Source organism: Oncorhynchus masou, chromosome 31 (assembly GCF_036934945.1).
Source record: "Oncorhynchus masou masou isolate Uvic2021 chromosome 31, UVic_Omas_1.1, whole genome shotgun sequence".
Taxonomy (NCBI): domain Eukaryota; kingdom Metazoa; phylum Chordata; class Actinopteri; order Salmoniformes; family Salmonidae; genus Oncorhynchus; species Oncorhynchus masou.
This window is the reverse complement of record NC_088242.1, coordinates 72,489,482-72,561,570: the sequence shown is the minus strand read 5'-3', so window position 1 is coordinate 72,561,570 and position 72,089 is coordinate 72,489,482. Positions and strand designations below refer to the sequence as shown.

The window sequence follows — 72,089 nt, the reverse complement described above, 5'->3', positions numbered from 1 at the left end:
TTCTTAATTCCATTCCATTACTTCAGATGTTAGTGTATTGTTGTGAAATTGTTAGATATTACTGTTAGATATTACTGCACTGTTAGAGCTAGAAACACAGGCATTTTTCTACACCCACAATAACATCTGCTAAACACGTGTATGTGACAGGTGTATAAAATCGAGCACACAGCCATGCAATATCCATAGACAAGCATTGGCAGTAGAATGGCCTTTCTGAAGAGCTCAGTGACTTTCAACATGGCACCGTCATAGGATGCCACCTTTCCAACAAGTCAGTTCATCAAATGTCTGCCCTGCTAGAGCTGCCCCAGGTCAACTGTAAGTGCTGTTATTGTGAAGTGGAAACGTCTAGGAGCACCAACGGCTCGGCAGAAAAGTGGTAGGCCACATAGGACTGCAGAGTGCTGAAGTACGTAGCGCATAAAAATTGTCTGTCTTTGGTTGCACCGAGTTCCAAACTGCCTCTGGAAGCAACGTCAGCACAATAACTGTTTGTTGGGAGTCTAAGATCACCATGCACAATGCAAAGCGTCGGCTGGAGTGGTGTAAAGCTTGCCGCCTTTGAACTCTAGAGCAGTGGAAACGCATTCTCTGGAGTGATAAATCACACTTCACTGTATGGCAGTCCGCCGGACAATTCTGGGTTTGGCGGATCCCAGGAGAACACTACCTTTCTCAATGCATAGTACCAACAGTTTGATGGAGGAGGAATAATGGTCTAGGCCCCTTAGTTACAGTGAAGGGAAATCTTAACGCTACAGCATACAATGACATTCTGACGATTCTGCTTTCAACTTTGTGGCAATCAGCATAGCAATTGTCCCATGCACAAAGCAAGGTCCATACAGAAATGGTTTGTCAAGATCAATGTGGAGGAACTTGACTGATCTGCTTAGATTCCTGACCTCAACCACATCAAACACCTTTGGGATGAATTGGAACTCTGACTGTGAGCCTTATCACCCAACATCAGTGCCCAACCTCACTAATGCTCTTGTGGCTGAAGTCCCTGTAGCAATTTTTTTATTTTTTACCTTTATTTTACTAGGCAAGTCAGTTTAAGAACAAATTCTTATTTTCAATGACGGCCTAGGAACAGTGGGTTAACTGCCTGTTCAGGGGCAGAACGACAGATTTGTACCTTGTCAGCTCGGGGATTTGAACTTGCAACCTTTCGGTTACTAGTCCAATGCTCTAACCACTAGGCTACCCTGCCGCAATGTTCCAACATCTAGTGGAAAGCCTTCCCAGAAGAGTGGGGGCTGTTATAGCAGCAAAGGGGGGACAATCTCCGTATTAATGGCCATGATTTTGGAATGAGATGTTCGACAAGCAGATGTCCACATACTTTTGGTCATGTAGCGTATGTATAAGTTGTAATAAATAGAAATTGCACGTAGAAACATTTTTTTTTAATTAATTTTATATTCAATGATGAAATTTTGTTGAATTTCATATTTGATTAGACATGTTATTTGACCTTGTTTCAATGATAGTAGTAGAATGGTACGTTTGAATTCACGTCATTGTTTCAATGTCATGCCATCAACCTAAATAGAGGTATAGTAAAATAAAATGTGATGCACAGTCCAACGATTCCAGCCTGAACAGTGACTTTTACTGGTATATGAGGGGTAATGCAATTCAGTAAGAACAAGTCCACCATCTAAATGCCTGCCTTTATGTACCCTGCTGAGATTTGGAAAATTAGCTGTCTTCAATTGAGCTAAGCTGTGATGTCAAAACATTTAGACACTGATCTGCTTCCATATTCATTTGTATAGACTACCTAAATAACATTGAATAGTTTAAGGTAACTCTACCTTTTCTTACACAAGCTGTATGTGAAAGTAAATTATGTCAATGTTTATGACACTGATTGGAATAAGATGGAAACCCTACTGGTTGACTACGTTTTTCAAGTCCAATGTATTTTCCACGTTGATTCAACATCACATCTCAGTATCACAATAACCAACCACGTGTACGTGACCAAGAAATTTGATTTGACATTTGATTTGATTTGCTACCTTGACAAATTACATTGAAACAAAGTAGGTTCAACCAGTGTGTGCCCAGTGTTTAGACTGGCAATCTCTGTTGGTTCACAGGAAACACAGCCAAACACTTGTTGTTTTTAAAAAGTAGCACTTCGTCCAATAAGTGGCATGTCCTAATGTCACATATTTATTGGCCAAGAAGTGGTATTTCCCACACTTTGCTTTGATTGGACAGATAAGGGAATCTGAGGATAGTGAGTATTGTTTCCAATTGGACTGGCAGAGAGACAGACTTTTTCCAGTATTCCAGTTTACCATTCCCTTTTACACATTGCATTTACAAAAAGTAACTCCCATATCACTCGAGGGAAAACAAAAGCATGCACACAGCTGCTAATATAATTTGAGTTGTATTTTACCAGGGATGGCCCCTTTTGTAGTTAAATGAAGGTTTTTACCAGCCAAATATTAAACTACAGATATCAACACTTACACAATACGTGTCACGCTTAGTTGGGCACATTGCACATGAAACAGGAGGAGAATTAAAGAAGACATTGCACATGAAACAGGAGGAGAATTAAAGAAGACATTGCACATGAAACAGGAGGAGAATTAAAGAAGACATTGCACATGAAACAGGAGGAGAATTAAAGAAGACATTGCACATGAAACAGCAGGAGAATTAAAGAAGACATGTCAACACCTTCTTTTACAGTCAGACTGAGGGAGAATGGTGAGGTTGGGTATCTGGTGTCAGCTTATACCATGTTTAATTAAAGTTCCTGGTGAAAGGACTAGACTACATGTTGAGACAAGGAAGATAATGGCAGTATGGCCTAAAGGCAACTATGACTCACTGGTATTATTTAGGCATTGGGAGTTACGTTGAGCTTCAGCCTTCTGTCTCCCGACTATTGGCTGAGAGTGTTGTACTGAGGGCCTGTCTGTATCATGTGCTGCTGCTCCGCTGCAGTGTCACAAAGGCATGTCAAAGACATCAGGTTTCATACGATTCCTCTGCATCAGCCCTCCTGTCAATGTTTGGGCTGGTGGTGTCGACCATAACATTTTTACAACATGGTGTACCATCCACCCTCAGTTTTGTGAACGAATAATTGTGTCTACACTGTGTCCCTGGGTGGTTTTATGGATAACAAATATTTATTCTGTGTAATTCAGCATCAGGATTTTTTCTTAAGAGTTTTTAATTAATATAGTTCTAATGTAACAGCCAAGTTTGAGCAATTACAATATCATCTTAAAGAAAACAATCAATAACAGCATCATTTAGCTCAGAGGAGAGGTCTGTTGTCTCGGAGGACTGGGGATATCTGTAAGTCATTTGGGGAAATCTGTAAGTCATTTTCCTGTAATCAGCTGTCTGCCCACTCTTTGATTAATGTGGATCTGAGCGATGACATTTCCACGGCTCATTAACGAGCCACAGTGTATTTTAGGGAGACGGAGTGGACTACACGGGGGCAGTGGGAAATTAACATGTATCACACAGAGTTCCATGACATCCCTGTCTAACCAACAATATCAGCAGTCTACTGAGAGCAGCATCTAATGGGATACTGCTACTAGCTTACTCTCCAGCACATTGATCTGATAGCACGTCTTAATGAGTTTCAAATTAATCTGCTCTTCCAGCCACCACAGATTTCTACACCCCGCTAAATTTAAGAAGACTATAAATATTTCAGTATGTAAATGACCTTGTTCCAAGTCGTTAGACTTACAAATTATTTTCCCGCTATTGAACAAAGATAATATTACTCTCTGAACTGGTATCAAGCTATTGACCCATGATATTGGCTTCAAGCACAGTTAATGTATTTCATATCTACACTGAATATGAATGTGTTCATAAGGTTATCTTGACTGGTCTATTTACAGGAAAGGTCACATGCTTGTTGCAATATATCATTATTTTGTGTTTCAGTCCACTGAGGCTGTGGGTCCCTATCCCGCAGGAGTCAACAGCATTTCTGCAAGAGAGTCACGCATCGTAATGTTTGTGCGATGACACCACACTTTTCCAGCATGCCAGTGGTCATCGAAGGTGAGCATTTGCCCACTGAAGTTGGTTACCACGCCGAACTACAATCAGGTCAAAATCTGGTGAAGATGATGAGAACACAGATGAGCTTCCCTGAGACGGTTTCTGACAGTTGGTGCAGAAATGCTTCAGTTGTGCAAACCCACAGTTTCATCAGCTGTCCGGTTGGCTGGTCCCAGACAATTCCCAAGGTGTAGTTACACGTGGTCTGCGGTTTTGAGGCCGGTTGGACGTACTGCCAAAATCTCTAAAACGACGCTTATGGTAGAGAAATGAACATTTTATTCTCTGGCAGCAGCTCTGGATGACATTCCTGAGGTCAGCATGCCAATTGCTCACTCCCTAAAAACTTGAGACATCTGCGGCATTGTGTTATCTTGGCAAAGTAGAAATGCTCACTAACAGAATGTAAAAAAAAAATTGCACACAAAACTTGACAGAAATAAGCTTTTTTGTGTGTATGGAAGATTTCTGGGATCTTTTATTTCAGCTCATGAAACATAGGACCAACACTTTACATGCTGTGTTTTTTTCAGTGTACTTTTGTCAATTTTAATGGAAAAATATTACAGTAAAGCACGTAATTGATACCCTGAAATTATTTGATATTGTTATAAAAACAGCTGCATTGGGCCTTTACGAACTGTCTGTTCTGTCCGAGGAACCAGTCACCCTCATAATTACACAAACACCATTTCAAAGCTCTACTCTCCACTATCGCCCGAGCATGAAAGCTGAAAAATGATTTAAGGCTGCCGATAATTGCCTTGCAGCTGCAATAACTTTAGCTCTCGTTGCAGCCATTGTGACAGGATGCCACAAAAGGAAGGGCAAGCCTTAGCCCCTGCAGCTGTGCACACAGGACAACACTGCAGGACACTGGTAAAGCTCAACAGCAGAGCAAAAGAAAGAAAGAAATAAAAGGTCTCCAAAGAATTTACAGACCTACTGCTTATTTTCTAATGCCAGATTCCCAGATGTTGGTGACGCTCAACTCTACATTTTGGGTATGCAGGTTGTGGATGGCATTGGAATTGATCTACAATGTCCAGGTGTTTATATCCTTGTTGAGTGATGTGTTACTGTAGAGAGAGAGAGACTGTAGCTGAAACAGTGTAAGACTGTGGCAGTCTGTGAATCAAATTCAACTTTATTTGTCACATGCCCCGAATACAACAAGTGTAGACCTTACCGTGAAATAATGACTTACAAGCCCTTAACTAAAAGTGCAGTTTAAGAAGAGAGAAAATATTTACCAAATAGTTGAGGTAATTTGTACATGTAGGTAGGGGTGAAGTAACTACGCATAGATAATAAACAGCGAGTAGCAGCAGTGTGCAAAATAAATGGGGGGGGGGTCAATGTAATAGTCCGGTGGCCATTTGATTACATGTTCAGCAGTCGTATGGCTGCTATTAAGGAGCGCTTTGGTCCTAGACTTGGCGCTCCGGTAGCACTTGCTGTGCGGAAGCAGAGAAAACAGTCTATAACCTGGGTGACTGGAGTCTCTGACAATTTGGCAAAAGTCTCTGACAAAATGGGCTTTCCTCTGAAACATTTACATTTAAGTCATTTAAACCACCTATTATATAGGTCCTGGATGGCAGGAATCTTGGCCCCAGTGATGTACTGGGTCGTTCGCACTATACTCTGGGGCGCCTGACGGTCAACAGCCGAGCAGTTGCCATACCAGGCGGTGAGGCAACCGGTCAGGATGCTCTCGATGGTTCAGCTGCAGAACTTGTTGAGGATCTGGGGACCCATGCCAAATCTTTTCAGTCTCCTGAGGGTAACAAAACATACTGCCAGTTCTCTGACCTCCTCCCTATAGGCTGTCTCATCATTGTCGGTGATCAGGCCTACCAATGTAGGCCTCATCAGCAAACTTAATTATGGTGTTGGAGTCGTGTTTGGCCACACAGTCGTGGGTGAACAGGGAGTACAGGAGGGGACTAAGTACACACCCCTGAGGGGCCCCAGTGTTGAGGATCAGCGTGGCAGGCGTGTTGTTGCCTATCCTTACCAACTGGGGACGGCACGTCAGAAAGTCCAGGTTCCAGTTACACAGGGAGGTGTTTTGTCCCAGGGTCCTTAACTTAGTGATGAGCTTTGTGGACACTATGGTGTTGAACGCTGAGCTGTAGTCAATGCACAGCATTCTCACATAGGTGTTCCTTTTGTCCAGGTGGGAAAGGAGAGTGTGGAGGGTGATTGAGATTGCGTCATCTGTGTATCTGTTGAGGCGGGATGCGAATTGGAGTGGGTCTAGGGTATCTGTCAGGATGCTGTTGATGTGAGCCATGACCAGCCTTTCAAAGAACTTCATGGCTACTGACGTGAGTTCTACAGGGCAGGAGTCATTTAGGCAGGTTACCTTCACTTCCTTGGGCACAGGGACTATGGTGGTCTGCTTGAAACATGTCGGTATTAAAGACTCAGTCAGGGAGAGGTTGAAAATGTCAGTGAAGACACTTGCCAGTTATTCCATGCATGCTTTGAGTACACGTTATGGTAATCCATCTGGCTGCAGTTTTATGAATGTTGACCTAATTAAAGGTCTTGCTCACATTGGCTACTGAGAGTGTTAATCTCACAGTCATCCAGAACAGCTGGTGCTCTCGTGCATGCTTCAGTGTTGCTTGCCTCGAAGTGAGCATAAAAGGCATTTAGCGCATCTAGTAGGCTCCCGTCACTGTGCAGCTCACATCTGGGTTTCCCTTTGTAGTCTGTAATACATTTCAAGCCCTTCCACATCCGACGAGCGTCAGAGCTGGTGTAGTAGGATTCAATCTGAATCCTGTATTGATGCTTTGCTAGTTTGATGGTTCATCTGAGAGTTTAGCGGGATTTCTTATAAGCGTCTGGATTAGTGTCCCGCTCCTTGAAAGCTTTTAGCTCGATGCGGATGTTGCCTGTAATCCATGGCTTCTGGTTGGGATATGAACGTACGGTCACTGTGGGGATGATGTCGTCGATGCACTTATTGATTAAGCCGATGACTGAGGTGGTATACTCCTCAATGCCATTTGGATGTATCCTGGAACATATTCCAGTCTGTGCTAGTAAAACAGTCCTGTAGCGTAGCTTATCTGATGCGGATGACCACTATTTTCCATTGATTGCATGTTAGCAGGTAGACTTGAAGGCAGTAGGAGTTTACTCGCTTACCAACGGATTCTCAAGACAGCCCGATCAGCGTCTTCTTTTCCTTCATCTTTTCTTCACGCAAATGGCGGGGATCTGGGCCTGTCCCAGGAGAGCAGCATATCCTTAGCTTCAGACTCGTTAAAGGATGAAGCTTCATCCTGTTCATAGTGAGTAATTGCTGTTCTGATGTCCAGAAGTTGTTTTTCGGTCATAAGAGACGGTAGCAGCAACATTATGTACAAAATAAGTTACAAACAGCGCAAATTAACTAACAAAATAGCACAATTGGTCAGGAGCATGTAAAACGTCAGCCATCCTCTTCTGCGCCATCTTAAATACGCCTCTCTAACACATAGAGCAGGCATTGGTGTCTGTTTATGTCACGCCCTGGTCGAAGTATTTTGTGTTTGTCTTCATTTATTTGGTCAGGCCAGGGTGTGGCATGGGTTTTTGTATGTGGTGTGTTTGTATCGGGATTGTAGCTTAGTGGGGTTTTCTAGTTAAGTCTATGGCTGTCTGAAGTGGTTCTCAATCAGAGGCAGGTGTTTATCGTTGTCTCTGATTGGGAACCATATTTAGGCAGCCATATTCTTTGAGTGTTTGGTGGGTGATTGTCCTTAGTGTCCTGATGTCCTTGTTCTGTGTTTATTTACACCAGTATAGGCTGTTTCAGTTTTCGTTAAGTTCTTTGTTTTGTAGTGTTTGTAATTGATTCGTGTTTTACGTTTGTTTATTAAACATGGATCGAAATCTACACGGCGCATTTTGGTCCGACTCTCCTTCCCACCTAGAAAGCCGTAACAGAATCACCCACCACAACAGGACCAAGCGGCGTGTCAACAGGCAGCAGCAGCAGGAGATATATAATAAGGATTTCTGGACTTGGGAGGAAATGCTAAACGGAGAAGGACGCGAGGAGGCAGAACTGGAGGCGAAGAAAGCGGAGAGGCGCTGGTATGAAGAGGCAGCACGGCGACGCGGATGGAAGCCCGAGAGTCAGCCCCAAAAATTTCTTGGGGGGGGCTCACAGGGAGTATGGCGATGCTAGGTAGGAGACCTACGCCAACTTCCTGTGATTACCGGTAAGCTAGAGAGACCGGGCAGGCACCGTGTTATGCTGAGGTGCGCACGGTGTCCCCAGTGCGGGAGCATAGCCCGGTACAGTATATTCCAGCTCAGCATATCGGCCGGTCTAGATTGAGCGTCAAGCCAAATGCCATGAAGCTGGCTCTACGCATCTGGTCCCCAGTGCGTCTCCTTGGGCCGGCTTACATGGCACCAGCCTTGCACACGGTGTCCCCGGTTCGCCTGCATAGCCCAGTGCGGGCTATTCCACCTCGCTGCACTGGCAGAGCGACCGGGAGTATTCAACCAGGTAAGGTTGGGCAGGCTCGGTGCTCAAGAGCTCCAGTGCGCCTGCACGGTCCGGTCTACCCAGTACCACCTCCACACACCAGCCCTCCGGTGGCAGCTCCCTGCACCAGGCTTCCTGTGCGTGTCCTCGGCCCATTACCACCAGTGCCAGCACCACGCATCAGGCCTACAGTGCGCCTCGCCTCTCCAGCGCTGCCAGAGCCTTCCTCCTCTCCTGCGCTGCTGGAGTCTCCCGCCTGTTTAGCGCTGCCAGAGCCTTCCGCCTCTACAGCGCTGCCGGAGTCTCCTGCCTGTTTAGCGCAGCCAGAGCTGCCAGCCTGCATGGAGCAGCCAGAGCTGTCGGTCTGCATGGAGCAGCCAGATCTGCCAGTATGCATGGAGCAGCCAGAGCTGTTGGTCGGCATGGAGCAGCCAGAGCTGTCAGTATGCATGGAGCAGCTAGAGCTGTCAGTCTGCAAGGAGCTGCCAGTCTGCAAGGAGCTGCCAGTCTGCAAGGAGCTGCCAGTCTGCAAGGAGCTCCCAGTCTGCAAGGAGCTGCCAGTCTGCAAGGAGCTGCCAGAGCTGCCAGTCTGCATGGAGCTGCCAGAGTTGCCAGTCTGCAAGAAGCCGCCAGAGCTGCCAGTCTGCATGGAGCAGCCAGAGTTGCCAGTCTGCAAGAAGCCGCCAGAGTTGCCAGTCTGCAAGAAGCCGCCAGAGTTGCCAGTCTGCAAGAAGCCGCCAGAGCTGCCAGTCTGCAAGAAGCCGCCAGAGCTGCCAGTCTGCATGGAGCAGCCAGAGCCGTCAGTCAGTATGGAGCAGCCAGAGCCGCCAGTCAGCATGGAGCAGCCAGAGCCGCCAGTCAGCATGGAGCAGCCAGAGCCGCCAGTCAGCATGGAGCAGCCAGAGCCGCCAGTCAGCATGGAGCAGCCAGAGCCGCCAGTCAGCATGGAGCAGCCAGATCCGTCAGTCTGCCAGGATCCGCCAGTCAGCCAGACTCTTTCAGATCCGCCAGTCAGCCAGACCCTTCCAGATCCGCCAGTCAGCCAGACTCTTCCAGATCCGCCAGTCAGCCAGACTCTTCCAGATACGTCAGTCTGCCAGGATCCGCCAGTCAGCCAGACTCTTCCAGATCTGCCAGTCAGCCAGACTCTTCCAGATCTGCCAGTCAGCCAGACTCTTCCAGATCCGCCAGTCAGCCAGGATCCGCCAGTCAGCCAGACTCTTGCAGATCTGGCAGTCAGCCAGACTCTTCCAGATCTGCCAGTCAGCCAGACTCTTCCAGATCCGCCAGTCAGCCAGACTCTTCCAGCTCCGCCAGTCAGCCAGACTCTTCCATATCTGCCAGACTCTTCCAGATCTGCCAGTCAGCCAGACTCTTCCTGATCTGCCAGTCAGCCAGACTCTTCCCGATCCGCCAGTCAGCCAGACTCTTCCAGATCCGCCAGTCAGCCAGACTCTTCCAGATCCGCCAGTCAGCCAGGATCTACCAGAACCGCCAGCCAGCCAGGATCTGCCAGATCCAACTACCTGCCTGAGCTTCCTCTCAGTGCTGAGCTTCCTCTCAGTGCTGAGCTTCCTCTCAGTGCTGAGCTTCCCCTCAGTGCTGAGCTTCCCTTCAGTCCCGAGCTGCCTCAGTCCCGAGCTGCCCCGAGCTGCCCCTCAGTCCCGAGCTGCCCCTCAGTCCAGTGGGGTTCTGGGTGAGGACTACTAGGCCATGGTCGGCGGCGAGGGTGGACTATCCAAGGACGCAAGGAGGAGTGTACATTCTTAGAAAGAAAGGGTGCTTTTGGCTGTCCCCATTTGATAATCCTTTGAAGAAACCTTTTTTGTTCCCGGTGGAACCTTTTTGAGTTTCATGTAGAACCCTTTCCACAGAGGGTTCTACATGGAAGTCATAACAATTCTACCTGGAACCAAAAAGGGTTCTACTGAGAAACAAAAAGTGTTCTATGCGGACTAAACATTAGGAACACCTTCCTAATATTGAGTTGCACCCCCTTTTGCCCTCAGAACAGCCTCAATTCATCGGGGCATGGACTCTACAAGGTGTCGAAAGCGTTCCACAGGGATGCTGACTCATATTGACTCCAATGCTTCCCACAATTGTATCACGTTGGCTGGATGTCCTTTGGGTGGTGGACCATTCTTGATGCACACAGGAAACTGTTGTGATTAAAAAACCCAGCAGCGTTGCAGTTCCCTGACATACTCATACCGGTGTGCCTGGCACTTGCTAGGCACTTATAAATCTTTTGTCTTGTCCATTCACCCTCTGAATGGTGCACACAAACAATACATATCTCAATTGTCTCAAGGCTCAACAATCCTTATTTAACCTGTCTCCTCCCCTTCATCTACACTGATTGAAGTGGATTTAATAGGTGACATCAATAAGGGATCATAGCTTTCACCTGTATTCACCTGATCAGTCTATGTCATGGAAAGAGCAGGTGTTCCTAATGTTTTGTACACTCAGTGTATTACAGGTTCTATTGAAATGTATTTTTTTATAGAGATTTAGTAATAGCTTGGATAAGCATGACAGGTCTCTATGTATGATTCATAATACAACAGTTTACACAGATCAGAGTAGAAGATTCATATTTATCCAGTCATATTTTGTGGATTATCTGCAGTCTCCATGCAAGGTGGGTTCTGTTGACATAATCTGTATTGCACTGTAATTTCCCCTCTCACATGAATGACAAATAATGATCTTCACCCACATGTATAATTTCTACAATGTGTACCAACATTTGGGATGAAGTGATATGAATGTTTGATCAAATACTAAACACAAAATGGTAACACAGGCTGTTTCTATGACAACTAAACCAAAGATGGACATGGTGTCAATGTATTTTCTGCTGTCAATTTTGGGACTGTCGGTGAACTAATTTCCCTTATATATTATGTGACTAAAGACCGCCATCGACGATAATGTGCATTCCAAAGTCTGTGCAAAGTGGAAGCTCATCTAAATGCGGGAAATTATAGTCCATGTCTTGAGAAAATTGGGATCTGCCCTCTCCATTTGGGAGACGTTATGCAGCAAGAAATTCACAAGACAGCTGTTTTATTGAGATAAGCTTCTATACTGTGGGATAAATTAACAAGACTAAACATGCAAATAGCAGCAGGCCTGTTGTTCTCCAACCCATACTGCAATGCAATGTTTTTGACAAACCACATGCATTATTCCAAGGACCATTCTGTTTGCTGTGTATGGCTCTACACTTACCAATGTTCCTAATGGTCATTAAGTTTGACATGCAGTGTCATTCAGTCTGATATTCTCTATTTTGCATCAGGACTGTTTATACTCGCAGTCCATACACATTCCCTCGTCCGGTTTGGTACATGTCCAGAATTAAACATTGCACATAATTCTCACTGGATCAGTGTCTGGGCTTTTTTTTAAAGATTCACCTTCACTGCCTAGAATGAGAATGTGTTTTTTTAATGAGGGTGTAAGCATTCTACTCCGTACCTCTGTGTGTAAGGTTCTGCCAATTTACAGCTTTCCTGCATGTCACATTGTTACTGACTACGTCTGAGTACTTCTATGCAGTACATGCTCTCTACATAACACCAGCAAATAGATTTAATTAATTCTAACTTTTCATTATCAATGACAATGATGCTGGGCACCCCCCCCCCCCCCCCACCACCACCACCTCATTTCAGACGTCATTCATCCAGCCTATGATACCTTTGAGTCCAATTTAATTTGAGTTTGTACACCAGCTGTGAAGAGAAGACATGGACCCTTCTTCATTTTTCTTTGTTTGCCGTTGTATTCAATTTAGTTTGATGTCTGATATCAGATTGGGAAACAGCACACAATTCTTTATTCAGCTGAACAAGGCGCCTAATACATAATGTATGTGTAATATATGCAGTCCATATCAGTCTGGTGTGTTTACACTCTGTGAAGGCCTCCAGGTCAAACTGGTAACAATGAAATCAGATTTTAATGTCTATTTAACTTCTTGATGGAACACATTTCCTTTTCATATCGACTTTGTCTTGAAACATGTTTGTTTTTTAGTACGTAAGCAAATTCTATTTTTCTTCCACATGATTTAATAATACAGTCAATAATACCATAATGGAATCATTCTAAAATGTATGAAAACAAAACAAAATGTACCTGTGGTGTTTTCCTCATGCTCTGACTAGAATGTATGTCATCATCTCTGTGATCTGATCTCACACCCTTATACAGTGTCATATCCGAGTGACTAACATTTTTGGCAGTAGCCTATTTGACTCACAACACTGGCATCAATAGTTTGACTCATGGATCAGAGGACAAATAAAGATACACTACATGGCCAGGGGTATGTTGACACCCCTTCAAATTAGTGGATTCGGCTATTTCAGCCACACCCGTTGCTGATAGGTGTATAAAATCGGGCACACCGCCATGCAATCTCCGTAGACAAACATTGGCAGTAGATTGGCCTTACTGAAGAGCTCAGTGACTTTCAACGTGGCACCGTCATAGGATGTCACATTTCCAACAAGTCAGTTCGTCAAATTTCTGCCCAGCTAAAGCTGCCCCAGTCAACGATAAGTGCTGTTATTGTGAAACGTCTAAAAATTGCCTGTTCTCGGTTGCAACATTCACTACTGAGTTCCAAACTGCCTCTGGAAGCAACATCAGCACAAAAACTGTTCGTCTGGAGCTTCATGAAATGGGTTTCCATGGCCGAGCAGCCGCACACAAGCATAAGATTACCATGCACAATACCAAGTGTTGGCTGGAGTTGTGTAAAGTTAGCAGCCATTGGACTCTGGACCAGTGGAAACACATTTTCTGGATTAATGAATCATGCTTCACCATCTGCCAGTCTGACGGACAAATCTGGGTTTGGCAGATGCTAGGAGAATTCTACCTGCCTGAATGCATAGTGCCAACTGTAAAGGTTGGTGGAAGAGGAATAATGGTCTGGGGCTGTTTTTCATAGTTCAGGCTAGACCCCTTATTTCCAGTGAAGGAAAATCTTAACATTACAGCATACAATGACATTGTAGACGATTCTGTTTGTTTTAGGCCTTTTCCTGTTTCATCATGATAATGCCTCTGTGCTCAAAGTGAGGTCCATACAAAAATGGTTAGTCGAGATCAGAGCCATGATTTATCGAGATCAGAGCCCTGAACTCAACCCCATCAAACACCTTTGGGATGAATTGGGATGGCAACTGCGAGCCAGGCCTCATCGCCCAACATCAGTGCCCAAACTCACTAATGCTCTTGTGGCTGAATGCAAGCAAGTCCCAGTAGCAATGTTCCAACATCTAGTGGAAAGCCTTTCCAGAAGAGTGGAGGGTGTTATAGCAGCAAAGGGGGGGCAAACTCTATAGTAATACTCAGGATTTTGGAATGAGATGTTCGACCACCAGGTGTCCTCATACTTTTGGTCATGCAATGTACAATGCAAATCACTGTCGGTATTAATACCTAAATTGCAAACAGTCTCAAACATGGCTTCTCTATTGCCATTGGTCACCAGTATCACTCAGTATGTCACTTCTCTATTGCCATTGGTCACCATTGGTCACTCATGGTGCCTCCTTCACCTCTCTGTCTCTGTCCTGCCATGTCATGATAAAGATGTCAGTTCAGATGTGAGCTTTGGGAAAAATTGACCAGTGGAACCAGTGCTGTTGGTATGTTTCTTTGCCCGTTCAACACAATTAATGACCACATCATTTCTTATCGCCCATTGATAGAAAAGTCTCTTGATAACATTTACTGTATTGTAGCACTGCATTTTATGAAGGTTACATATTATCAAATGCAACTCTTTATTTATTCATATCTATTATTCTTCTAATTTGTGAGGAGAATTACACTTAAATAACTGCCGTACTCTCCCCTGTCAACTGTTGTCATGGATTAAGTTAATGCATTTTCTTCATGAAGTCCACAGGAGTAGGGATTATCTCGTTAAACGCTGTGTGAAAGAGAGATAAATAAACATATTTATTTCAGTTGGCACAACAATCACAGGAGGGGGTGTGCTTCTCTGACAGCCCTGACAAATCTGTCTGGTGTATGTCTGCAAAATGCACAGACACCTCAGCAGATATTCAGTTCACTGACAGCTGCCTGATTAACCTTTGGCACCTTGTTGCTATGCTAGGTAGTAGACAGGTGGGCTAGGCAGCCATTAGGCAGTCAAAATGCTAGCATCCCGTCGTATTCAAGTCAATGTAAACACTAATTTAAGAAATAATCTCTGTAATTTGTTAGAGAATCTTGAATAATCATCTCTGTAATCCCCTAAACACTTGTTCTGTCAATACATAGTTCAGTGATCAATTTACCACTTACAGTAACACATTACAACATTATCCACATCTTGTAAGTGACAAATTGAAAAAACTTGTATGACTGATTGTTACTGTTCAATGTCTGGTATTAGGTGAAACTTAACATTTGAGGGTTCGGCACCTATTTGCATTCCTGTGCAAACAAATCAGAATCTGAAATATCCACCAAGCAAAAACAGAGCGATGGCTGAGAATGTAAACAAACCTGTATCCAAACAGAGGCTGTCATCACAAGCTTAGATTTACGAGAGGTTCTAATGATAAGCAGATGAAATTCATACTGTTTTTGAAAAAAGGTTATTGTTTATTGTCATACAATACTTCATATTTAATTTGCGGCCAAATGCAAGTGAGGCACAAATAGCGTGCAAAATTGTTGTGATCTTAGCTATGTGCTGAAAAATAACTTTAAAAACAAACCCAGACATATGATGTACTTGCCGTTGACCTTTGAACATTAGGGAGACAGTTACTCTTTCCTGTATAGCTCTCTGATGGCTCATTCCTCCTTTTTCACTGATGATGGGAATGTAAAAACATTGAGAGGAGGCATTAACCTAACAGTACCCATATTAATGACCCTGGTTTATTTATCTTCTGTCGCCTCCATTGTTTTTTCTTTTGTTGTCCCATGTATGACCCCAGTCTGGTGTGTAAGGTTGATTATCATGTATAGCCAAGGTGACATTTACACACAGAATGTGATTTAAAGATATCATTTATAGAGCTAGAATGGTGTCAGATATAGGGGTCTTTACTTTTACCTTCAATTTAAATGCCTGACATACACATTACAAAAGTGTTTCGTATATTAGCCTGACCCTTCCAACATCTTATCTGCCACCTTAACCTTTAAGCAAAATACATTTGATAAAGCTTTGAAAGTGCAATCAGAAATATTTATTTTTCAAAACAGTGTCAGTGACACTTTTAGAAATGTAAAGTATAGAGCAGGGTGACACTATTACAAGGTAATACTACTTGATAGAGCAGTGTCTACATCATTACATCTGGATTCCTCATATAATGAAACACTATTAATGCTGCGCTGTAATGTTTTCCGTAATTTTATATGGCACAATAGATAGCCTGGGATAGTTAATGCAGTATAGGACATTTGGAAAATCCCCCTTGAGTTAAATAACCACATCTATACTTTATTGTCAGAGACACTTTCAGTCATAGTGAGCAAAAATAACATGGTTTGTCTATTATGGCTATTTTTGTATTTTTGGGTCATGCATAGATTAATTGAGTAAACATAAAATAAAGTCTAGTATGTAACCATTTGATTTCTTACTCCTTTTTACATTAACAAATTGGAAAATAAATGGGTTCGCTAGTATCAGCGGCTCATGATCTCCTCTCATGATAACTAAAAGGAATATCCTGAGATGACAGTTGGATCCTTCCCAAATCCGATTTTCACCTCCAGTTTCTGGTTCAATGGCTGGGGTTTTATGTGGGTGTAGACCTTACAGACTTGGTATAATGGATTAAATGAAACATAATGAGATTCCTCATGTCAGTATTCAGCGGTGAAAGCAAATGAAAGGAAATCACATGGAGCCACAGAGAGGATTTATTGATCCTTTCTTTTACTCTGTGTAATAATATGGCTGATTGCATCTGACAATGACAGATGAAATACAATGAGCTTGACATCTTTATATCTTAACGCAAAAAATACAGTGGGCCTTCGATAATGGTTCTATCTACTATGTCAGCACAGTAAATCATTCTACAAAACTGCAAACGTCTGTCATACTGATGTCAACTGACGAGTTGTATTAATTGACCATAGGCCTCTTGCTGCAGCGAGGCAGGCACCCGCTCCACCAGCTGTGTTGAGACGGGGCCAGCATCCGGCACTTCTAAAGCCATTATTTTCACACTTGGGTGGTAGCCTTTCATGTGTGTGCTGTTACATCAATGTTAAAATGCTGCTTCTCAATGGCTATCAATGATGGGCAGACCTAAGCTGTGACCGCAAATGAATACATTGCTTCAGTTGAAGTCGGAAGATTACATACACCTCAGCCAAATACATTTCAACTCAGTTTTTCACAATTCCTGACATTCAATCCTAGTAACAATTCCCTGTCTTAGGTCAGTTAGGATCGCCACTTTATTTTAAGAATGTGAAACTGTCACGCCCTGGCCATAGAGATGCTTTTATTCTCTATTTTGGTTAGGCCAGGGTGTGACTAGGGTGGGCATTATAGTTTCTTTATTTCTATGTTTTGTATTTCTTTGTGTTTGGCCAGGTGTGGTTCTCAATCAGAGGCAGCTGTCTATCGTTGTCTCTGATTGAGAACCATACTTAGGTAGCCCTTTTTTCCACCCGTCTTTGTGGGAAGTTGACTTTGTTTAGGGCACATAGCGTTTGAGCGTCACGGTTTGTTTTTGTAGTGTTTATTGTTTTGTTCGGTGTCATTTTGTTTAATAAAATAAATTGTATGCTCACCACGCTGCACCTTGGTCCTCTCCTTTCAACAGCCATGACAGAAACACTAGAATAATAGTAGAGAAAATTATATATTTCAGCTTTAATTACTTTCATCACATTCCCAGTGGGTCAGAAGTTTACATACACCCAATTAGTATTTGGTAGCATTGCCTTTAAATTGTTTAACTTGGGTCAAATGTTTCGGGTAGCCATCAACAAGCTTCCCACAATAAGTTGGGTGAATTTTGGCCAATTCCTCCTGACAGAGCTGGTGTAACTGAGTCAGGTTTGTAGGCCTCCTTGCTCGCAACATCTCAAGACATCAGTCAGGAAGTTAAAGCTTGGTTGCAAATAGGTCTTCCAAATGGACAATGGCCCCAAGCATACTTCCAAAGTTGTTGCAAAATGGCTTAAGGACAACAAAGTAAAGGTATTGGAGTGGCCATCACAAAGCCCTGACCTCAATCCCATATAAAATGTGTGGGCAGAACAGAAAAAGTGTGTGCAAGCAAAGAGGCCTACAAATCTGACTCAGTTACGCCAGCTCTGTCAGGAGGAATGGGCCAAAATTCACCCAACTTAATGTGGGAAGCTTGTGGAAGGCTACCCGAAACATTTGACCCAAGTTAAACAATTTAAAGGCAATGCTACCAAATACTAATAGAGTGTATGTACACTTCTGACCCACTGGGAATTATTCTGACATTTCACATTCTTAAAATGAAGTGGTGATCCCAACTGACCCAAGATAGGGAATTTTGACTAGGATTAAATGTCAGGAATTGTGAAAAACCGAGTTTAAATGTATTTGGCTAAGGTGTATGTAAACTTCTGACTTCAACTGTATGTAGTGGTTCATGTCCTGAAATATGTTTAAAAACATGGGCCACCTATTTCTGGTGCCAATCCATGCTGGATGTTTTCCTGTCTCACTAAAGCTGGAAAGAAGGCATAATACACCATTGGAGTTTAGCGAATGTCTATCCCCTGACTCAATGATATGGTTGACTCCAATCACTTGTTTGATGGATTTTCCTAATCACAAGGAGGTTGGGGCAGTGAGAGCCTTCACAGAGGGATGGGAGTGGAGGCTGGCCTTGTAATGTCTCCCTAGAAGGAGGGAGTGGTCTGGTCACTCTTCTTGATTTTGATCCTAAAACACAGGTGCAGTGTAATTCACCTATTCCACCTCTGTCTTTGAATCTGATCCATTTTTTACCTTCCCCGCCAAATCCTAAACTATTTTCTTATCTCTAATGCATACTCATGTTGGATGTGTATCCTAGCTCTATTCTTTCACTGTACTACTGTTTATCCATTGCTGTTTCTCTTTCAAACTCAATTAGGTAATTGGGTAAATAGTAGGCTATTTTTGCATAAATGTGAACTAGGCCTACTGTCTAATGAATTATTAGATACTTCTGAATTTCGCTACACCCGCAATAACATCTGCTAAATATGTGTACGTGACCAATACAATTTGATTTGATTTGTAGCCACTATAACAGAGTCTGCATTACTATTATTACCATTTGATAACAGTGGTTATAGTTGCTATAGTTGTAATACAAAGTAGTGGGAGGAACGAAATGTGGAGGAGGAGCATGAATCTTAGTTATTGTGGTTTAATAACATTTGTTGCAGCAGCTTGTGCGTAATGTTTGGATAATAATCATACTCACTCTAAACATTCGCCAATTGCCTGAAACGGCGTGAGGTGTCGGGGGACTGAAGTGGGGTCCCAGCGGCGTCATGCAGAGACGATCATTGTCTCTCTCACACTTTCTAACTAGCCATTTCACAACAGCGAAGCGAGGAAACGAGCCAGGCCAGAGATATCAGCAGTCCATGTGGAGCAGCAGCGATGTCCCGAGGGCTCTTCCTCTCAACATCAACCAAATAAACGGAGTGCAGGAATACAAGCGCAAAGATGAGAACAACTGTTGGAGTTAAATTCTATTAATATTTTACGAGACATGTTCGTTATATATCGGGTGACTGTTTAGTCAAAGTAATGAGGCAGACGAATTGCCTCCAAGTGTAGGAGAATCAGTTAATTGACCAGGTTCTCTATCTCAACTATCAGCGAATTATTGTGTGAAAAAAATATACTTTAATCACACTCGTTATCTGTTACACCATCGAAGGAAACCATGCATGGAAGGCGGCATTTCCCACCAAGTTAAACAGTGTTCTACGCACTACATTTGGATTAGCGTGCTGTACAACACATAGCTACCGGTATTTCGGGTGGAATTTCGGAGTGGCTTCTTGCTCGCGCATTTGCGCTTTCCTCGCGTTCCGCAGCTAAACTTGGAGAGCTCCATGCAGTCGCGAAGGTTGGTATTGGCCATTTCTCAATATAGTGACAATTGGGCTATTTTCAGAGAGAAATTGAAGTCTAAAATCTAAACTCGTAATGTCGATGGACATTGGTGATATTTCTGTCAATGGGTCATTTTTGGGTTCTTTCCTATTTTTGTCAGTGGACTATAGGAGACAATTTATATTGTAAAGAGTAATGATTATCCATGTGTTGATGACTCTTTTAATAAATTAGCTCCTGCTTTATGTGCTAGGCTATAGATATTTTCATTATGTAAAATGTTTTTGGGCTAAATAGACCAATTGCATACACAGTACAGGCTACAAAATAGGATTCGCAATGCAAGTTGTCCAACTGTAATAACATGTTTTGAATGTTATAGGCATGGCAATGTGTTGACATATGGCATTGCTTTATCAATAGTTGTATAGCCTCATAGGCCTATGTGTAATTGTAAGTGCACCATTGTTAAGAATATTTATATGTACTCAATATGATGACATTAGGCCTACAATATCATATGCTTCTCCTCTTTCACATTGCTAAAATCAAACACCTTACGCACGCATTATTCAGGAAAAAACTGCAATTGGAAGCATATAAGACAGCTTCCAATTAAGCGCCTATCATATTTGTGTTTTGAATATATAAAAAACAGAAAGAGATGGGCTTCATTATTCGCTGGGTAGAAACGAAACGGGAAAGTATCACGATTCAATGTCGATGACTGATTGACAGTTGTAGGCTACTGTAGCCTAATAATTGCGCTAAAGCGCCACAAAGACCAATTCTATGTCAAATAAACTTATCCCGCACTCATAATGCCATGTGTCTGCATTCCTAATGCCATGTGTGTTTGCCATATCTAGAGTTAATAAAGGTGTCATCTGTTGGAAAGTGTGAAGTAACTTCCCCGGTGTCATACAGTATAGGCTAAGAGACCATATGTCTCAGATGCATTATTAGCGTACCTCCCCAAAATATAGCCGAATGACACCAACTGGAAAATTGTAGTAGACTCAGTTTATGAATTTCAATCGAAATGTAGGCCTTGGTATTGTAAGCGTACGGATAGGCCTGACGTTTATATTCCAAGGTCAGTGATGGCAAAATGAGATCAAAACATCCATTTGTTCCATGGACTGATTAAGTTTGGGGTGAATGTGGTTTTATCTAGCATTACAGGAGGCATTACATGGGGGCCTTTGATATCTGCTATTAGGCCTACAGATGTAGGATCTTAATTTGATCACCCTGTTGCAGGAGAACATTCCTGCAATGCAGAAATGGTAAAAATGTAGTGTATTTGAGGTTTAAAAAGGCTTCTGAAGTTTGTAATTTCCACTTTTAAATTTCATACTAGATTTTTAACGTAAGAAAAATGTAGCAACCCCTACCAAAATGTCCATTCATTATAATCCACATAATAATTCAGATGTCCTGTTGCTGCAGGATTATTTTTCTGGTGTAGCAAACTGGCTCAAGTTAAGATCCTACATATGTACAGTGAGATGTCATTAAATGTTCTACAAGTCTAGGCTACATGTCAATTACCACACATTCATAAGCAATGCAAAACACCTCCCAGTCCTTACAGAACATTATGCTAAGAAATTTTGCCTCTACTATCACTGTAATACCACTCAAGTGGCCCAACCAAACACTAAAACACATGTAGTTCCCACAAACTATGCTGTTTAATTTGGTTTGATAATTCAGTCATATTAATCTATAGCCATTGCCCATGTTCTACCTCTTTCCAGAAAAATAGTTAGTCTGGAGTGTACTAACCAGCATAACATATCATTTGACACAGCTTAAAGAACACGTTTTGCTTAAGTATCTTAAGTATTTAAAAAAAACTTATATCAGGATTTCTCACCCTCTTTTTGATTAGTAAAGCTATTATCTTTTTTTCTGTTTTTTTTATCTCCATAATTTTTCACCCATTTTCAATTCTACACAGATTGTCACAAATAGCATCTAAATTATCACTTAACTGAATCATTCTGTGTAGATCTCATTTGTTTTTGTACCCTACATGATGGCTTTAAGTTGCCTATGTCACTGTAATCATTTGACATATTTGGCATTGTCAGGTGTCAGTCATCATGGTGTCATAGATAGAACTTTTGTACTACTATTCAGTGCTTAACTTGAGCAGGGGCTCATTTGAGCTGAGTAGCGGCACCTCAAATGTTCTACTGCTTGAGCTTCTGCACCTTTTATAGCAGGGTTCCCCAACTGAACAGTACTGAACAAAGATATAAACGCAACATGCAAAGTGTTGGTCCCATGTTTCATGAGCTGAAATAAAAGATCCCAGACATTTTCCATATGCACCAAAAGCTTATTTTTCTAAAATGTTGTGCACAAAATGGTTAACATCCTTGTTAGTGAGCATTTCTCCTTTGCCAAGATAATCCATCCACCTGACCGGTGTGGCATATCAAGAAGCTGATTAAACTGTATGATCATTACACAGGGGCACCTTGTGCTGGGGACAATAAAAGGCTACTCTAAAATGGGCCGTTTTGTCACTCAACACAATGCCACAGATGTCTCAAGTTTTGAGGGAGTGTGCAATTGGCATGCTTACTGCAGGAATGTTGCCAGAGAATTGAATGTTAATTTCTCTACCATAAGTCGCCTTCAATGCCGTTTTAGAGAATTTTGCAGTACGTCCAACCGGCCTCACAAACGCAGACCACGTGTAACAATGCCACCCCAGGACCTCCACATCCGACTTCTTCACCTGCGGGAGGGGCTGCTGAGGAGTTTTTCAGTCTGTAATAAAGCCTTTTTTGTGGGGAAAAAGTCATTCTGATTGGCTGGGCCTGACTCCCAAGTAGGTGGGCCTATGCCCTGCCATGCCTGCGCCCCTGCCCAGTCGTGAAATCCATAGATTAAGTCCTAATGAATGTATTTATATTGACTGATTTCCTTATATGAACCGTAACTGTTGCATGTTGCATTTATATTTTTGTTCAGTGTAGGATGGTTAGTACGTTTCATATAAACTATAGGTCAAAGCTCACGATAAGTGCGATTCACCACGTTACAGGCTTACCTGCTCCAACATATATTTACGCGACATATACTATTAATTAGGTTAGCATGTGCTGTTAGCAGCAAAGCAAAACACTGTTCCCAATAAACTATTGACAAGAGACCCAAACGTGACAACAACGAACAAATCTACACATTGAGGTGTAATTTGACACTTAGGAGGGGCCGAAAGCTGGAACAACGACACCTCATTGGCCCAGTCAGTAGTAGGCAATTGCCTAAACTGCACCTTCTTGGCACTGAGGAAGCTCGATTAAACTGACTCGCGGCGCACCAGTCTATGGCCCGTGACGTGACAGGGCAAAAACGGTGAGGGAGGAGAGACTGCTCAAATCAAACAGTAATCTGCGCTGCTCCATTATGTTGTCAACAAGGGAGCATTGGTCATCGTTCAGAAACATATCTCTTTTCCATAAAATATATGTTCACATTTTCTAACTAGTTTTAATTGGGAAGGCAGATATTTTTTATAAATCAAAAGCAATCACCTTTGCATGTGAAAACATAAAATCATACTCATTACTCCACGTGCATAATCTAGGTGACTACTTCACATTTGTTTTGAGCCAGCGTAGGCCAGTTGTTTGGCACTGGCTCAGGCAGGTTTTGTTTAGGATACAGCTTTTGTGAAAATGTTGTTTTCGTACCAGGTTTAGAAGAATTTACACAGCAGGTTATGATTATTTGTTTAAGGTTAGCTATAATGCACCCCACATTTTTGGGGGGATAAAAGCTGTATTCCATCTAGACATGACGGCTCGCGCCCAGGAAGCAACTAAACGAACGCAATCACTTTTCAACCGGTGCAAAACCGGGCCAGATAAAATCGAATCTCCTCACTCCGTAAATGGAAGATCGATTGCCAGCTTTCACTGTTTGCTGAGGAATTCGAGTGCAGTCAATAGGCTTCTAGAAAGAAGGCGAAGTTACTTCGAGAGTTCGAACCAAGTTCTTGTTCGAGGACATGCCTGCATTCCTTAACTCCAGACCTCATGTAGCCTTCTGATTTGGGTTATTCAACCAGATAGACGATACGAATTTCTCCTAATTCCGTATTCCACCTTCTCATTTGATTCCACCAGGGAGAGGAGAGAAGTGCGACCCCGTGCTGGATGGATGGTTATGGGGAAAGGAGCAGGAGGACCTTCGGCGCTTGAAGTCGGCAAGATCCTTGTTGTGTTTCTTTGCATGTTTCCTTCTGGTAAGATAATATTAGAGATATTAATTGAATCATGCCTCTAAACAGTGTTAATATGATTCATGTAGTTATTACAATCCTTGTTTAGTTATACTCTTGAGGTCTTGCAAGGTTAGCCCAGTACCACGATGATGGCAAAATCCACACAATGAAAAGGACAAGACACATCGTTACATTGGTGCAATATTCACGGATACAATGTTAAATTGAAACAAGCTTCACAGAATGGATACATAAATGCATTGTTACATTTAGCAAAAGCGTTTGCCGTCGTGCCAATGCAGTACATTTTCTACAAATGTAGCATCCGTTTGCAAGTTTTGCAGCTCACATAGTATTAAAAAGACAATATTTGAGTGTATCAACAAAAATGTAAGAATAAATAAATTGCATGTCAACACTGGCAAAATGCATAAAATATCAGAGACCGGTGGAATCGACTGTCGGTGCAAACAGCCACTTATTTCGCCTTTCTTGTGCTCCATGTTGTGAGTTTGAGGCCTATGCTAGTCGTAATAATGTTCATTTAGTTATAGAAATAACGTCTTATTTTAATTTAACCGTTTTACGCAGCTCTAGGCTACTCAAGTGCTACACCCCCGTGCGGTTGTTTGTTTGGGGGGATGGGGGTAGGGTTTACGGATTCTATCCCCCTTTACTAAAGTAGCCTACTTTCTTGATTTGACTTTTTATTTTGGCCTCGGTCAAAACAAGTCAAGTTACCCTGAACTGCACATCGAATTTCCCCCTGAGCAATTCATAACCATGCTTAGGTTATTTATTCATTGTTTGACCTGCATGGTTCTAGTAAAAGTAAACATGAAATTAAAACTTGATCAAGCACAGCTAATAATGGTCTTACTTTCCTGTTTATGAGATACAAAAATACCATATCTCCATGCCCCATAGAACTCAATGTGCCAACCTTCATTATTATTATTTTTATTTATTTTTTACCTTTTAACTAGGCACGTCGGTTAAGAACAAAATCTTATTTACAATGATGGCCTACCATTTTTATCGGTTTCTTTCAAATCACTTACTGACAAATGCAAGTGTTCCTTTTTGAAGTTTAATGGTTGCTGAGGCGGGAGTGGTGTGTCATTTGGTGGTGGTGGGGAAATCGTTGTTGTGGTGTGGTAGAACCATCAGCATTCAACTGAAAGTGTTGGCTGCTGAGTTCTGAGGAAAAGTTTGGTGGAGGAAATGAAGGCCTAAACTGAAGTTTGTTTATTAGGCGACAGCTAGGAGATCCAATTGTATTGGTATTTGCTTTTAATTACATCTATTATGTCCTATATACTTTTTTCATGCCTCCCAAAGCAACTTAAATTTCAGTTCATGTAATTTAAGTACCAGGGAATGCCTGTTGAAAATTGCGTTACTCTTTGATTACGGCCTTCTGCAATGGACAGGTGGATATCTTATATCCAGTTTGAACTGTGGAATGGTGAGACCTCTCTTCTGGTCCTGGAGCCCCCCCCCCTCTCCCCCCATTGCCTCAACCCATTGCTGATGAAACTCAATCTAATCCCTTTACACAGGGCTAATTTATGACTCTGCTGGTCTCTTCTCAATAGCAAATTACATTGTCTTCATTCAGAGCTGTAAGACTACCCCCTCCCACATTGGCTCACACAAACTCATACCCCCTCCGGTTCACTTCGACGAGCTGGATTCTCAAATGGGAAGGTCTTTTCTCACTCTTGGTGGGGGTTTTATAAAGACTGATTTCTGGCTTTTAGCCATGCAACAAGAGGATATAGTATAAATGAAAACACTGGGTAGGATACCAATTGGTGAATTTATGCAGTTAACACTTCTGAGTAGCTTGTTTTGACTAATTCAAATCAAATTGTATTTGTCACATGCACCGAATAGAAGAGGTGTAGACCTTACAGCTTACTTACAAGTCCTTAACCAACATTGCAGTTTTAAGAAAAATAAGTGTTAAAAGTATTTACTAAAATAAACAGAAGTAATAAAAAAATAGTAATTCAAGAGCAACAATAAAATAACAGTAGCGGGGTTATATACAGGCGGTACCAGTACAGAGTCAATGATGCAACCTGTCAGGATGCTCTCGATGGTGTAGCTGTAGAACCGTTTGAGGATCTGAGGACCCATTCCAAATCCTTTCAGTCTTCTGAGGGGGTATAGGCATTGTTCCCTCTTACTTGACTGTCTTGGTGTGTTTTGGCCATGATAGTTTGTTGGTGATTTGGATATCAAGGATCTTAAAGCTCTCAACCTTCTCCACTACAGCCCTGTCGAGGAGAATGGGGGGTGTGCTCGGCCCTCCTTTTCCTGTAGTCCACGATCATCTCCTTTGTCTTGACCACATTGAGGGAGAGGTGTTATCCTAGCACCACACTGCCAGGTCTCTGACCTCCTCCCTATATGTTGTTTCATTGTTGATGGTGATCAGGCCAACCTCTGTGTCGTCAGCAAACGTAATGATAGTGTTGGAGTCGTGCTTGGCCACGCAGTCGTGGGTGAACAGGGAGTACAGAAGGGGACTGAGCACACACCCCTGAGGGTCCCCCATGTTGAGGATTAGTGTGGCAGATGTGTTGTTACCTATCTTTTCCACCTTGGGGTGTCCTGTCAGGAAGTCTAGGATCCAGTTGCAGAGGAAGGTTTTTAGTCCCAGGGTCCTTAGCATAGTGATGAGCTTTGAGGGCACTATGGAGTTGAATGCTGAGCTGTAGTCAATGAGCAGCATTTTCATGTAGGTGTTTTCTTTGTCCAGGTGGGAAAGGGCAGTGTGGAGTGCAATTAAGATTGCATCATCTGTTGGGGTGGTTTGGAAATTGGAGTGGGTCTATAGTTTCTGAGATAATGGTGCACCTCATGGCTACAGATGTGAGTGCTATGGGTCGGTAGTCATTTAGGCAGGTTACCATAGTCCCTGTGCCCAAGAACACCATGGTGGTCTGCTTGAAATGTTTGTATTACAGACTCTGTCAGGGACAGGTTGAGAATGTCAGTAAAGATATTTGCTAGTTGGTCAGCGCATGCTGAGTACATGTCCTGGTAATCCACCTGGCCCTGTGGCCTTGTGAATGTTGACCTATTTTAAAGGTCTTACTCGCATTGGCTACGGAGAGCGTGATCACACAGACGTCCGGAACAGCTGGTGCTCTCATGCATGCTTCAGTGTTGCTTGCCTCGAAGTGAGCATAGAAGTGATTTAGCTCATCTGGTAGGCTCGTGTCACTGGGCAGCTCTCGGCTGTGCTTCCCTTTGTAGTCCGTAATAGTTTTTTACGCCCTGCTACATCCGACGAGCGTTGGCGCTGGTGTAGTACGATTCACGGACAACTCCGCCAGCTGTATGTTATCCATGTCGTCGTTCAGCCACAACTCAGATAAACATAAGATATTGCAGTTTTTAATCTCCCGTTGGCCGGTTTGTCTTGATCGGAACGCATTTATCTTTTCATCCAATGATTGCACGTTGGCTAATAGGACTGATGGCAGCGGCGGATTAGCCGCTTGCCGTCGGATCCTTACATGGCACCCTGACGTATGTCCCCGATATTTCTGTCTCTTCATGCAAATGACGGGGATTTGTGCCTTATCTGGTGTCTGAAGTAAATCCTTCGCGTCCGTCCAGTACGAGGTGAGTAATCGCTGTCCTGATATCCAGAAGCTATTTTTGGTCATAAGAGACAGTGTCAGAAACAAAATAAGTTACAAATAGCGTGACAAAGGACAACACAATAGCACAATTGGTTAGGCGCTTGTAAAACGGCAGTCATCTCTTCCGGTGCCATTACAAGAGTGGCCTGAGGTGTATGTTGGTGTTTTTAATAATTTATCCCCCAATGTCCCTGTTGAAATAAAGTTTGTATATTTTTTTACAAGTTAAATTAATACACCTTGTCTTCCACAAAAATATATATTTGGTGATGCATTCACTTTTGCAAGTCTACTGTATCTCTTAAACTGTGAATCTCACTTTGTGTGCTGTATGTTCTTTAAGAATGAGATGGTGTTCATTGAGTGTTATGAAATCTCAGAGCAGAATTGATTTGAACTTGGCAAATTGCAGCCACTTGGAATCCACATGTGGTGGAATTTTGGGTTTCTTTACACATGAGGTCAGAGTTATTTAATGGAAATAAATGCTCAATTTGTCTTGACATTGAAAAAACATGGAAAAACTAAAAGGATGCTGCAGGGCTTTTTGGAATTACATAAGTCTAAATAGAAGGCATTGCCCTTACATAGGTTATTGTTATAGGTTTCAAAACACACATAAGACTATAACACTTGCTTTTATTTAAATTTCTTAGTACATAAAACAACTGTCCATTGTAAGGATTGGTTTTTCCATTGTTTGTTTGAACTATGGTCCTAATGTTTTCTTCTCTCTACAGTGAGTCTGCAGTGTAAGATCCTCAAGTGTAACTCCGAGTTTTGGGCCTCCACCTCAAGCTCCGGCCCGGAGGAGGAGTTCTGTACTGCGCTGCGGGCGTACAACAACTGTGTACGCCGCACCGCACGCACCTGCAGAGGCGACTTAGCCTACCACTCAGCCCAACATGGCATAGAGGATCTCATGAGCCAGAACAACTGCTCCAAGGAGGGGCCTACAACTCAGCCTCGAGCCCGGACCCCCGCTCCACCACCACAGCTACAGCCTGACAGCCAGGAGCGCTCCGATGGGCCAGAGCAGTGTCATTACGAACGCAGCCTTCATCGCCAATCTTCGCCACCCAACTACACCCACTGTGGCTTCTTTGGAGACCCGCACCTCCGTACTTTCAGCGATGACTTCCAGACCTGCAAGGTTGAGGGAGCCTGGCCCCTTGTCCATAACAAATACCTGTCTGTTCAGGTGACCAACACACCTGTCGTGCCTGGCTCCTCTGCTACGGCCACCAGCAAGGTGAGAGGAGCCTCTACAGCTCTCTATCATAATCACATGTTGAATCCATGACATATTGACTATATTGTGGGCACAGCACAGTTATCAACGTCAGGCATCCCCAGACAGTCTAACTACTGATCAAGTATTCTGTGATAAATTCTTTGCCAAGGACTGAAACCTTGCAAAACTACTCGCTTGAAGTAAAATGTCACCACTTCTCTTATCATAGAAATACCAAAAGACCTTGCAAAAAACACCTGTCTTCTCACCGCTACGGAGGAGTGTACAAGTGTTCTAAGTAAAGAACTCAGAAATAGCTAAAAATATAGCTTGATAGCTAGCTATGTCCACTATTACATAATTGAGCTTCCAATATGGTCCCATAAAGGAAAGCTGTGTTAAAATGCCAGGTAGAGGTTTTTAGGAAAGGGAACATTTTGTTGTCTGTCCTGACCAAGGCTGGTACTCCTCTATTCTGCCATTTTCTTACTAAAGAAAGCCCTTTCAGGGAATGGGAAAATATGTTGGCCGGCTTGTATGAATCAGTAAACAGACAAGTTGTAATGCAGTGATTAGTTTGTAGGAGCTCTCAAATCAAGAAATAGTATCGTAAGTAAGACCTTCGTATGTAAGGTTCTGGGCCTCTTTAATGTGGGTAGAGAAGTAGGAACAGCCTTGTGGACTCTGGTTAATGTTTGGATCAGTTCCATCGCAGACCAAGAGGCAATACACAGACCAATTGTTGGGATCTTGATAAGGTTTACAAATGAAATGCCAGTATTATAACAGCAGTATAAACATCAAACGTTACCAGGTGGCTCCAGCCCTCTCGCTTTTTGTTTTGTTAACAGCCAAGACTAATGTTAGGCCCACTGTATGTGTAGCAGTCCATACCCTAGCATTGTGTGTATGTGAATTAGAAACTGTTGTTTTAACTAAGTGCTCAAGCCATGCAGGAAACTGCAGACATTTTCTCCACATTAGTTGGCCCTCATACCTCATCAATTATCATTGTTTTGCTTCTATGGTACATTGGACGGCCTGGAGGGTTTACCCTGAAATGGCTTTCACTAACTTAAGGGGGAAACCAAGAACCCCGAGCATTTGTAGTCTGTGAATTCACTTAATATTCGGTCCACATTTGGTGAAATTTTGGCAATAGTGATTGTGTGACCAAAAGGCCTCCGTGCGCGGTATCCTGACTTCAGGGTTTACACTGAAACTTTGTCCTCAATCACATAAAGAGAAAGACCAATTTTCCATCATCAGACCTAATGATGCACTTTCAGCATTCAGGCTTTTTTCTGTGCAAGGTAATTATATTTGTACACAGCTGTACTTGGAAACAAGTTAGACAGCTTTTTAAGTTATTCAGTCTGGACAAAGGGAAAACAATGCTACAGCCTATACAAACAAGACTTCCCTGGTTTATAGATAGACCATGGCATTGCTGGAGCTCTGCTTAACATTGGCTCCTGATGCAGTGTATGGGAACTGTCGGTTGTATACTCTACCAGTGTGACATGCTAGCTGTTCCCTTAGTCTTCCAGTCATTGAGCCAATGACTATCCACTATCCACACTCTTCTCAGTAGAAATATATAAAAAATGACTTTTTTTAGCGTTGGCGACAATTTGGCAGCGATGGGCCACCGCTGCCAAATTAATATAGGGGAAACACTGACTTCCTTCATTAAGGTTAATGATGAAAATTGTTTCTTTATGCACAGGGTTTTTGCATGTTCTTAGATAAAGTTGCCCTTTGAAAACAGGAGATTGAGGGGTGGGCTGGGTGGCAGATGACTTCACTGGGTAAGGCATTTTCGTGCTCCCCTCCCCCCTCCACTCTGAGATCAGAGCCTCTCGGCTGTACCGGGCTCACTTCTGTGACAACGGCTCACTGGCGTCCTAATGAAACCATGCAAGCGGAGAAGTGACCAGCCTGAGTTAATTAGCCGCAGAGCATGCTCTCCTCTACTGGCCCAGTGCCACTCCCCAGAGCACAGTTCTGGGGTTCACAAGCATGTTTTTCACCACTATGAATGGCTTGTCTTTGTGTCTGTACACTAAGGCCCGATTTAACATGGCCTATACCCATGTTTTCTGAGGCCGTTTACTTTGGCCTCCCCTATGTTGAGGCAGAGCTGAAATGTTTAACTGGGGTGGGGTCTGCATTACACAAACTACTGGTGTTCTTAATGCCAAAGCACAAAGATACCCCTCAGTCGTTTGTGTAGCCCTACCACTGACTCTTGTCCACATAAACATGACAATAGAGAGCTTCCATACAGTTAGTAAATTCAACTGGTGTTCAATGATTTCATTAATTTGATGTCTATATGTACCCTTTCTATTTTCAGCCTCAAAAGGCTCCACCATTACCTGAAACGTATTGAATGAGTTAACTATTGTTGTGCTGACTGCTATTTCTAATCCCCTCTCTCTTGCTACAGTTGACAATCATCTTCAAGAACTTCCAGGAGTGTGTGGACCAGAAGATGTATCATGCAGAGACAGACGAGCTGCCTGCAGCGTTCGCCGACGGCTCCAAGAATGGCGGAGACCGCCACGGGGCCAACACGCTACGCATCGTGGAGAAGGTGCCTGGGCAGCAGGTGGAGATCCACGCACGCTACATCGGTACAACCATTGTGGTCCGGCAGGTAGGGCGATACCTGACCTTTGCTGTGCGGATGCCAGAGGAAGTAGTGAACTCTGTAGAAGACCGAGACAACCAGGACCTGTACCTCTGCCTGCACGGCTGCCCCGCCAACCAACGCATCGACTTCAGGACATTCAGGGCCCGTGCAGTGGAGGGCCACGGCCTGAGCAGAACTGGCAGCCCTCCCCATGGGTTTACCTACAAGGCTGCCATGGCTAAGTGTAAAGAGCGCCTCCCAGTGGAGGACCTGTACTTCCAGTCCTGTGTGTTCGACCTGCTTTCCTCCGGGGACGTCAACTTCACCATGGCTGCCTACTATGCCTTTGAGGATGTGAAAATGCTCCACTCCAATAAGGACAAATACCACATTTATGAAAAGGATGCATTTGGGAGTAATGCGGCACCAAGGGGATCAGATGTGTTTTCGCTAGTCCTCCTCAACTTTATGGCTGTTTTGTTCATCTATAGTCCTCTGCCAACATCATCCTCATTATGCTAACTGTCAGTGGGTGTGAAACAGTGCTCTCACCGTGTCATACTTCACCACCACTGCTCTGTCCTCAGTGGCTGGTGGCCAGTGGAGTCCGCAAGCCCTTCCATGCCTCTGAGGGGACAGAGCAGCCCATGTGCAATCAAACTCATCCCAGCCATGGTTTCATCATTGTTTTGTTGTTGTCATCATGTGTTGACTTCCATCTGGTGGTGAGGTGAGCTCTATCTGCTCCCACCTATCATTACATTCATTCTTCTGTTTTAAGGAATGGTCCTTTGATGAAGGAGAGCGGTGGTGAGTGAGGAGAGCCCAGGAGCCCCAGTACTTTGGATATCAAGCTGGGATTAAATCCCACATTCCCACTGGGACTGCATGCGCCTATGGGAAGTGAGATGAGATGATCTCTTGCAGAAAGAACCTCACTGGTTCCAAGCCAGTGGAGCTCCCTGTGGCTCATGGGTATGGGCTAGACGACATGACAGGGGCTTTTGTTAACCTCTGGCCAGAAGTAGCTCCCTGTTTGATGATCTTCCAGCTTTGGAAAAGCTGTAGCTTTTTGGAGGAAGCTCTCAGCCAAAAGGATGTCAGAGCAGCGAGTCTAGTTGTCTGCTGTGGAGATTAATAGCTCATAATGCCAGGTCTTTTGTAACATTGTGTTTGTTTGTCTGTGTGTGTGCGTGGGTGCGTGCGCACCTCTGTGGTTAATTGTGTGCTCCAGAAACGGTTGTGTGTGAGAGTGAGTGTTACTCAAAAGTGCAAGAAATCTTTCCTTGGGAGAAATATTTCTTAATGTTGTTATATTGCACCCCAGGTTCCAATATAGAACCGTCATGGTGGTCTAGAGTCAGTTGAAACTGCCTCTGCCTGCCAAGTGGTTACTTCTAAGTGAACTGGCAGACAGTAAAAAAATATTTTCCCAACTTCTTACCTGTCAATCAGTGTCAAAAAGACTTAGTTCAAATATTGCCGTTTTAAAGTGTTAAGTATGATAAATGTATTTTTTTGTATCAGGTCTAATTAGGAATGGAGATGTTCATAAGGAAAAAGCCCTGAACAAACTCTACCAAGGGCAGAAACGCAGATCATGTTTACACAGTATCGCTCTTCATTCAACCAACCAACTTTCATGTACAATGTATCATGGCCAAGAAATTTTTTTCTACAGATCATTTGTTTCTTGTCTAGGCAGTCAACAGTTCCCTGCAGACGTAGGTATATTGTCAATGTGATGGGTTTGAGAAAGGTATAGTCACACTAGGTTAAAATAAAATGTTTTCCCACCCGTGGTGTGCTTGCACCAAATGGACTTGTTGGGGATACAAATCAGTGTGATGACGTAGTGCACGCAAAATGTACTTTAAGTTCAATTTGTTTCCATAGTATTTTCAATTCTACCGATTTTAGTTTTGTCACAAATTGTAGAAAATGTACCTACTCTGGTCTTGACACATGCGCTCTAGCCAACTGCTGGCCGATACAGTGCGGGTAGGCTTGTCTACATTGACATTATTATGGATAAGAGCAAGAATATTTGTCAAATGGCAGTCAAGCATCAATCATCATGTCAGACCCTCAACATTTATTGGAAAGGAGCATCAAGCTCATCACCGTGTGAAGTTAATTTATTTAATCTGTCGTCTAATAAGCGGCATTGTTTCCCTAGTCGGAGGACCCACCATATCATCACGTGACTCCAAGTTCTTCGATATGATGGTTATTCTATTAATATTTGCGCATAAAGGGGTTTCCATTTCTCGCATAATTAATTTTACCAACACAAAAAGATCCCACCATGTTGAATGAACAAATTTATTTATCGGCATTTATAAAGTTGTACCAAAACCTCCTGTTTCTAACACCACTGTCGTGATTTGTTTTATACGGTATGATTTTACCCACATAAAAACTGTGGATAGAAATGTGTTTTACTGACCACTGTAGAGAGCAGGCCCTGTACGTAAAAGAGGGTGTTGACATGGCTCCGCTTTAGGGAACATACAGCTTGCATCTGTCTGTAGACCTGTTAATTTATGGCTTTAATCTTTGCCAAATAACAAGCCCTGGTGCCAACAATTTTCCCAACAGCTGAATTTTCACTACTCTCTTTCTCTGAACTTTTGCGATAAAGTTTCCATTTGGATTGTGTAGAACGCTGGTGCTACTACTTGAACTTAGTGGATTGACTTATTCAGCACAGCATGGTAAATAAGCTGTCAGTTTCTGGTTTTGAATTTGATCTTCTGTCATATGTGAAATGCATGCAGCTACAGCAGTGGAGGCTGGTGGGATGAGTTTTCTAAGAGGACTGGCTCATTTTAACAGCTGGAATGGAATCAATGGAAATTAGTCAAACGCATGGTTTCTATATGTTAATTGTTTAGTGCAGTTCCATTTATTCCATTCAGTGGTGTAAAACACTTTTTAAAGTACTACCGTAAAGTTTTTGTGGTATCTGTATTTTACTATTTGTATTTTTGACAACTTTTACTTCACTACATTCTTGAAGAAAATGATGTACTTTTTACTCCATACATTTTCCCTGGCACCCAAAAGTACTCGTTACATTTTGAATGCTTAGCAGGACAGAAAATGGTCAAATTCACACACCTGGTCATCCCTATTGCATCTGATCTGGCGGACTCACTAAACACATGCTTTGTTTGTAGGTGTTAGTGTGACCCTGGCTAGCCGTCTGGTTTGCTTAATATAAGGAATTTTAAATGATTCATACTTTTACTTTTGATACTTAAGTATATTAAACACATACTTTTAGACTTTGCCTCAAGTAGTATTTTACTGGGGGACTTTTACTTGAGTCATTTTCTATTAAGGTATTTTTTTTTTTTACTTTTCAAGTATGATATTTGAGTACTTTTTCCACCACTGATTCCATTCCAGCCATTACAGTGAGCCCATGCGCATACCACCAGCCTCCACTGATCTATAGTACCATTTTGATGTGTTGTAGTTTCTCCATTGCATTGTCTGTGTAATAATTTCATTCATTAGTAAGCATAAGGGCTCGTTTAAATTCGTACAGCGGAAGTTCAGTGCGATAGCGAAATTGAAAGGGAATTTCTGATTGAGCCGGCACATGCAGCGTTTATCGTGAATGCAGTCTCCACGAGCCAGGAGCTTTGCCTTTAAATGTCAATCATGCTATAGCGCTGAACTTTCACGATACAGATTTAATCAAGTTCTAAATCTTGAGGCTGGAGGTACTAATACTTCAAAGGCATGTTATATGAAGAAGACATTGAACCTTTCATTCTGGTTGGATCTTGATTTGCATTATTTGTTGTATACCCAAGTAAGGATAAAACCTTGTCAGACGATTTGCTTCGGGGGGGTTTTCCGATTTCATCTCGGTTATATATTTTTGGGTCTTACCTTCCTAGTCCCTTAGCACTCGTCTATTAAACAACTTAAAAGGTAATATATCCTTACACTGAAGTATTTGGCCTAACTACTGCTATGGGAGCATGTGCAGTTTGTTCTTAGTCTGGCCTTAAAAGATGATCAAAGAAACAAAAATGAATGTAACACTGAATCTTGTCATTAGAGATGTAATTTGTATTGTAAGTTTGATATATGGTTCTACATGTGTAATGTGTGATTGTATACATGTTTGTTGTTGAATTGCTAAAATATTGTATTATCTGTTTGTGTTGAATTTATCACTACAGTTTTGTATATGAGAAGTTTGGTGAATGTGACCTTTTATTTTAAAAGGATTTAGTGAAAACGTGAACATTACAAAGCTGTTGGGTTGTCAGGGCCTAGTTTTCAGCTATCCATTAATGGCAGGAATCCTATACTGGTTACTGTAGTTTCAGAGCATTCCTTTACCTGCTCAGGAGCAGACAAGTTAACCTTGATTCCATCCACCTAGATGTCTACTAAGGGAATACAAGAAAGTTTTTTTGGGGTGTTCATGTCTTTCATTTTAAAGCACTTTATGTTTTTTCACTTGGCTCTTACTTGGTTTGAACTTGATTGTGAATAGGTTGCCAGACTTGTAACGGTAGAAAAATATGGAATAAAAAAATGTCCGATTGGGAGAAGCCAGAAAGATCAAACTGTGTATGTAGGACAAAAGCGGCGCCACAAACTGTTTATACTGTAAATTATTTATTAAATAAAAGATAGACAGCACCCAAAGTGAACCTCTTATGTTTCATAGTGATAATGAAATACTTAAGAGATGAAAAGCATTAAAATTCTTGATTCCAAGTGGTGTTGCATTTAGCGCCTTGATTTGCTTAGTTACACTGCCCCCTGGTGTAAGTGTTTAATGGTATGAATACATTTGAACTGCTCCGGGGGAGTCCTGACATCACACAAAACAAGCATCTCGATAGTAATCCAGGGAATAGCCATGGATGTTCATATTAGCATATACAGTGCATGCCGGAAGTATTCAGATCCTTTCACTTTTTCCACTTTGTTACAGCCTTATTCTAAAATTGATGAAATAAAACATGTACTCAATCTACATACAATACCCTATAATGGCAAAGTGTACAGGTTTAGACATTTGCATTCAAAACAAAAACATATATTCAGACCTTTGCTATGAGACTCGAAATTGAGCTCAGGTGCATCCTGTTTCTAAAACTTGGAGTCCACCTGTGGTAAATTCAATTGATTGGACATGATTTGGAATGGCACACAACTGTCTATATAAGGTTTCACAGTTGACTGCATATCAGAGCACAAACCTAGCCATGAGGTCGAAGGAATTGTCCGTAGAGCTCCGAGACAGGATTGTGTCGGAACAGATCTGGGGAAAGGTAACAAAACATTTCTGCAGCATTGAAGGTCCCCAATAACATAGTGGCCTACATCATTCTTAAATGGAAGCAGTTTGGAACCACCAAATCTTCCCAGAGCTGGCCACCGGGCCAAACTGAGCAATAGGGGGAGAAAGGCCTTGGTCAGGGAGGTGACCAACAACCTGATGGTCACTGTGACAGCGCTCCAGTTCCTCTGTGGAGACGGGAGACCCTTCCAGAATGAGAACCATCTCAGCAGCAGCGGTCCACCAGTCGTAGAGTGGCCAGACAGAAGCCACTTCTCAGTAAAAGGCAGGACAGCCCGCTTGGCACTTAAAGGACTCTCAGACCATGAAAGTAGATTCTGGTCTGATGAAGCCAAGCATCAGGTCTGGAGGAAACCAGGCACCACTCATCTGGCCAATACCATCCCTATGGTAAAGCATGGTGGTGGTAGTATCATGCTGTGGGGATGTTTTTCAGCAGTAGGGACTGGGAGACTAGTCAGGATCGAGGGAAAGATGAACAGAGAAAAGTACAGATCATTGAAAACCTGCTCCAGAGCAATCAGCACCTAAAACTTGGGCAAAGGTTCACCTTCCAACAGGACAACGACCCTAAGTACACAGCCAAGACGATGCAGGAGTGGCTTCAGGACAAGTCTCAATGTACTTGTGGCCCAGCCAGAGCCCGGACTTGAACTCGATCGAGCATCTCTTTAGAGACGCTCCCCATCCAACCTGACAGAGCTTGAGAGGATTTGCAGAGAAGAATGGGGGAAAATTCCCCAAATACAGATGTGCCAAGCTTGTAGCGTCATACCCAAGAAGACTCGAGGCTGCCAGAGGTGCTTCAACAAAGTACTGAGTAAAGGGTCTGAAGAATACTTATGTAAATGTAATTTTAGTAAGAAATGTGTGAAATTCTCATAAACCTGTTTTGCTTCATTATGGGGTATTGTGTCAATTGACGTTAAACTATTTAATCCATTTTAGAATAAGGCTGTAACCTAACAAAACATGGAAAAATTGAAGGTGTCTGAATGCACTGTAAATGTTGTGGGAAGGGTCTAGATTCCCAATGACATCATTAATAGCATTCACAAAGCAATTAACCTTTATCATAATCAGACGGATTGTTGGTCTTATACTTTACTAGATTAATAAACAAGTGACAATGCTTTTCATAATGTAGGAAAGTTTAATACATGTCTATTAACATTTTTACAGTACATTTCATGTGAAGAGTGGCTTTCACAAATATAAATTATTTCGGCTTGTTTTCAAGAGGACAGGTCCAGGGACTGTAGCGTGGAGAGAAGGAAGGCGGTGTTGGTTGGCTATTCCTTGTAACAGACCTACCCACAGAGGACATACACAGATTCACCTGTGTAATGCTGTTTATCCTTTTCCCAATAACTTGTGGGGAGTTACAGAAGAACATGAAACTAAACAATTTGTTCCCACCTCCAGTCTTCACTTAACAAGCATTCCACAAATCATCCATTGAGAAAAGTCTCAAACCATGACTGTTTAATACTGCATCATTGCTGTAGTACACTAATGTACATGAACCCATATACAGTATGAAAATATACACAAAAATAAGGCACAAATGGAGAAGCACACCAAAACACCAGAAATCATAAGAACCAGAGCAGGGCCAGTCTCTGGTTTGGCACTGAACCAGATTGACCAATAACAGCTTGTCATCAACCACATCCGTAAACACTCAAATGTCCCTTTGAAAATTTACCAGAAGTTAGTTACATTGTTTGATTCCCAGCGACAGCAATCTTTTAACTTTAGAGAAAGAGAAAATGATTTCCAGTCTTCTCAAACATCGTTCAATACTTTTATGGGTGGAATAAAGCGGTAGAGTGCAGTACTTCTAGTGCAATGTAAGATGCAAAAGTACCATTCATACATAAGACACAGAAATATGGTTGAAATAGCTTCATTCTTTGCACATCTACAAATAAAATGTTATTAGGGATAGCTTAAACATAGTCATAGTGTTCTTCTGAACCTTTGCACAATGAATTACCTTAAATACTGCTTAGAAAGTTGTCCTTAACTTATCAGCGAGTAAGTGGTTTTTATCAACTTAAAGAAACTTGCAATGATGAATGTCTTTTCAGAAGAATGATTATCAACAGTAATGAGAAATGCTCATTAAAACCTTTTAAATAGTCATTCTGAGGACTAGGTACTGGCAAGCTGACTAACTTACTATTCTCCACTTCAATTTAGACATACGGATGCACTCCCATTTGGATTTGGGGAAGAAGGTGCATCTCTTATGAAATGATGATAGTTGCATGACCATATCAACATTAAGATTCATAAACATTTGAAGGTGAGGGTGACATGATAAATATAACATTTTTACAGAAACATTTCCTATGGACATCATAATGGCATAAAGCTAAACACAAAAAAGAAAATCAAAGTCATGGTTCCTTTGGGAATAATCCCATACCTCTAACAGTCAAAAAGGCCAAATACTGTAGGCACTTTTATGTTCCAAGATCAGTCAACATCAACCTTTTAGGCATTGTAAGCTTTCCCCAGATAATAGTCCATGGGACTAGTGATCCACAGGCATTTTACAGACTCACCACTAACACTGACTGATCACCTGTCATTTCATCTAAAAAAAAAAAAAAAAACCCATCTGTAATAGATTTCAATATGGGCACAGACAGTTCACTACCACAGTCACACCCATAGGAGGGGGTTGGAGTTTGGTGTTTGCTGGTAAACAAGAGTATTTGCGACTGAGGGTGTCAGGCCAAGCAAACCAGTGAGTCTAGCCAGCCCAGACCTATCCTTCAGCAGCATGTGGAGTTCACACTGTGTTCATCACCTGAACAAAATACACTCACATTGTCCTTCAGCGACAGTCCTCATGTCTTCCTGTTGTTCCAGTTTAAATCAGCCGCAGCTGCTTTCTGCTCTGCAGTTCGCTCTGCAGTTGGCGAGCGCGAGTCCTGGGGGGACTTCTGCGCCTGTGGGGAGCGTGGGTCCAACAGGGGGGGGGGTTTGTTGTCTGGATAGGGCCGGGTGAAGTGTTCTGGCCCTGCTGGCCCCCTATGCTCTGGCATCCTCACCCTGAAGTCTTGGGGATGGCCTCCACTCCCCCTGAAGTCTTGGGGAGGACGGAAGTCATCGCCACGTCTCCGCTTTGAGTCTGGATGTCTGGAGCGAGAGGGATGATGTCTTTCAGAGCTTACTACTACAGAGCTACAAGCTATCGCAAGTCATATGGTTTTAGGATTACATTTCAATACTGACAAATACAAACCTCTACATTATTGTGTTTGAAAAGGCCTAATTCTCACCTGTCGTAATAGGCACGACGGTCCCTGTGTTCTCGGTCGCTGTCATACTGGTCATACGGCCTCTTCCGAGGGGAGCTGCTGCTGCCGCCACTACGGTAACTACTAGAGCTGCTGCGGTAGGAGTCTTCACGCGGACGACGGTCACCATAGTGATGGTCCTTATACCGATGGGCGTCATATGGATGATGCCGCTCGCTTTGCCAGGGTTGGTTGCTATTTCCAGGGTAGTTGTATTTACGATCTCGCTGCCAATCTCCTCGATCTTTTATAATAAGATAAAATAGTGGCCCGTGAGGTGTCGTGCGCATATAAAAAAAATTTGATAGAAACGATTGCTGCAAAGTTGTAAAATTGTGCATACTTCATACAAAATAAACAACTCTTACCATCATTTCCAAAGTGTCGCTTGTTGGACTGGTTGTAGCCTTCTCTGTGGGGACCATGGGGGGACGTTGGAGAGGGATGGGGCATGCCTGGATGAGACTTGGACGATGGCTGGGTGCCGGTGGAGTCTCGACTGGAACCAGACGCCTCTGCTCGGAAAGTCTTTTTCCTGCCTGATGGGTCATCCCCCTTTTTTCTATGCTCCTTCTGAAAATTAGCAAAGGGTCAAGCACAGGACCAAGCAAAAATAAAGTTTGTCTGGTTGTTCTTGTTACAGAAGCCTGTGAGTTTTCATACTAGGAGAAAAGAGACCAGCTCACCTCCTCCTCCCGAGACCGCTTCTTCTGAGCCATCTTGTACAGCTTGTGAAGCTTCCTCGCTCCAAATTCTGTGAACTTAGACACAAAAATCCAGAGGTTCCTGCCAAACAAAGACATCTTGGTAAGTCATGTGAAGTCACAGACTTAACCTTAATATGGAGAACTATTTTAATGAAACTCAATGGCATCAGAATTAAAAACATAGATTGACCTAAATGACCAAGGAGTTGGTTTCATAATCAAACCCTCAGTGCACAAAACATTAGGAACACCTGTTCTTCACATGACAGACTGATCAGGTGAAAGCTATGATCCCTTATTGATGTCACCTGTTAAATCCACTTCAAATCAGTGTAGATGAAAGGAAGGCGAAAGGTTAAATAAAGCGCTCAACAGTTTCCCGTGTGTATCAAGAATGGTCCACCACCCAAACGACATCAAGCCAACTTGACACAACTGTGGGAAGCATTGAAGTCAACATGGGCCAGCATCCCTGTAGAACACGTTCAACACCTTGTAGAATCCATACAAAAAAGGATGCAACTCAATATTGGAAAGATGTTCCTAATGTTTTGTACACTCAGTTTATAACTTATGGTTGGATGAGGGCTTACCGACGCCATGTTTTGACATGCTCTGGGTCGCTGTAGGCTTTAAGGCACTCAGTGATGCGGTCTCCTATCTTCAGCAGGCAGGTACGTGTGTGTTGGAGCTGCTCCTGAACAGACAGGCCCTCATCAGGCTTATCCAGCTGTTTTAGGGCCTTCTTCACCGGCCTCATGCGCTCCTTACACTGGACAGACACACACAGACAGTTTACTCCGCTAAGTACAAGAGAGAGCCAAGCCAAAGATGATCCATGTTTCAATTATCCTCAGCTGTAACAGAACATCCATTATGTTTGACATATTAAATGGCTTATTAACACCTACATTAGTCTTCAACATAGTTAATGTTTCCTTATCCTGTCCATGCCGGTGGGTAACTAGCATGGCCATGCTTTTGTCGTTACAGGGTGCAATAACTCACTATGCTGAAGTTCTCTTGGTCCAGCTCATCGTCCTCCTCTCCGATGGGAACAGGGTCACTCCCAGCAGTAATGTGGACCGGCCCCTGGGGCTTCTTCCCTTTTGCTCCTTTTGCCTGAGACACAGAGAAACAAACAGACACGCCACCAAGCAGGTTAACACAGATCTCCATACAAACACCTGCACAGTGACACTATCCCTCCCGGTGATTTAGGAGCAATCTGTACACCCCATCTTGCTCCTAAACCCACAACACAGACAAAGCTAAATGTTCCCCCATTTGTTTGGAAACAGAAAAGGTTAATGGGTGTGAAATTGTATACTACCGCAGCACAAGACATAAAGTTTGCCACTGCCAAAGTACCTTTTCTTTTTTTGGCTTCGGACGTTTTTTGTCTTTGTCCGCGTCCTTCTCTTTTTTAGGAGTTCCGTGTTTTTCTTTGTTCTCTTTGTTATCCTTTTTCTTCTGCCTCTTCTTTGCGGGAGTTTTTTCATTCCCGTCATCCTGGTTAAATAAAGAACACGGAACGGTAAATAAGTAGACTAGTTCTGGTGGACTACCAACAAAGACTGCATCACATTTCCCTTGTTTTCTCTATCCCGGTATTCTGTAACCAACAAGAAACTCCCTTGTGAAAAGGCTGGTGGTTGATAGGCAGGTAGAGCTGGGTGTTTTGAGATGACTTACCCTCACCTCCCCTTCCTCTGAAGGGTTGTCTGACATGCGGGGGGAGGAGATGTCATTGCCCTGTTCATCTTTAGGGGCCTTGTTCTCTTTCTTCACCCGAGGCTTCCTCTTCTTCACTTTGGCCTGGGGGGGAGATATGATGAGCCAATGGGGTATATACTGTGCAGAAACCAATACCAGACAGACTGTACATTTATTATTTAAGAGAGGTCCTGTTAAACAGAGCAGCCATGTCTTTTCTAACCTCCTCCTTAGTAACATCTTTACAGTCCGCTTCTTTCTTCAGCATCTTCAGAAGGTAGTCTGATCTGGCCTGCAACTGCTTCCCTTGAGGTTTCTTCTCTGGGTCATCTGGGAGAATCTGTGCATATAGAATACAATTTGTTAACAGGAGCCAATCTAACGCACAGCTTTATAGTTTCATAGAGTTCCACAGCTTTCTGAGAACATTTTTTATCCTGACATTCTGATGGTAACCTTGTCTGCGAGTTTGAGATCGGGGTCGGTCTTCATCAGATCCCAGTTTCCGTAGCCATGCTCATAGACCCCCAGCAACAGTTGAGTGTCATCCTGCAGATCCCAGTCCACGTCAAAGTGAGGCACCTTCACTCTGCAGGTCAGTTGGAATCTGTGGCGAAAAGAGGTGGTGGTCAAACCCTCTGCTACTGCAGCAAATCATGACAATGCCCTGGTGTCTGCATCAGTTGTTACCTCTTTGACCCACATCTGTTATAGTAATATTTATTTTCATCTGATAAAATGTTTCACAGGCCTCAGATATATCTGCAACGGTAACTTACTGGTTTCTCTCAGTAGGATTAGCTGGCACAGCTTTGTGCAGTGGCTCAAACTCCTCCTCGTGCTGAATGATGGACTTGGCATTGACCTGCACTCCTGAGATCTTGATGTTAATACCTCTGCGCTTCCCAGGGCCTTTGGCTAAAGGAACCGGGTATGCATGAGTCAAAACATTAGCACACACATTCCCTGGGTTTTTAAAAAAAATCTGAATCAGACAGGACGTCAGACAGGCAGGCAGGCCGTCGGCAGCAGTCAGACACACTCACCTTCACTGGGATTCTCTCTGAGGTGCTCTTCATGCTCTTGGACAGCCGTCACACAGCTGCTATGGATCAGCTCGCCCAGTCTCTTCAGGTCTGCCTGGGATTTGTCCACCAGCTCTGAGTCCCGGGCAATGCCCTCCAGCCTTTCAAGCGGAGCTCCAAATTTCTTATAAGCCTTGATGAACCTGGTGAAGGAAAGTGTAAAATTTGAACTAAGTGTTTAATGAAACACTGGAGAAACCATTCAGTCTAAATGGCCAAAGAGACCTACAAACCTGCGGATCTCTGCATCAGTAAAACCCTCCACGTTGTTCTTGCGGGCTCTGGGCCTGCCTCTCCTCTTTGGCTTCTTGTCATCGCCGCTGTCGTCTGTCTCGCTCTCGGAGCCCGAGGAGCGGTGCTTCAGCTTGGAGCCAACGTCACTGTCACTGTCGTTGGCTTGGGCCTGCAATTAATAGACACAATACAACCTTCAGACACAACAAGCAAAACCTATTTCCTACTGATTGTAATTGCCCAATGCCTTTTTGAGTTATGAATACTTCTGAATGCTGAAATGTTTAAGGATGTTTGTTTTCTCTACTACAATATTAAATAAAATCAAGAGAAAATCTAATCAAGAATTATAATTGAATCACACTCATGAATAATTTTGAGGTGACTCTTCTATGCATTTCATGAATTTGGATAATATCCTATGCTGTTGAAGGTTATCTGTGTGATATAAATACCCACTGTTGCATCACAAGGGACAATGCTGCAATAAGCCCTAATGATTCATTAAGGAAGCTTCTCAGGCAGAAGATTCACATACACACGCAGTGGAATCACCAGGGATTCACCTACACCGTGAGGCAGTAAACACCTCATTACCACCCCATCAGACCCCCAGTCCCCCGACAGAGAGCAGGAGAGGATGAAAGTAAACAGTTCAGCAGCACACATACTCCCTGGGGAAGCCCCTTCACACACAGCCACCTGAGCTGCACTATGGAGTAGTCACATCTCTGTCATGCTCAAGAGATCTAACGTGAGATGTGTGTTCTCTCCTGTATACCCTCTTATTGGAGCTCCTGCTTCTAGGCAGCATGTAGATGTCCTCCATCTCCTTCTGCTTCTGCTCCTCCTCCAGCCTCCGCCGCTGGTCCTCCGGGATGATGTCGTCCCAGTCAGGCACCATTCGCTCCACCATCTCTGGAGCACTCTCCTCCATGTTGGAGAAGTTGGCCACCTGGAGGGAGACACATGCATGTACTGTCTGAGACTGGGAATAATCATCTATCTTTAGTTAGAATAGTAGCTAAAGGCATTCCGAGAAGTATTGTGAAAAGCAGGCTGAGAGTTGGATCAACTTCTAGGTACCTTGAACTGAGAGAGAAGCTCATCTGTGGCACTTGATCCCTGGTCACTTTCTCTGGTTTCAGCCAACCGCAAGATCTCATCAATATCCATCTCCTGCAAGGGCGAAAAGAGAAAGGTACAATGTAAAGGACAAGAAACGCAGACATTCTGCAAATCTGGAAGTTTGAAAATCGATCACTCATACAATTTAACTTTCAACAGAGTACATAATCAATAGAAATGTGTGTCTGTGTACCGTAGGTTCAGTCTCCTCTCCTTCTGCCTCTTTGAACAGATCTTCAGCTCCAAACTTCAGAATGGCAGTCAGCTCATCTTTATTGAATGGGTTGGAGCTGTGAAAAGATGTTGATGTTAAAAACCTGAGGGACCTCATGTTTTCAGTCAAAGCAAAATATCACTCAAAGACTAGTAGACCGCATGGTGAAGTTTCCTCACTTTGAATTTCCGGAGTTGTTATCCAATACAGTTCGACCAGTGGTGTCCATTCTCTGAATTACAAGATGGTCCAAAACCATCTTCTTCTTGGCTCTCTCAATAATGTCCTCCTCCACAGATCCCTTTGTGACCAAGCGATAGATATTCACCTGTTCAGAAATACAAGAAAGGAGACATTTAAACGTCTCGCTCACAAAGTTGGAAGACAAACACATTCCATGATGACAGTGGGTCTCATTGTAGATACCTGCTTCTTCTGGCCAATCCTGTGAGCCCTGGCCTGAGCCTGCAGGTCGTTCTGAGGGTTCCAGTCAGAGTCAAAGATGACCACAGTGTCTGCAGAGGCAAGGTTGATACCCAAACCTCCAGCTCTTGTGGACAGCAGGAAACAGAAGTCCTGGACAGAGAGGGGGGATTATTATTCTCAAAACAAATCACATAGTGCATCACGCCAAACCTGCTGAACATCACAGGTGAAGGGACAAAATGCCTGAAGTAGAGAACATGTCAAGTGTGATAACCGTTCTTGTGGCTTTTATGGTGTGGGTTCACACTTTATTTGGATATTCCCATATAGATGATCCACAGATGGTCATATATCAACAAACTACCTATTGATAAGAAACTGCTTGTTAAGGTTACAGTAAAGGTGAGGTTTAGAACAAGTGTTAGGATAAGGGTTAAAGATTTGAGCTAGGGTTAGTAGATAGTTAGTTGAAATGTTGACAGTTATTGAACATCTACAAACCATCTACTTGGGACGATCCAAATAAAGTGTTACCTGATGTGGTAAAACACACCAGGTAACAGTCACGGCCATTTTGTTTTTACTTGGTTGAGCTACGCTATCACAGGTCAGTAAATGTCTTGCTAAATTGACCTCAAAAGAATATGATAACTTCCGAGGAATAAATAATAAATAAATCTTAACACTAGATGAAACAATGTACTGGCTGTCATGTTAATGTATGGTATCACTATGGTTATCTTCAGGTAGATACGTCGCTGAGTAAGTGAAATGCATACCAACTGAGTTCCGACGCAGATTCAGGGCTGACATAGACACTTCAAATATCAACGCCTCGAATGTTCAGACCTGCAATCTGTAATAGCTAAAACATAGTATAGATGACATACCTCAGAACCTTCAGCATTAAAGTGGTCAAGTGCTTGTTTTCGTATTTCTCCCTTTATGGAGCCATCCAGGCGCTGAGAAGAGAGGGAAGGAGAGAGTTCAGGCCTTGGAACCTTGCCTGAACTCCAAACCCTAAGATCCCACTTGGGAATGCTCAGCTATACATGGCATTATTTGATCCATCAGGCAAGCAGCATATTGTCAAAGAGAATTACAACAGTAAAACTATGTCTAGTTATTTACCTGTGCTAAGACCCAGTCGTCACTCTGGCCCTGGGGACCAGCCAGTCCCCATCAAAAATAACTTGAGGATAAAAATAACTATGCAAGAGCATGTTTGCGGCAACACTGACACATGAGTCGGTTAACATCTGAGTGGACTCCAACACTGCTCCAATATCTCAACAGCTACTGAAAACACCCTCACTAAGTCACCATAATAAAGATGTATTAACATTTAATGGAGATGTAAGAGAACAAGGACAAGTCATGCAGAATAAAAGAACAGCAGGTACACTACTGAAGGGTTGGACCTGCTGCCTTGCCATCCCCTGGGCCGTGTTATACCCTACCTGGAATGGGTAGCGCTTCAGGGCCAGGTACTCAGCCAGTATGTCCAACATGCGCACCATCTGGGAGAAGATGAGGACTCTGTTTCCCCTGTCCCGAAGTCTGGTCAGTAGCTTGTCCAGAAGAACCAGCTTCCCACTGCCCCTCACCAACGCCTGAGATACGCAAAAGGTCAACTGTCAAACTTAGGGAAATTAACATCTCTTCTCCACCCTCTAACAAACCGATACATTAGTGTGGCTACATGTAATCATGCTCTGCTGCCATTTTAACCAATGAGGGTATTTCTAAATGTTCAAAACAGCAAAAGTAGAGATAATTAGTCCACTGTACTATCACATGGACATAACATCTTTTGCCATAATGCGCTGAGCTGAGCTCTTCTTGCTAGTCCTACCTGCAGGTGCTCCTGTGGAGTGTCACACTCTTCCTCAGGCTGTTTGATGAGGAAACCATGGTTAGTGCACTTCTTCAGCTCCATGACGATGTTGAGGAAGCCAGAGGAGCTGCCTCGGGTGCCTTTCTGCAGGGCTCTGAAGTTCCTGGTCAGAATCCACCTGAAACAAGCACCAAAACACACCACCAGTTAACTTCAGGGACAAGGAGTAAGACCTTAGATACTGCTCAAATCATCTGTCCAGACAGGCAGACATGGATAGACAGAAGCGCTACATTTGAAGGAACGTACTTGTAGTACTGCTTCTGCACAGCAGACATGTCCACACGGAGGATCTGTTCTACCTTGGCAGGCAGGGATTTCTCCACATCCTTCTTTACACGCCTCAGGAGGAAGGGCTCAAGGACTTTGTGAAGGCTCTGGTAGCCATTGTCAGTCCCTTTACCATGCTCACTTTCAAAATCTTCCCAATTTTCAAACCTTCAGAGGGGGAAAGTACAATTGCATCGAGATAAGAACACTGTAAATGAATACAAATGCACAGGTTGTTCTTCTCAAAGTCCACATTTGCCAAAATATACATGATACATTTTATAGAGAAGAGAAGTACATACTTGTCAGGCATGAGGAAGTGCAGAAGGGACCACAGCTCTTTGAGAGAGTTCTGCAGTGGGGTCCCTGTGATTAGAAGTCTGTGGTTGGACCGGAACTCGATCAGGGTTTTGTACAACAGGGAGTCGTCATTCTTTAGCCTGTGAGCTTCGTCCACACCCAAGAAAGCCCAGTTTATGTTCCCCAACACCCCCTATGGACAGACAACACACATTGAGTGGAGAGTTGTATTCAATCAAACAATTAAATGTTGCTTTCTGTCTTTTTTATATTTTAAATAATCACAAAATGTGTACTATTTTGGCCAGTACAAATCGAAGCCGATTCAGTATATCGAAATGCATCTGTCTGAAAATGCTTCAAAGAAATACAGATGCCTTACCTTGTCTTTCAGTAGAATTTCATACGTAGTTATAAGTGCATTGAACTTTATTCTCTTCGTCTGATGGCATACCCACTCATAGTCACGGATCTGTTTAAAGCAAAGCAGAGGGGCGGCAGGTAGCCTAGTAGTTAGAGCGTTAGGCCAGTAACCGAAAGGTTGCTAGATCAAATCCCCGAGCTGACAAGGTAAAAATCTGTCATTCTGCCCCTTAAGGCACTTAACCCATAAATAAGAATTTGTTCTTAACTGACTTGCCTAGTTACATAAAGGTTAAATAAAAAATTAAAGAGGGGACATTCATTGTTGGTTGGCAACAAGACTAGAACGCTTCTTTCGAGGTTTGTAAAGAGGAGATTTCCGTACCGATTTCCTGCTCATCACGTCTCCCAAGTAGACCACCACGTTCATATCGGGGGCCCAGGTGTCAAACTCTCTCTGCCAGGAGGTGAGGGTGGATAGGGGTACCACCACCAGGGAGGGCCCATACAGCTGGTGCTGGTGGAACATGTAGGACAAGAACGAGATGGTCTGGATGGTTTTCCCCAGACCCATCTCATCAGCCAGGATCACACTATTGCACCTGAAAAACACAGAACATGGAGTCTTATTAGGGTTACATTCATGCTAAAATGACCTACGAACGACTTAATTCCAGGTAATTAACAGTGCACCTCAGTACAGTATCAGTACATCCACTAAATGAGATGATTAAAACAGTAATAATCTCTACTGTTTCTCTAGTGTCCCTCGTGACTTGATGTATACCTGCACCAGGAGTGAGCCAGCCAGTTCAGTCCATCTAACTGGTAATCTCTCAGCTGCAGGTTCTCATCCCCAATATACGATGGCTGGTTCTTTAGTGCAACAAATCTGGGCCTCTGTTTCAACACCTGAAATTAGAGTTAGAAAATCACTGCACTGTTCTGAAATTAATATAGCTACATATTGTACATTTTTGTGTTCTAGCTGATATAGTAAATGTTTAAATAAAACAATTGTGATGAGTATTGATGTGCAATCTATCTAGTCGGGACACTTTCCTCACTCACTTTGCAGTCTTTGGAGGGGACTGTTTTACTGGAGTTCCTGTTGGTGAAGCCGTCTATACAGTGCTGGAACTTCTTCCCCAGCAGAGCTCCATCCTCCCAGCTGCACTCTGAATAAGGCAGGCCCATCCACTTACACAGGTACTCTGGCTCATTGGAAGAAGCACCATTCTTGTGGCTGTGAGCTGGTGTACAGTGAAAACAACATCTTCAGTGAAAATATTTTTCTGAAGGTTTTATTCAAAATGTGCTTAGTATGATAATGAAGATGCACTACATGACCAAACATATGTGGACATCTGCTCGTCAAACATCTCATTCCAAAATCATGGGTATTAATATGTAATTGGCCCCATCTTTGTTGCTATTACAGCCTCCACTCTTCTGGGAAGGCTTTCCACTAGATGTTGGAACATTGCTGTGGGGACTTGCTTCCATTCAACCACAAGAGCATTAGTGAGGTCGGGCACTAATGTAGGGCAATTAGGCCTGGCTCGCAGTCAGCGTTCCAATTCATCCCAAAGGTGTTTGATGGGGTTGTGGTCAGGGCTCTGTGCAGATCTCAACAAACCATTTCTGGAACTCACTTTGTGCACAGAGAAGGTCATTGTCATGCTGAAACAGGAAAGGGCCTTCCCCAAACTGTTGCCACAAAGTTGGAGTCACAGAATCGTCTAGAATGTCATTGTATGCTGTAGCATTATATCGGCACTATGCAGTCGGGCAGGTAGCATTCTCCTGGCATCAGCCAAACCCAGATTCGTCCGTCGGTCTGACAGATGGTGAAGCGTACTTCATCACTCCAGAGAATGCATTTCCACTGCTTCAGAGTCCAATGGCGGTGAGCTTTACATCACTCCAGCCAACGTTTGGCATTGCGCATGGTGATCTTAGGCTTGTGTGCGGCTGCTCGGCCATGGAAACCCATTTGATGAAGCACCAGACGAACAGTTCTTGTGCTGATGTTGCTTCCAGAGGCAGTTTGGAACTTGGTAGTGAGCGTTGAAACCGAGGACAGAGGATTTTTTACGCGCTACGCACTTCAGCACTTCCATTCTGTGAACTTGAGTGGCCTATCACTTCGCGGTTGAGCCGTTGTTGCTCCTAGACGTTTCCACTTCACAATAACAGCACTTACAGTTGACCGGGACAGCTCTAGCAAGGCAGAAATTTGATGAATTATTTTGTTGGAAAGGCGGCCTCCTTTGACGGTGCCACATTGAAAGTCACTGAGCTCTTCAGTAAGGCCATTCTACTGCCAATGTTTGTCTATGGGGATTGCATAGCTGTGTGCTCGAATGTATACACCTGTCAGCAATGGGTGTGGCTGAAAAAGCAGAATCCACTAATTTTAACAGGTGTCCACATACTTTTGTATATATAGTGTATGATAATGTTGGTGATGACATGAGGGACTTACAAGGAAAATCCGAGAGACCCTGTGTCTTCCCGGTTTTAGTCGCTGAAAATAATAATAATAACATCTCAAATTACATTCCCCAAATAGCTATAATTGTTCTGTACCAATTCTGTAAATATATCATAAAGTGTGAAGAAAGAAGGTACGTCTGTTGTAATAATCACAATTTTGTCAAATATATTTTCATCAATGAACCATTGCAGCTAGTCAATGAAGACACATTTCAAAGGAGTTTAGTTTCTTACCAATGACTCTCTCCAGAATATGGAACTGCTTATTTAAATCAGTGGTTAGCTCTTGCTGGCAGTTGTAATATTCTGAATCCTCAGGGGATGCTTTGCTCAACCTATGGAAGATAATCAGTGTCAACAAGTAAAAGAACACAACACTGAAAGATAAAACTTCAATTGTAGCTACTTTACATGTGTACACAACAAGCCCTCACCAAGCACTGAGCTCATCGTTCTTCTTCTTGAAGTTATCTAGTTTCTTGAGTCCCTTGACCTTCTGTTGAGTGAGGGAGTCGATGCTCTCCCAGGTGTTGTGGATGTAGGACCAGCCTTTCCACTTGATCAGGTAATGGATCTCTCCCTCATCCTTCTCTGGGTCAAAGTCGGCTCCTGGGTCCCCATTTTCCTCCACAGCATACTGGGTAGTGGAAGCCCCGCAGGCTAAAATGGATACACACACAAGATTCAGACATTAATATTTTCAATATCTGAATATTATTCACAGTATAGATTCCTAACCAGGAGGCAGCCGCGAGTAAACAGATATCTTGTCTAGCATCGTAATATGAGCACCTCGGTTACTGTCTCTTTCAACACCAGAGGGTACTATAAAGCAGGATCAATTAGTTATCCAGCTAACTTTGATAAACCACAAAAAAATGGATATTCTGGTTTATTAAAAAAGAGAAACTTAGATATGAGTTTTCATTTGTTGAATCAATTAGACCATGCCCATTTCAAGCCTATCAGAATAGTTAGGCAAGTTATCTGGCTAACTCCTTGATCCTGCTTAGTAGTAAAACCCTTCTGCTGGCAATGTCTATCTAGATGGGTTAACACAATACAGGTGAGATACTAAGTGAGGATGCATCACCTCCTTTTTTGCCTGTCCTGGTATCCATGATCTTCTCAATGGTCTCGCTGTCATCTTCCGGTTCCACCTCAGCTCCCTCCATCTCTATCAGGTCGTCAGAGTCAGTCTCAAAGTCATTTTGGTCCTCCTTGTAACTGTAACAAACCAACACAATGCATGTCATGCACGGTAAACAATTTCCTTCATATTTTATATTGAACAAGTGAAACATTGACATACCTGACTTTAGCAGACACCCTTCGCCGGGTTTGTCTCTTTGGGGTATCTTCGTCATCATCATCATCATCATCATCATCGTCGTCGTCATCATCATCTTCCTCCACAGATGACTCTTGTTTCCTGGTTTTCCTTCCCTTTGGAGGCTGCTGTTTTTTGACTGTAGATGATTTGTTCTTTGGTCTGTAAAATATTGAGTCAAATACACACATATACCACTTCTAACCACTCTGCAAGACAGCCCACTTACTAGTTTTCCTCTAACAGCTCTAGCTGACTATAATCACTCCTAACAATCTGACTCACACCAATGGCCTTGAGACAGCTTTCAACCCTCCGACCTCAGCAATATTAATAATTTATTGTTGATAGGCTTACAGGTGAATTTCTTAATTAAATGCCTTTAGAATACCAAGTGATCAATGGGGGGGGGGTCCTAAAGCCTACAAAAATATTTAATGTAGGGTCCATTCGGAAAGTATTCAGAACCCTCAAATTTTTCCATATTTTATTACATTGCAGCCTTCTAAAATTGGTTAAATTGTTTCCCCCCTTAATCTACACACAATACCTCACAGTGACAAAGCAAAAACAGTTTTAGAAATTTTTCCAAGTGTATTACAAATATAAAAACTGAAATATCACATTTACATAAGTATTCAGACCCTTTAGTCAGTACTTTGTTTAAGCACATTTGGCAGCGAATACAGCATCGAGTCTTCTTGGGTATGACACTACAAGCTTGGCCCACCTGTATTTGTGGAGTTTCTCCCCTTCTTCTCTGCAGATACTCTCAAGCTCTGTCAGGTTGGATGGGGAGCGTTGCATCAAATCTGTCTTCAGGTCTCGAGAGCGAGATGTTCGATCGGGTTCAAGTCCTGAGTTGTCTTAGCTGTGTGCTTAGGGTCATTGTCCTGCTGGTAGGTGAACCTTCACCCCAGTCTGAGGTTCTGAGCACTCTGGAGCAGGTTATCATCAAGGATCTAGCTGTACTTTGCTCCGTTCATCTTTGCCTCGATCTTGACTAGTCTTCCAGTCCCTGCCGCTGAAAAATATCCCCACACCATGATACTGCTACCACCATGCTTTGCCGTAGGTACGGTGCCAGGTTTCCTCCAGACGTGACACTTGGCATTCAGGCCAAAGAGTTCAATCTTTCTTGGCTTCATCAGACCAGAGAATATTGTTTCTCATGGTCTGAGAGTCCTTTAGGTGCCTTTTGGCAAACTCCAAGCGGCTGTCATGTGCCTTTTACTGAAGAGTGGCTTCCGTCTGGCCACTCTACGATAAAGGCCTGACTGGTAGAGTGCTGCTGAGATGGTTGTCCTTCTGGAAGGGTCTCCCATCTCCACAGAGGAACTCTGGAGCTCTGTCAGAGTGACCATCGGGTCCTTGGTAAACTCCCTGACCAAGGCCCTTCTCCACCAATTGCACAGTTTGGCCGGGAGGCCAGCTCTTGGTTGTTCCAAACTTATTCCATTTAAGAATGATGGAGACCACTGTTCTGTCTTGGAGTTCAAGGGACAATTCCTTTGACCTTATGTTTTGTTGTTGCTCTGATATGCACTGTCAACTGTGGGACCTTATATAGACAGGTGTGTGCCTTTCCAAATCATGTCCAATCAATTGAATTTACCACAGGTACAAACATCTCAAGGATGGATCAATGGGAACAGGATGCACCTGAGCTCAATTTCGAGTTTCATAGCAAAGGGTCTGAATACGAATTTATTTTTAAAACATTTCTAAAAACCTGTTTTTGCTTTGTCATTATTGGGTATTGTCTGTAGATTGCTGAGAATTTGTATTTATTTAATCAATTTTAGAAGCAGTAGCATAACAAAATGTGTAAAAAGTCAAGGGGTCTGAATACTTTCCAAAGGCACTGTAGCTGATAATGTTAGCAAGCCTTCATCAGAACATCATTTTGGTTGACTTTAGGATTTAACTGTTCTTTTTTTGGTCATCCTTCTGAGTCTAAATGCAAATATTCACTGCAATATAACAATATAGAATAGTATAATGCATATCATAGTTGATACAACATATTAAATGCACAGTAATAAATAATACACAGAAGAACATTTTGAACAATTATCAGATTGGAATTGACAGATTTCATATTTTGTATGTGACTGAAGGCTAAAAAGAAACCCGGTCATACAGCACTTTCAAAGCCAAAAAAGCACTACAACAGCCAGTTTCTGATCACACACAATGGACATGAAAGTGGACAGATTAGCTGTCTGAAGGCCAGGCTTCACTACACCCTTACCTTCTAGCAGGAAGTCGTCTGGATCTAACTTTTTTCTCTTCCTGCTCACTGTCTGCACTGCTGGCATCCTCCTCATCATCATCATCATCATCATCCGATTCATCACTTTTCCAGGTATTTCTTACAACACAGAAATACCACAAGTTCACCCTTTGGGTTTATTAATGCTCTACACCGGGCTTAGGGCGCTCTGGTTAGCAAGATTTGATCAGATAACTAAACATAAAGTAAAGTTCTGAAGACCACCTCAGTCTTGCTGTCTGAATCTCCTAATGAGACACTTTAGACAAGCACAAACATCCACATATGCATGAAAATGGCAAGGACAGTATCCAGAAAATTATTGGAAAAAATGACAAATACAAACGCCACTGAATTGAAAGATCAAACCAAATATAAGTCTTGCATTTACATCCAGACTGTCATGGGATACTATGGCTATATGTTCATGATATCAAGCAAGAATGTGATCCAAGGTTATGGAAGCGTCTAATTGAATAGCAGAAAGTGCATTTTGGAAGCAAAAAAAACAACATGGATTGCCAGTAATGCAAACATGTGCTACAGATAACGAACGTCATCTATGGCATTACAAATCTAATAATCTCAATACTCACTCTTTCTTCTTCTGTCGTGGTGCTTTTCTTTTAGGACTTTCACCTTCGGAGTCACTGCTACCCTGCAAATGTGTTGAAATTGATTACATCTCAATGAGAGATTAGGCTTTGCCATAAGGGGTTGCAGCTAAATTGACTGAGACACCAATAAATCCACATGACATACACTAGAAGTTTTTTGGAAGTTTTCTTCAAAGAATATCCATTCAGCAGTATTTCAGTAGATTTCATGTTGCACTTCTTACCCCAGCTCCAATATTGAGACGAGCAGGTTCTTGTCTACTGCGATTTGATCGCCTGACCCCATAGACATCTGGATGCTCTTCCCACATCTGGAATCAAATACCAAATTGGATCATTGCATCCTTGCCATTTTCCGTCTCCAACCCAATTGAGACAGGACTCCATTTCTAAATATGCAATGTCCATGCATAAAAGCTGTTGTGCAATTGATGGCGCGATATATCCCAGAGCCGACTTGGTGAAAAATCTGTTGATGTGCCCTTGTGGGTTCTTAACCCTAATTGCTTCTGAATCTGAACAGAATATGAAGACGCTCTATATAAGTGTCTGCTAAATGACTAAAATGTAAATACAGTACATGTCTTCTTCTGGCCTGGTATAGAAAATCTGATTTATAATCTAGAAACCATCAGGCAAATAATCATCAGGTAAATAATGGTATAACCAAATATGGGGAAAGTAGGATACCAAGTCTGTGGTATAACTATATGCATTCAACTGAAATGGTGCTTATATATATATATATATATATATATATATATATATATATATATATATTTGCATAGACCACAGACTTGGCATTGGGCTTCAATTTATTTCCAACGCTGCAACGGCCTTTCAGCCCTACATATAACTCAAGCAAACTAGTTTGCAGTACAGGCCTTGCTTTGTTTACCTTCTTCACATCTGACAGATTGTCTTTCTTTTTAACTGGTTGTCTGTCCTTGACCTCTGCAGAGGCCTGCTGGGATTCACTCTCAGACCCGGACTGGCTCCCAGATTCAGAAGAGCTGTTGGACTCTCCTGAGTGGTGCAATCTTCTCCTCTCCCTGCCCTGCTCACTCTCCGACTGACTCCCGGACTCCAACCCAGAGTGGTTCGATTCTTCTGAGGCCGAATTGCTATAGCATCAAAAATGTGGAATTTCAGTCTAAAATATTTCCAGATTTACTTAATATCATCCTTTTATAGTGATGTACTTTCATTTGGTAAGCTATGCAAAGATTTCCCTTTTCAATAACAAGCCCATTTCATGAACAGTTTCTCCAATCTCCCACCTACTGTTGTCAAGCACTGATTTGGCTCAACAAATGAAGATCATTTTATTATTCAAAATTGTACACACTTTATTATTCAAAATAGAACACAAGGGCCAAAGGAAATGTGACTTCCGCTTCATCCTAACACCTCTGAAAGACACACATACAGGTTGGAGCAGGGGGCTGCCACACTGGGCACCCATGGAGCTGGTGTTTTGGGGTGTTGAGCACCTTGCTCAAGGGCACAACAGCAGCCAATGTCATCTAGGATTTGAGTGTAGAAAGTTAAGAGGCTTATTTCACAAAATACAAAAAGTTGGAGAATATGTAACATGTTGTTTTCTAAGTGAATGGAGTTCATGTAGTACTGAAATGACTACACACAAAATGCTAACGCCTTTAGGTGGAAAGGAAACATCATTACATCACCATAGTGTGCTCAGATTAACTTTGTCATAACAAGACCGCTCTCTATGCCAATCCAATCCTCTTAAAACAGATCTTTAAAAATACTTCCATAACCCCATGCAGGAGAAATTGCTGAAAACCACACAAGTGCTTCTCAATCTGGGATGTGTTTTATGTCCATACTACTATTGTCATGTTGAAAAATCTTTTCACAGTATTTAAAAGTTGCCCACACTAAAAATATCTTTGCATTCATTCAATTCCTAACATAGCCTACAAATTTTCACAAATAACCATTACTGTTTTAAAACAATAGGGGGCGCCAAATAAGTCCTATGGTTGCCAGTGCCACATCAGTACATACATAGGGCTAACAGTGACTCCACCAAACATGAAGCTCCTACTGAGATTCTATCCAACAACCAATTATAACGTCTAGACCTGAAGTAATATTTACCTCAAGAGCACATCATATCATTTTGTTAATGCAAACATTAGGCTACATTTAACTAATGTATGTAAACAATGACAGAACCATGCCCTGATACATTCAAAACACTCCACATTTTTAGCAATCTAACCAAAAAATGCCATATTCATACTGTACTTTACCGTGAAAATGTTACATGCAACTAAAAAAAGATTAGAAGAAATGTCAACATTCAATTTAAATGGAATGTCTTTATTTAATGAAACCAGAACACATCACTAACATTTATTTATTAAAACTGTAATTCTTACATAATAAACCCAGCAAATTACAAGAATGTAAACCTGTCTGTCTATGCCCCATACTGACATAGAATGTGCAGTACCTTGAACAGACTATAGGGGGTACCCACATCCAGCATTATTTCATTTTCAAAATAGATCATATCCAGTCAGCCTACCTTAAAATGGTTAAAACATGGAGAAGGCTGCTACAATAGAACAAAAACAATCCTTTCATTTATAGCCGTGCTTTATTACCTATGTGTAATCACTTATGACAGTATTTATGCATATAACTAGAGCTATTCTATTAGAACATAATATTTCATTTGAAAATATACATCTAACTATAGAAAATCTAACTGATTAAATGTTTATATAACCATTCAGATAAGAAAGATTTGTTATTGTGATATCAAAAGCTAATGAATTGTGATAAAGTTATTGTAATTTATTGACCAGTCAGTCACCCAGTGACAAATGCTCAAACCCCCATGAGCAAGTGACTCCCTTCATTGAGTGTGAAGTTAGACATAGGCGGGACAAACAACTGAAGTAAATGATTACAGGCTGGTGGGTTGCTAGGTGAGGAATGAGCCAATCACAGCTCAAAATAAAAGCCTATGACCTTTGAAACACTTCCTGTTCCCCTTTCCTGTAGTTCTGTGCACACTTTTAATACAGAAAGTACAATACAAGAGCCATTTTGTGAATTAAAAGTGGACTCCACTTCATGCCCTGTATTTCAAAATAATATTTATTGAAGGGATCTGCTCTCCCAGTGTCTTTTGCTTACATGTGCTTGAAAAGTAGTCCCCTATCAGGACGAGAGCAGTCAAAAGTGTGGTAGAGGATTAGTATTTTGGAGGGACAGACTTCGGATAAAATGTGCATGGTTATTAAAATGGCTGCCAACAGGATAGCAAATGCACTACACAGCCTTTAATTGTTTGACAACGTCTTCATGTCATGTATGTGACCCATTATCAATTGAATTAAGGGCTATGGGCAGCTAAGCTGAAACATTTGCATGGATTGACAATCTAAAACCAATGCAATACTTCTCTCTTGAAGAGACACCCAAACAGGCCTGTAGTTGTAGTAGTCATGTAGGCCTATGGTAAGAAATGTAAGCCATGTAATAGGTGACAACATGTTGGCCCCATGAGGCTTTAATTACGATATCCAGTCACCAATTATACATAAGCCGACATAAGACAGTTAATTCCATGACTGAATTCTGAAACTATCAGAGATGTAAGAGGTGTAAGCAATGTACACTTACCATCCCCGATAGAATGAAATTATTTCACAATGATGGATAAGCAGATATGTCCACTCAAGATTACCATGATTTTGCAAGCAAGAATGGTTATTTGACACAAGTATGCCTCAAAATAACCTGTGCACATGTATAACTTTTTATTGATTATAATAAATTACATTGTTTTGTGTTCCAACGCAAACAGATAATACATTTCAATCATTTGAATCCCAACTTCTGTATTAATTTACAAATAAAAGTATAATCTAATAGCTCAAGTTGTTGAGACCATGAAAACATCTGCAATACATGACATTTACCATCCTGGCACTTAGCTAGTAGCCTATTCCTTGGTATCAGAATATAAGCCCCTCTTGGTCACAAATACAGGAACAGCTGAATAAAGGGCTACTATATATTGATGACATCACTCAATTGAATCAGCTGTCCTATCAAATCCGAAAATGCAGCCTAATAGAAAAGCCTAATCTAGAACTTTTGAGTGAACACCAAATCTGTGCAAAATGTAGTATGTCAATGGTTAGTCTGATTTGTGTATCAGTGAAGAGCACTTCAAAAAGAGTGACATCAATGCCAATAACCCCTCAAATTGTTCTCTGAATGACATCAGAATGCTTACTTTTTCAGTATATACACACACCTTACCTAATAACTATTTCAAATGGCTATCCATAAAACATGTCAAAGTTAAATACATTTACAAGAGGACTGACTATCAGTGAGGCCGTTTTCAAATAGGCCTACAATAATAGAGGCTCCCTTTCTTATGGACAGAAGCCTGTAACAAATGAAGGAGTAACTGAAGACAACATATCCAGGAGGTAAATAGATCTACAACAGCCTAAATAGAAACTAAAATCTAGTGAACATTCAGTCGTGATTGACTGCATGGTCTACTATACATTTAACAGTTCTCATTCAAATACTACACACTTTAGAATTTAGGCTACCCACATTTAAGCTTACTAAAACCAATGTTGTCAACTGTTTCAAATGATGACAAATGCGTCTTTAAACTTACCTACATAGTTGCCAATGCAGAAAACAAGTTGAATAGAGCCTACTGGATATTTATTGAAATACTTCCCTTCAGCCACACATGCTGTTAACATGAGTAAATTAGAGTTCTAAAACGTTTGAAAAAAGAATACGCGTTGCATGTTCAAATGGTGCAATGCAGTGTCGACTAATATGACAAGGTCATATCACATAGTAACGATGGAACAACAAACATTGAAATCATGCATTTGTTCTTGGGAAAAAAGCCAATTAAACTTATTCTAGGTTGTATACATGTGGGTAAAGATGAAATAACATGGGCCTGAAAGTTCAGTCTTTAGTGTAACAAAATGCTAGCAAAATTAGGGTGTGGCTATTAAACAAGACCAAGGTCATTGGTTTGAAACTGGTACAAATCGTTAAAACTATGTAGCAAATGTGTCCACAGGCGATCAACCATGCTTGTCAAGGTAAACAATGAAAACAGATGTCTAAAAAGTTAAATAGATGATCGTACCTTGATGCATTGCTTTGAGTCGAACCTTCATCTTCTTGCTTTTTATTCTTATTCTTCATCATAGTTTTATCTTGAAAACGTTGGATTTGATGGTCTTATGTGCTGGTATTTGCTGTCAAAAGTTAGAAGAGTGATGAACTATCATAAAAGTCCCATAAGATAGTTTCTCAGAGGACAGTAAAATCCTTGACGTTACGAAATAAGACAAACGTTGTGTCAGGCGTTTAAATTGGACATATATTAATATATAAATTATCGATGGATAAATGACAACTGATGACATCCTGTAATTAAAAAGCCAAGTGTTGAGAATTACAATTAGATCCACCGACCGAGCCACATGCACTAATTCTAACTGCGTCATCAGACAAAGGACGACCAAAATGTGATAAATAAAAATTAAATCGATTGTAGGCATTATAAAAATGTAAACATACCTATTCCATGTACAGTAAGGTATAATGAAGTATTAGATTCACATCCGCAAAGTAGGTTATAGACTATATAATACTCATTACCCCCAAAAAAGGTATATTAAAAAAAAGCTTGAATGAAAATAAACATTAGGGGAAAAGACATTAATAGGATATTGAAGCGTCAACACAAGTGATCGTGAGACGAAAGGCTAGAGCTCTTCTCAGAGCACACGAAAAATGGAGGCGCGCCATGGCTGCCAGACCTAGGCAGAGAAGACAACGACACGCGCATACTCTCAGTAAAACCGATATACACGACGAAAAACGAATAAAAGCAGTAAACCTAATCTACTGTTCACTATAGTACTAGTTTTTATTTTAAATAAAAAAAATATTGATAGAGCGGCATATTCCAGCTTGATTTCATGAAAAAGAAAAAGGGCTGACGAAAGCCCAATGAATTGTTCCCCTTCCCAAGGCTCATCCGCCATCTAGAGCTCCTTCCTAGCTCTGAAAGCTTTGCCTTTGATTGACGTTATTTCCATTTACCCCACACTCAGGTGATGTCCCAAAGTCCCACCCCCTTTATTTTGTATAAAAACGGCAAACCTATATTACATTTTTATTTCATAAATAGTTGCATCACTTTAAGAGGATAGCCTTTGCCAAAGTCATATCCATATATTTTATCAATAAGGGTAATATTTGTACAAAAAGAATTAAACACTAAGACCCATCACTTCCTGCTCAGACAGGAAGTATGACTTCAGGAGCCATTTTAGAGGCAGAGCCTTGGCCACCATTTCAGTTTTTGCCAAAAGCTGTTTCAACTGTGTATTATGTAGAGCTATGTAGAAATGCAGAGTATTACTGTATGGATTAGCCAGCCCCTTCATTCACCATGGAATGTGTTGATCACTAGAAGCCATACCCTTTCATTTGACTTACTTAAAAAATAAATGTTTGCGCCAATTACGAGTCGGATTGTGAATACAGAACAATCCTACAAAAAGTGTAGGAAGTAATAAACTGGTCAATTAAATTAACCCGGGATATAAATAATTTTATAAAGTTGCTACATTAAGTATTGCTCGTAATGGAGACAAGTAGCGTAAACACTTGAGCAAAACAACTTTAGCGTAATAGGTGTAAAAGTTCAAAATAAAAAGTTGTGTAAAGTATTACTTGCGTTTACCCTCCAATTCCCCAGATCTTATTTAAAGTTAGTAGGCCTAATTTAGCTAGCACTATTAAATGTCAATTTAGATTGTACAAGGCAAACGTATCATACCTTCCAGTAAACAGGAGTAAATCGGAAGCCCAAGAAAATACCAGAAACTGGATTACATTTGAGTAAAATTGATTCAGTTGGAGAGAATTTTCACATTTAGCAAAAAGACAAATAGTCCTGAAACATTCTTGGGTAGCATATTGATCAATGAAAGAAAGTCAGAATAGTGAAAATTGCAATGTTTTATTTAACATAAATAACATCCTATTAGGAAATCACAGAAGTAGTGTAACTGAACTCAGTAAAGGAAACCATTACAATATTCAAACAATTGAGTCCAAAGAATTGCCAGCACATCCAAAGCACAAGAGTCCATGTCAAAGTTTGATGTAATTCCAATTGATGCATCTTATCCAGTAAAATAAAATCCTGAAAAATCCAGTCAGCTTTTCAAAAATCCAATTAGCTCCCAAATCAACGCCGCCATCTTGATGACAAAGCAGCTGTCTCCACTTCAATGTCCAGTAGAATGGGGTCTTTAATGGAATTAAGAAAAAGAAAATGAGTCGAAAACCCCAATTACATTTAATTAAGACCTCACTTTTGTCCTATCCCATCAATTGGAATTAGCCTGCGAAAAGAGCTTCAACAACACCACAAAAGATTCCGATTCCAATGCTCAATAGCTAGCTGAAAGTCGAGTTGGTAATGAAACCCAAAGTTAAAATGTCTGTATCATAGCAGTATGCAGTGACAAATATCGCAATTCAAATAAAACCCCAAAAATCCAGAATGTTTATATAAAGAGCATTAAGGGCTGAATGCTTACTAACCATACACGTGTAATATGCAGACATGATTTTCAAATATGAACGTTAGACAATTATGTTAATATTTTTGAGGAATGGAATACTAAAAGTAATGCAAGTCAGCTGTTCAAATTTCCACAAAAGCAATAATTTAAAACCTTTAGAAATCTATGATTCTCACAAGTGTTTTAACGATAAATCTAAAGTCAAATATTATTATGCTTCGTTCACCTGAAGTAGGAAACTCAAAACTAACAGAACGGGGAAACATCAGGAGTACAACGGCTATTTCATACTTGGGCGCCCGTTATGATTGGTTTTGGATGTCGGAAACTCGTAATTACGTAAATTCTGGGAGCTTTCCGGGGGTATCCCAGTCCCATATTTCCGATGATTCCGAGAGCACATGAACACAGCATTGTGCAATTTAATAGCAAGCATTCAACAAATTTTACAGCTGAATAATTTGAAAACAACAAAGACAAAACAGGAAATACAGGTGAAAGCTAAGCAAATGGAATGTTACAAAATGTCTGTTAATCATGACAGATCAGTATAAATTCTAATTTTAGCATGGATAATGTAAAGTCGTTATTTATATCTGAAAAATCAAAATTGTTCATACAACCCATGGATTGTGATCTACTTTTGGGATTACACTATGTTCATTAGAATAGATAGACAATAAATTGGTGACATTAATTTGATTTATTATTATTTTACTGTCAAGCTAGGCTAAACTACTTCAACTGCCCACTAGGGGGTTCACAGGAATCAATTTGAGCACACGCTGGCATGAGTTAATCTCATAATCCACTTTTGGCCAACTGATATTGATGAACTATTAGTTGCATCTAAACTACTGCTCCTTTATTTGTAACGAAACACAAAACTCCAACAATAGTAATCATGCATGGAGTTAAACTGCACAAAATATTCTAAATGTGCTTCCTCTGCATGCACCCGGCCTCAAACTTCCACACATGACCAGCAGAGATTCACCAAGGAAGAGAGGAAATCACAAAAATTAGAAAAATAATTTTAATAAGAACGAGAATAATAAAAAGAGTTCTTAAAATCTATTTACGCATTCATTTAAGCCAAGACAAAATAGAGGCAGGTTCCGACCGAAGATGTCAGTTCATGACCAACAAGTGAAAACAAAGCGAAGATTGAGGATCTTGCAAAGAAAACTGAATTATTACGAGAAACCATCTCATATTCAAAGTACAAGGAAATATCCATTGGGCCTTTAGTTTGAAGTTCTAATTTAGTGGACATGCAAAGAAATCATTAGTAGAGGTGGGTTGGGTCTAATTAATACAGGATTATTTCGCATCTCACCTTTTTACTGAAGAAAAAAAAGACAGCATGGCCGAACTGTGATCGTTTGACTTTAAGAAAAGTGAAATTCCCCCCGAATAAAGCAGAAAATACTGAATCATAATGGTAGTAGTAGGTAGGTGACTTTATTATCCCAGCTAGGAAATAGGTAGAATAGCATAATGCAGTAGTCTATGTATTATGTCAGAATACACTGACTAAGTGAAAAAAGGAGCTTCAATCTATTACATTTCAAAATAAAGCTGATAACAAAAAAAAAGGAGGGGAAAAATACACTGGGGGATAAATTTGGGCAGTTGTGAATAATTGGGCCACAGGCAAGAGAAGAATCACGGAATATTTGAAAGTTGGAAGAAAGCTTCTTTAAGCATCAGGAGTTATCAACAGTGAATGGCAACTACTAGCTTCTAGGGGAAGCATGAGCATATTTGAAGTAAAGATTTAAAGGGCGAGTCCTTTACGCATCATACGCTAGCGTACCTGAAGACTTCGTCATTGCGCTTACGCTAATTAGCATTGGCTAGCGAAACTAGCTCCAAACTTCCTTCATACTTCACACAGAGACATAAAAATGGTATCCACAAGTTCATTGGACGCGGTAGAAAAACAGAATCTCGCAGTATCCCTTTAAATCATTGTGATAAAATAGGATGCCCTTGTAACAGGGCTTCATATACCAAATTAAGAGATTAGTAACTTTAAACTGATTTAGCTTAATTTGAAGTGTCTGTTCAGTGGCATGTAACAATGTGTGATATAATTATAGCTTTCACTATGCAGCAAAAAACAACAAAAGGGTAAACTTTCACTGGAATATACATATTTTAATAACAATACAAGAAGAGGTAGAAATGTCATGGTGGTAGATCTCAATTGGTTAAAATCAGTTTTCCAAATTATACCACATCACTGGGAATCCTACTCCCGTTACAAAAAAAATAGCCCAGCTCTGGATTGTTATGGATGTTAAAGATCAAGTGCTATGTTTAAGGCCCTGTGTTTTGTTCAAATATGACATGCCTGGATTTGAACTTATGTAAAAGTTATGTTACTTCAATGTTATTAAACAGAACTTAATGTTTTTCTAAGAAATTGATTTAGTACAGAGTATTAACATTACATTTACAGCAGACATTTGAAGAAACATTCCATTTGTTACAGCACACAACACAGACTAGACTTACATAGCTGTCTTCTTACTTCATGGGGAGGGAATGGAACAGGCAGTCAGTCCATGTCTTTATTCTGTAAGGGATAAGATGAGAAATTAGGTGACCATCAAATACACCAGACCACAAGTTGTTTCATGAATACTCACTCATACTGGCCAAATATTACAAAATGTGGTCTCTCGGAATGGAGTTCCTCATCTAGGCTTTTACTTGAATACCGTTTTTTTGCAAACCAAAAGTTCAAGTTCCCAAAAATGTGATCAGGTTTCCTAGTGCTATGCGTAATGCTCAGTTCAAGTAGAGCAGAATTATATATATATTTTTTAAACATGGGTTCCCGACTTTAGATTTGTTTTATGATCCCCCCAAGAGTACATTACAAAATTCTGCAACCCTAGTCTATGAGTTGTGACATTATATTACAGACCTTTCACCTTTTCAACCAAACAAATCATTTACAAATTTTCATCAAACGTGTGTATTATCAATTATGATAACCATGCTTCATATTAACAAAATACAACATGGCATCTTCTTGGTTAGTAATATTGCCAATTTGACCAATTTAGCAAGCTAGCTAGCTAACTTATTAACAACTTTAGTTAGCTTATTAGTATTACTTTCTTTATTAACTCATCTCATTCAACCAGAAACATTCTAACTGATAAAGAACCTGAACAGACTTAAGCCATATAGCAACTTGAACACAAGGATAATACTACTTTTAGGATAACGATCATACATTTAAGACCTAGGCAAGATTGAGTTGAGCCAAATTAATAGGCATATTATTAAAAGCACTTTAATTTCCAATGTCCTTTACTTGTCTGAGATCATTTCTTTACTTACCCATTGGCTAGCTAGCCAGCCATTTTTTTCGGACTAATGTACGAATGTCAGTTAGTTCTCCCAAAGAGGATAAATAGCATTTTTTACAAGCACTTAACAGAGACCTTAGCAGAGAATCAAATTCTAAAAATAAGTCAAACCACAAAATGTGAACGTAACCTGCGTAGATTTGAAGCAGCATCATGGTAGCAATAAGAGCTAACTTTAATAGTGAATAATATTGCCCTCTTGTGGTCTTAACAATCATAACACTGCTCACAAGTGTGTTCAGCGATTTTTTTAAACGTATTTATTCATTTTAAGAAATGTCCCTAATTTACTCTTCTTTTCAGGTATTGAATGGACACAGACTAAATAAATTCCAAGTAAGTACACAATGCAAATGTTACAATGTAGTGTTGGGCTACACTATAACACACCCATATAATATTTTACATGGAAGAGATGTTATTCAAAATGTGTTGTTTTCAGGTTCTATCTTCTTCCCCGTCTTTAATTAAAAGCGAACACTTTATACTTACAAGCCTTGATCATTCCGATCCCCCTAATCATCGATTTGGTGGGCCACCCGGACAACAAACCTTCAAAAGAACAAAAACAAAAGTGAAAACAGGCAAACAGCACAACCTATTGGTCAGTCTAATATAGCAGTCAGGAGAAACGTACTTGCTAAATTAAACATACGCACTGTTAATAATTAATAGTCAGAAAATGCCATCATAAGCTCAGTTTTTCACAAACCTACCATTTTTCAAGTATCAAAACTTCGGTATTCTTCTTTACCCCCATTTTTCAAACTTCAATGGTTCCTGAAAAAAATAAATATACATTATGGTGATTATGTCACAAAATCTGGCAGAATGCCATACATTGTCTGGTACAAGAGATTCTATACATCCGTACATAATTTCATATTCGAAATGTTACTACAAATACTAGGAGGCAACCATATACTCGATCAACTAATATCTACCCATATTTGGTGATCTAAATTCATTTGCAGAAGGCAACTTATAACCATTTACACTTTGAATACATGCATGTCCAAAAATACTATACTTTCAACTTGAAATATGCGTTGTGGCCATTTATCCAACGATTTTTGTATCAAAATTAGTAAGAATTGTTCATGGAACACAAAGATTAAACCCGGCAACCAATTTATGACCACAATATAGCAGCTGGTCAATGATACCTTGTTTAAATAGTGTCCCTAAACATGGAAATCTTGAGACTTGGCTGAATCAATATCTCAGCACCAGGGACTTTTATATGAAGCTTTAATAAATATGATAACACAGCATCAACTTGATTACATGAAGTAGCTATGAAAAAAAATCTCATCCTCACTGTATGGACATATTTCAATAACCTGGTCAGGATAGCATTAAGTAGCTTTTGTGTCTTGGAAAAGGGTGTATTTCTTAATAATTCCTCTATGAAATGTGATCAAGTGAATCGTTCTGTATTTGTGAAGTGTGAAAAACCTACTCTCATAACTACTAAAATAATAACCCAAAAAATATTTACGGAATTATTTGAGACTTTTATTTCCATTCTGTAACACAAAGAGTTAAAAGCCAACACCCTATTTATATTTTTTTGAAAAATAGCTTCATATATGCTCCTCAAGACGTTGCAGTTTCATTTGAACATAAAACTTGTGTTATGTGTAAAGAAAAAGCACCATTATCGAACATGTTTAACTTCAAATTTAATTTAATAATTTTAACCACTGTTAAAATGAGCTGAAATATCAAGTTAGTCAGAACTATACCTGTCTGGAATGTTTTCCAGCATGTAACACCTAAACCTGGCAATAAAGCCTTTTCTAACAGATATAATTTTTTTGTATGAAAAACATCGAAATGCACTATATATTAGAACTCACAATATAAAGCTTCATACTTTCATCTTACTCTCAACCCACTTAAAATCAACATTTATTGTTAAGGTGTAACGTTACTCAATTTAGTTAATTATCTGTCAATTTCAGACAAGGGCATTTGCCCTTTCAAGGACAAAGCACATTTTAAATGCGTAGGTTCTAGAACTCGAAAGTGTACCCAATAATAATGTTACTTTGTATGACTTAAATTAACGCAACACATTTTTTTCATTATCCTATTCATCCAACGAATTAGAATTTCAAGCCACACGAACATTAGGTCCGAATTTTTTATTTGTATAATTCTTAACAGGGAACACACCATGGCCATTTTTACAACAGACCGTAGAACCCTCGCTCTTTCCACCATATTGCCACATCTTCTAAACGCGCCTTTATAGGGGAAAACTGTTTTTGTTCTTTAGTTTCTTACCCACATGTGAGACGGGCGCTATCTCCCGTCTTCTACCCGCGCGACCGCTGCATTTCTCGCAGATTTTCGTCATTTTATCGGGATCTTCGCCCTGACAGTTCTGCGTCTCTGCCATTCTGTGCTGGATGCTGGTCTCTTCCGTCTGTCCTTCTCGCTGGGTCTGCATGAACTGTTATCCTATTCAATAGCTCTGCCCCCTCTTTTTCAACGTAAGCGCACACAACTTCCTCTGAAACACACCAGCATCCTGGGTAGCAAAGGAGTCTCTACTCGAATGGTTTAGATAATTACTATAAAGCGATTTATTGAGGAAAATATGCAACATTGTGGCTCTACATGTATTTTATACACTTGTCTGAAATGTATCAAATGTTAAAACTAGGAGATACATTGTGGCAACATTTCCCTTGTTTTGTCCAAAGATCTATGCTCAAAGGTTTACTGTCTGCTTTGCATTTAATGTTTGTTCTTCTTAAGAAATGTTTTGTGTTTATGAGGCAAGATGTATAAACCAACATCATTGTTGAAATAGTATAGTTTTGAACATTAAACAATGCTGAAGTTGTTTTACTACCTCCTGTCCTGTATTTCAGTACACTTATTTCATCACGTGTTGGATAGCGAAAGGCTATTCAATTAAATAATTACAGAACACAGTAGATATGTCAAAATATACCAGTGTCAAACTAATATAGACTACCACATTTGTAATTGTTTGCCTATAATATGTAAATGCTTGTATTGATAAGTTATATTAATATTACAAATAATATGCATTGACCATGTAAGAACCAATTGTATACAGGTACAATTGAAGAATGTCATGGATAGACCATAATGGCGTTGCTTTGTGGGAAGCAGCAAAAACACTTACGCCATTTTGAATGTACTGTTCAGTCCTTAGTACTCCACCCCATCACCGACCAATAAGATGTGAGCGGAACAGCTTTGGCTGTTTTGCAGTGGAAGATTTCCTGGAAAAAATATCCACAGCCTAGCAACAAGAGTTGTAAACCAAACCACCATTCAAATGAAAAACGGCACCCTTCGTTCCCTCATTGGACAGATCACAGAAACTTATTTGCACAGGAAAAACAAAATGGTGCCAGTTGAGCTAGAAATTACCCTCACTATATATCTGGGATCAGATTACCCTACCCAAACTGGGAGGGGGATATCTTATCCTGTATCAGTAGTTAGGGTCAAATTCTACCTCCTGCTGAAAGACACATTGTGATTTGTGATGAGCGAAAAGGGGATATATTAATGCAACATTGAACAAACGTATTGTCATTGTTGAACATTAACAGCCCATAAAATCATAAAGGTTGAAGTTGGTTACACGTGTTTGCTTACACATGCTCTAGAAGTAAAGTATTATTGCCAGTTGATATGCCCATTTATGAAGTTTATGGTAATTTTAACTGCAACGTTTGTATTGTATTAGACTGAAAGAGTAGACCATCGTTTCCTGTCAGTAAAATTTTGCTGTAGCCCTTATTCACTAGTTTGAAAAACAAGTATCCAAGCAACAGTAACCAGATCTACTCATTTTCTGCGTTGGCGTCTGACTTACAATTTCTGCCAAACAGACAACAGATCTGATTAAAAAAAAAAAAAAATATGGAGTTGTTTTATTTTGATAAAACCAGTAGTGTGTCAGACAAAGAGTAATTGTTGTTGTAAAATGAATAAATTAAAAAGCAGCATTTGACAGCCCATGCTCAATAGTTAGGCTCCTTTAGTCCAATATTGGGCTAACGTTACTCCTTAATCCAAGGACCTTACATGTCTGTTTAAAGGGTGGTTTGGCTCTGGAAGCCAAAGCTGCCAAATACTCCAGCTAAACGTGAATCGATTCTCAATTGCAGTAATGTTCTAGAAATATAAATCCCTCTATTTTCATATAACATAAAACTAATTTCACAACTGCAAAATGCACACACTGTACAACAGAGGCGGCTGGGAGGAGGAGCTCCAGGAGGACAGGCTCATTGCAATGGCTGGAATGGAATACATTTAACGATATCAAATATATGGAAACCACATGTTTGCACCATCCATTACAATGAGCCCGTCCGCCTAAAGCTCATCGACAAGCCTTCATTACCGTACACTGTTTAAACCAGTTTTAACAGTTTCAGCACACCGTATTTTTTCAGTGACAACACCTTTGTGGCGTCTGTCCACCGTTTACACACGTGTTTGGAGACGCAGATGGCTAACTAGCACAGGTAGTCCACTCGGTCTTCCGTTTGTTCTCCGTAAACAAACGCTGTAACGTGGACATATGGCAGGCAGTGTGGTAACCCTAATCCTGTTTACGAACAGTCGGGAAGCAAAGGGCTATGCTGATCCCAGTGTCATGGTGAATAAATGCCGCCATCTAGTGTCTATTAGAGCGCAATTGGTTGTAGATGCTCTCATTTTATTATGTGTGGTCAATAACCTTCATTTTTTTAGAAAACAATGCATCAGCTTGTTTACAACAGTGGAGGCTCCTCAGAGGAGCATGGGGAGTTTTATTAATCAACTAATAAATTCGTTTTATTCATCCTCCTCAGTGAATTTCTTTTAAAAAATGAAAATTGTAAAACAGAAAAAGTTAAGATAAAACTTTACAAAATATATTTGTCACCAAATAATTAATTAAAACACACCGTTTTGCAATGAAGGTCTAAAGTAGCCTCAACAGCACTCAGCAGGGTAGCACCATGGTGTAGCCGGAGTACACAGCTAGCTTCTGTCCTCTTGGTACATTGACTTCAATACAAAACCTGGAAGCCTCCACTACTAGGATTACTCACTTCAAGTTGGACGAGGAGTTCTTCTCCATTGACTCAGACGCGAGGGATATACTACGGACACCCGACCAGGCCCAGATCCCCATGATTCGCTTCAAAAGGAAAAGTAGGTTTCGCGGAAAGAGATGCCTTGTGAGGATCAGGCAATAAGTAGCTAATCTGCCCTTGCCATCCGTTCTGCTAGCTAACGTTCAATCGCTGGAAAATAAATGGGACGAACTGAAAGCACTTATATCCTACCAACGGGACAGTAAAAACGGTAATATCTTGTTTCACCAAGTTGTGACTGAACAACGACATTAAAAACATGCAGTTGGCGGGTTATACACTATCGGCAGGACAGAACAGCAGCCTCTGGTAAGAGACGGGGCGGGGGCCAATGCATATTTGTTAACAATAGCTGGTGCACGGTATCTAAGGAAGTCTCAGGGTTTTGCTCGCCTGTGGTAGAGTATCTCATGATAAGCTGTAGACCACACTATCTACCTAGAGAGTTTCGGTATTTTCCATAGCTGTCTACATACCACCAGAGACCGAAGCGGGCACTATAAAACCACACTCAATGAGCTGTATTCTGCCATAAGCAGACAGGAAAACACTCATCCAGAGGCGGCGCTCCTATTTGGACTTAAATGCAGGGAAACTTAAATCAGTTTGACCTCCTTTTATTTTGTGAATTTTAACCCCTTTTTCTCCCCAATTTCGTGGTATCCAATTGTTAGTAGCTACTATCTTGTCTCATCGCTACAACTCCCGTATGGTCTCGGGAGAGACGAAGGT

At 41.4% G+C, this 72,089-nt stretch overlaps 2 protein-coding genes across 6 annotated transcripts; one reads left to right on the top strand and one right to left on the bottom strand.

Annotated features, from left to right (window-relative positions):
- Positions 1–18,997: 18,997 nt before the first annotated feature.
- On the top strand, positions 18,998–36,217 carry LOC135524395 (repulsive guidance molecule A-like). Its single transcript, XM_064951892.1, has 4 exons — positions 18,998–19,698; positions 23,837–23,955; positions 28,337–28,848; positions 31,283–36,217. The coding sequence occupies exons 1-4, from the start codon at positions 19,685–19,687 to the stop codon at positions 31,988–31,990; spliced, it is 1,353 nt and encodes a 450-aa protein (XP_064807964.1). The 5' UTR covers positions 18,998–19,684; the 3' UTR covers positions 31,991–36,217.
- A 1,722-nt stretch (positions 36,218–37,939) lies between these two features.
- chd2 (chromodomain helicase DNA binding protein 2) lies at positions 37,940–70,104 on the bottom strand. 5 transcript variants are annotated; one of them, XM_064951890.1, is made up of 42 exons: positions 69,380–70,104; positions 66,930–66,993; positions 66,706–66,765; positions 65,348–65,408; positions 60,801–62,546; positions 60,364–60,475; positions 56,080–56,305; positions 55,406–55,492; positions 55,161–55,222; positions 54,544–54,663; positions 52,272–52,451; positions 52,053–52,186; positions 51,394–51,619; positions 51,194–51,294; positions 50,949–50,990; positions 49,532–49,713; positions 49,248–49,372; positions 48,846–49,062; positions 48,480–48,569; positions 48,100–48,290; positions 47,777–47,965; positions 47,486–47,645; positions 47,091–47,243; positions 46,521–46,592; positions 45,631–45,780; positions 45,384–45,532; positions 45,184–45,280; positions 44,949–45,041; positions 44,644–44,817; positions 43,862–44,031; positions 43,590–43,771; positions 43,323–43,461; positions 43,000–43,150; positions 42,767–42,883; positions 42,523–42,645; positions 42,199–42,339; positions 41,836–41,949; positions 41,421–41,599; positions 40,807–40,906; positions 40,489–40,693; positions 40,103–40,364; positions 37,940–39,959 (listed from the first exon to the last, which is right to left on the bottom strand). In XM_064951890.1, exons 6-42 carry the CDS (start codon positions 60,423–60,425, stop codon positions 39,668–39,670), a joined length of 5,457 nt encoding a protein of 1,818 aa, XP_064807962.1. In that variant the 5' UTR covers positions 60,426–60,475; positions 60,801–62,546; positions 65,348–65,408; positions 66,706–66,765; positions 66,930–66,993; positions 69,380–70,104; the 3' UTR covers positions 37,940–39,667. The 5 variants fall into 5 exon arrangements, 4 of the variants coding, with proteins under 4 accessions (XP_064807962.1, XP_064807961.1, XP_064807959.1 ...); XM_064951889.1 differs by lacking the exon at positions 69,380–70,104 and adding an exon at positions 68,510–68,716; XM_064951887.1 differs by lacking the exon at positions 69,380–70,104 and adding an exon at positions 68,506–68,713.
- Between the last annotated feature and the right edge of the window lie 1,985 nt (positions 70,105–72,089).

Bases quoted from the DNA above. Each gene is read 5' to 3' on its own strand.
- LOC135524395 (XM_064951892.1), top strand. The intron at 23,956-28,336 runs GTAAGATAATAT...TTCTCTCTACAG, and splicing joins TCTTTGCATGTTTCCTTCTG to TGAGTCTGCAGTGTAAGATC. The intron at 28,849-31,282 runs GTGAGAGGAGCC...CTCTTGCTACAG, and splicing joins CTGCTACGGCCACCAGCAAG to TTGACAATCATCTTCAAGAA.
- chd2 (XM_064951890.1), bottom strand. From the start codon at position 60,425: ATGATGAAGAATAAGAATAAAAAGCAAGAAGATGAAGGTTCGACTCAA. The intron at 54,664-55,160 runs GTGAGTATTGAG...CTGTGTTGTAAG, and splicing joins CCACGACAGAAGAAGAAAGA to AAATACCTGGAAAAGTGATG. The intron at 48,570-48,845 runs GTACGGAAATCT...TGCTTTAAACAG, and splicing joins ACGTGATGAGCAGGAAATCG to ATCCGTGACTATGAGTGGGT.